The sequence below is a fragment of the Buteo buteo genome, chromosome 6, assembly GCF_964188355.1.
Source record: "Buteo buteo chromosome 6, bButBut1.hap1.1, whole genome shotgun sequence".
Classification (NCBI taxonomy): Eukaryota; Metazoa; Chordata; class Aves; order Accipitriformes; family Accipitridae; genus Buteo; species Buteo buteo.
In genome coordinates this window covers 38690261-38755381 of record NC_134176.1, presented here as the reverse complement: position 1 = coordinate 38755381, position 65121 = coordinate 38690261, and the positions used below count along the sequence as shown (strand labels likewise).

The 65121-nt window shown below is 48.6% G+C and overlaps 2 protein-coding genes across 2 annotated transcripts; one reads left to right on the top strand and one right to left on the bottom strand.

Moving 5' to 3' along the window:
* The first annotated feature begins 7607 nt into the window (after window positions 1–7607).
* On the top strand, window positions 7608–13404 carry CCDC177 (coiled-coil domain containing 177). Its single transcript, XM_075030504.1, has 2 exons — window positions 7608–7769; window positions 8420–13404. Exon 2 carries the CDS (start codon window positions 8428–8430, stop codon window positions 10348–10350), a length of 1923 nt encoding a protein of 640 aa, XP_074886605.1. The 5' UTR covers window positions 7608–7769; window positions 8420–8427; the 3' UTR covers window positions 10351–13404.
* A 19858-nt stretch (window positions 13405–33262) lies between these two features.
* Window positions 33263–63711, bottom strand: PLEKHD1 (pleckstrin homology and coiled-coil domain containing D1). Its single transcript, XM_075030501.1, has 13 exons — window positions 63545–63711; window positions 54869–54962; window positions 53842–53931; window positions 53237–53313; window positions 48243–48334; window positions 45352–45404; window positions 43276–43370; window positions 42242–42335; window positions 40747–40925; window positions 39862–39994; window positions 38499–38643; window positions 36366–36515; window positions 33263–35766 (listed from the first exon to the last, which is right to left on the bottom strand). Exons 1-13 carry the CDS (start codon window positions 63691–63693, stop codon window positions 35606–35608), a joined length of 1512 nt encoding a protein of 503 aa, XP_074886602.1. The 5' UTR covers window positions 63694–63711; the 3' UTR covers window positions 33263–35605.
* Between the last annotated feature and the right edge of the window lie 1410 nt (window positions 63712–65121).

Sequence of the window (65121 nt, the reverse complement as noted above, 5' to 3'; positions counted from 1 at the left end):
AGCAGAGAAACTGCAGAATCTGACCTATGTGCACATATACATGCAATACCAATTCTACAAAACTGTTATGGGAAAATATCTGTCCTGCCCCCTTTAGTATCTGTTCAATGATACAGTACCTGTATCATGGCCTTTGTGCTACAATAAAGAGGTACAGGGGACTCCCTCTTGCTTGTCTGAGGGATTCCATTTCAAAGAGGCTGAAGGACAAGTTCTCCTTCACTGTTAAATCCAGTGATTAATTTAAATTACCTTCCAACCATCTTGAGATCCTCCTGCTGCCAAATTTATCTAATATATTTAATATACAGCTTCATTATCACATTGGCTATGCACTGCTTAGGGAAGGTGCTATTATTCCTCTTCACAGATGGAAGAGAGAGGCCCAGATCCCAAAGATACCCACTCATAGCATTTATTTAGGTAAAAAAGTGACAAAGAAAAGAACTGAACCTGTTGCTGTCTAACAACCATTGTCCTTGTCCTGGTTTCGGCTGGTATAGTGTTGGGCTTTGGATTTAGTATGAGAACAATGTTGATAACACACTGATGCTTTTAGTTGTTGCTAAGTAGCGCTTATCCTAAGTTAAGGATTTTTCAGTCTCCCATGCTCTGCCAGCGAGCCGGTGCACAAGAAGCTGGGAGGGGGCACGGCTGGGACAGCTGACCCCAACTGGCCATATTCCAGACCATATGACGTCATGATCAGTATATAAAGCTGGGGGACGAAGAAGGAAGGGGGGGCGTTCGGAGTTATGGCATTTGTCTTCCCACGTAACTGTTACACGTGATGGAGCCCTGCTTTCCTCGGGATGGCTGAACACCTGCGTGCCGATGGGAAGTGGTGAATGAATTCCTTGTTTTGCTTTGCTTGCGTGCACGGCTTTTGGTTTACCTATTAAACTGTCTTTATCTCAGCCCCTAAGTTTTCTCACTTTTACTCTTCTGATTCTCTCCCCCATCCCACTGGGGGGGAGTGAGTGAGTGGCTGTGTGGGGCTGAGTTGCCAGCTGGGGTTAAACCATGACAGTCCTCAACCCTTCTTTCTTTCCAGCCAGAGCTTCATGTTCCAGGATCTCCTGTGAAAAGCAGCCTGATTTACTCCTGGCTTCTCCTTTGTCAATTTCGAAAATTAAATTAAGAAAGTCAGGCACCTCTTGACTTACTGCTTCAAAATGAAGGGTAGCTGTAAAAGTCATTCTATTACACAGTAGGTTTTTGTTACAGGACATTTGTTAACTTCTTGGATTCCCATCTGTTCTTTCCACATGATTTTGCATTGTTTGGCTACATACAGTGACACTGTACACCTCAAGGAAGAAGTAAATCATCATTTTCTTTCCTTTCTACAAAAACTCAGCCCTTTTCAAGTTGCAAAGCTGCATATTAAAACTACTGTCTGCTGACTTTCATATTTTCTGAGGCAACATCTGGCATAAAAACTGATTGCAAATATGATCAGAGTTAGGAAGATTTCCTTCCAGCAGTCTTCCAGCTGGCTTTATTCCCAGATATCAGCCCAACAGAAAAGAAAAAATCTATTTGGCACTGTCTCCAGTTGCAGTCTCTCACTCTTCAGGTAGAACAGTTTCCCTTCCCAGGGAGGTTTTGATGACATGGGATTCAGATGATGGGCTCTGAACTGCACTGGAACTCGTACGGCCTCCGGGGTTCAGGACAGATGCTCTCTGATGCCTAAGGAATTAGGAATCCCAGCTCGTGCTGTAGAAGAATAATAAAGTTTATCCCCTCCAAAGTCTAAATATACAGATATAGGTATAATTTTGAGGAATTTGAATGTAATCCTATCATTATGAGTAGTAGGCTTCAGCTGCAGACATTCTCCTGTAATTAAGCAGAATTATTCATAAGGGGGTTGGCTGCCATCAAGGCAGACTCGGTAGCTCAGGTTGTTGTTAAACAGTGTTAAAACAGCAGGGGCAACTCAGCCCGGGGTGACCACATTGCTGGCTTAATGTGGGTGCGCGATGCGACTCTGCCCATGTGTGATCGCTCTGCCTCCACGAGTGTGATATTTGTCTTTCAGTTCTCCTGAATTCGGAGGCAGGCATTGTGGGCTTAACATGTCTTTGCCTTTCTCCTCAGACAGTAATGTACATCAATGCAAGCTGAGCGCAGAGCCCCCATATACCTCTTTTACACTCCATAAGCACGGGTGTCCGGCTAACGAAGCGAGGAAGGATCCAGCTCCCAACTCCTGACCCCTCTCTCCTGCTCCCTGCTGCACTTCACTCCCAAATGAGAGCAGAAGCAAACAGCAAATCTCTTCCATCTACAAGCTCCTTGGCACAGCACCATCAGGCAAGACCAAGTACAATCTAGGAATGGAAAAGTAGCTTATATTTAGACCGGAACATTAAATACTATACCCTGGAAAACTATGTTTTGGTGTGGCTTCTGATAAGGGAAGGAGGAGTGATGTGAGATTTTTGCAGTTCTCCTAAAAATACCTAACTGATAAAATTCATGCCATGGTCAAGGTAGAAATCGTACAAGAAGAGAAAAGGTCTCTTACTATTCACCTAATAAACACTTCAGATTAGCTAAGCCTAAAATAATTTAAAATCTCCAGTCTTAATCTAACAGTTTATTCTGTTTGATTACACTTTGCATTTTATTTCCCCTGAAGAGCATCACCAGCAATGTCATATTTCCCACTGGTTTTCAATAGCTTCACATTGTGATTTCCAGGCTGTGCTAGAATAAATAGCGCAGCCTGGAAACTGAAGCGGCATGCAAGACTGATCATTTGCTCAAAATCAACAGTTTTCAAGTAAATGAATGGAACATAATTGCATTTCAGCTTCAGCTTGAAAATGTAACCAGCGTTAGCATGCAATCTTCCTGTTGAGTTTACACTCAATGGCACTTGCTTATTAGAGATGATTCTGGGTCACTGCACTGTTTGTATATGGATAGTAGCTCATGGAGATGTAATTTCTTGTCCTGCACAAATCACTCCAATGGTGTACTCTGACCTCTCATATAACAAAGACATCCTTATACTAATTTCTGAGTGATTCATGTATTTGTTTACTTCACCTTTACTCTGTAACCCTGGGGCCCAACCTATCCTCCATGATTCACCATGTGCAAGGACTCTGTAACTCCCTCACCACCCATGAGCTCTCCATAAGAAGCCAAGCCTGACCAGGAGAATTGAGTGCGTGAGGTTCAGCTGCCACATCTCGGATTTGGTTTGGGCCAAAATATGCCAGTATTCTAATTTCTCCACTGACAACAGAATATCCCCAAAAGCAAGTAAAATCTACTCTCACATCTATACTTGTTTCCATGGAAATATGCAGTTACAAGGGTTTTTTTGCTCATTTTCAAAATTTTCTCTGCCAGCCTACCATATTTTTTTCCAGACAGCCCTGGTAACTGCATAGGTTTACCCCAATACAAAGACTACCGTAGATGTGCCAAACTTGCACAAAGCCAAGTAGTTCAGCGTGACCCCAAGAAAGCATCCATGCAGCAACACTGCTGCCAGTCCTTAATACAGAGAGCGCCAATTGTCTGGAGATCCTTTCAGCCAGGGACCAACAAAACCTTTTCGTTACTGAGGACCAAGTGTTTTTGGTGAGAGGGCAAACAACACGCACCGTAGTGCTACCCAGCAAGATGAACACTAATAACAACTCACTGTCGACACGGTTCACACCCTGGCCTTAGACTCCGGCTTTAGAGTGAAGGATGTAGTATTTGTAGTGCAAGTCTGTCCCCAGTGGCTGCCAAACATTTTGCTTCTGGCAGTAGCCCTCTTGCATTGCCCCTCACCATATGTCACCGTCTCCAGCCATCTCCTCACGCCCTGTCTCTTTGCTTCCCTGCTCTGCACATCTGCCCCAGCCAGAAGCTCCATATCCCTAGAGACTCGTGTGAAGTGGCTGAGGCCCAGCCACAGATGACAACATTAAGCAAAGCCCCTGGGCCGTGAGCGGTGGGGACGATGCTTCGGCTTTGGGCAGTTACTTTGAAGTCGCTCAGGGTGCTGCCTGCTCACTGCACTGGAACAGCCTGGCAGGAGGCTGCAGAACAATGCCTACAACCCAGGGGACGAGGGAGGCTTCGCCTGCATCTCCCCAGCAGGCAGTTTGTGGCAGCAGAAGGAGGAAAGCAAACACCCATCCTGCCACCCACGGAGGAAGGGAAAGGCATGCTGTGCCAGGGCTGCGGGCAGAGCAGAAGCAGGGAGTGGCAAGAGCCAAAGGCAGAGCACGGGAAATGGATGAAAGGAGCCAACGCTGAAATCTCCCGGAGAAGGACTTTGGTTTTTATCAGGTTGTTACACCGACATCGTGGCATGCTGGGTTTCAGTCCTTGGCTACCAGGCAAGCCTAGCCTGTGAAGTCTCATGGGACTTTATCTTCAGCATTAGCTCAGAGCAGGCTGCAAAATAACCCGGGTGGAGGGGCTGCAGGACTGTAAACAAAGGATTATGGCATGTGGCAAGGGCCTGTTTAGAGAGGAGGGACCGACGCTATCATGGGGATGGGGATCAGTAAGACCTTAGACTGAGTGCCTCATTAAAGTTTTAAACTAGTACTTAAATGGTCCAGCTGACAGAGGAAGGCTATGCTGGAGAGGCTTTGCTATGACCGAGAGAGATGCAGGAGCTGCCTCCAGGCAGGGAATGGACACACTTATCCTCCTGCCCTCGGGGAAGGCACCAGGTGCCTGTGCTCCATAAGCAGCTAGAAAGAGAAGGACACTGTGCCTGGGAGATACCAGCAGCCTGTAGCCTAAAAACTGTGTCAGAGGGCTCCTTACTCTGCTCTCCCCAAGGCTGTCACCTTCCCCCTATCCCCAGGGCTCAGGAAGCAGCAGTATTCTGGTGCAAAACCAAGAGGTGTCTAAACAGGAGTGAGTAGGCTGAGAGCTGGACTAGCTACACAATAGCTAGGTCAGGGTCCTCGCAACAATGGCGTAAACACAGCATGAGAAAGAGAGAGTAGAAATTGCAACTAGACGGAGACAGGATACAACATGGAAAACAAAAGCTATTTAGCAAGGAGGAAATCATTCGCCAACTAACGTTCCCCATAGCCGAGGGGGGAACCGTTCTAGAAAGAGAAACTGTATTGAGCGAACCTTAGGAGAGCTAGCAAATCAGAGAAGGGGACATGAGGAGATGCTAGAGAAGAGGAAGGCAACGCACCAGCACCAGGACTGTGCCAGGCAGCACAGAGGTAAGTGCCGGGCGGGAGCCCACTGCTCAGTTCAGGGCAGCAGCTCCTGGGAGAGCCCGACACGCTGGGAGGAGGTCAGAAGAAAGGTGATAGCTCATTGTGCAACTACAGAGGATTGATTTGCAATGACAGTATGTTTTCCCTGGCTCTGAGGGGATATAGAAACCGTTTACAAACATTTGTAAGGCATAAACCCAAGCAGGAGGGAGGGCAAATTACTTACTAGAGAAGATAAAACAAAGAGAGGAAAACCCGAAGCTGAAAGTAAATAATAACATTTTCCCAATGAGCTCTAGTAGGTTGTGAAATAGCTCTCACGAGGAGAGCAGGGAAAAACCTAGGTACGGGCGGTTTTAAAGTTGGGTGGGAAGAAAGTAATTAATGCATGTGTGGTGAAGAGCATACAGAAGAATTTGTTGAAATGATACAAATATTTCCACGCCCACGATCTGTAGTCCCAATTTTCCACTGCCCTGCATCTCTTGCTATCATTAACAGCAATGCAAAGAAGGAAAATGTTTATTAAAGCAGGAGCGTAACCTTATAGTACTGCTCTGCCTGAGTGCATAGATTTCTAGGCATTAGGTTTTATAATTGTGTGTGGGAAAACGACTCACTAGCAATGATCCTCTTCAACTCCTCCAGAGATCTCCTCCTGCCCCATCCCAAATCTCCTTTAGTCTTGATGAGGTAGGGGTATGACTCCATGTGTGGATAGTGTGTGTTAATGTCTCCTAAAGTCATACCCAGCTGCTTCTAAAATCTCCCGATAAATCCCCTCCCAATGGCATTTGGGAGACCACTTATAGGACTCCTAAAGATCCACGAGGAAACCTGAAAGATCAAGGCCCAAATACAGCATCACTGGAGGCTGAAACAGCAACCTGCCAAAAGCCCCGAGAAGCCCACACCTTACCTGGCATATATGCTTACCAGCTTAATATTTTCCATGATGAGGGAACACAGCTATGGCTTGACAGCTACAGTGCTGCAGCTAGTATTAATGGTTAGCCCCATCAGCCAGTGAGCTGGGCTCTTCAGACAGCAGAGAGCTGTTCCCTGGCCTGAGGATTTTTCACGTAACTAATTACCAAGCTTTATAACCGTCCCCTGCAGACTATGATGATGACGAATGAATGAGATCAGATTAGTCAATATGGTTTATTGGTGGAGTTTGCCCACTCGCTGCAGATGCATCATTACTGTGTGCATTCATCAGCACGGGGATGAGCATGATTCGAAGTCTCTGCCTGTACAATATGAAACCACAACCAACCTGCAGCTCTTCGGCTTTCTCCCAAGGACTCCCGAGGCCTTTCTTGAGTCCTTCTGTTGCTCTGTATCCTTGTCCCAGGCCATCCTGGAAGTCCTTTGCTGAGTGCCATGTCCTTCCTTACTAAAGCGAAGCAGATTAAGCTGCGCCTGTAGAGGTTAAATGAGAAATTGCTGAAAAGCATTGAAGTCGTAACACAGTGGCTAATGGTGCATTTGCTACTACTGTCCTCTGCCTGACAAAGTCAGAGTGGCTCCACTGTGTGGCACAGATGCTCTGCAGCTCCGCAACCAGTAGCGATCCCCTTTTTCCTAAACGGTATTTCTAGAGCAGGGCATTCCTCAACCCCACTGAGGCTGCTGAGCCCAGGATCCCTGTAGAAACGGGGGATCTATCAAAGTAACTGCAACCAGCATGTTCAAAGTCAGCACCTGAAAAGGTGCGTCGTATTGCCTATAACATCACTCTCGTTCCCCCTTTGTCAGTCCTGACACATCCCTGCAGCAAGTAATAGCTCACGTTAGCACTAAAGGGAATAGGGTTTCATGGCTGGAAACTGCTTTGAACTGAAATTTGAGAGCTGCGCCTTTCTTTTCCAGCTCTGGCATGAATTCCCTAGGTGGCCCAAGGCAGGCACCTTCATCTCCCCGTGGCTCAGTCTGCCATCTGTAAAACTGGGTTAGCATCCCCTCCTCCTTCTTACACCCCTTTTATCCATTTTTATATTAACCCTCAATACAGGTGGGCTTGTTCGCGTGCAGGCACACTGCCAAACAGGGGGCACGACCCTGAAAGCGCCTCTCGGATGGGGAAGGAAGGATGGGTGGCTCAGAGGGGCAAGTGCCCGGCAGGACGCAGGGATGGAGGGATGCGCACGCAGGGATGGAGGACGCCTGCAGGGAAGGACCCACGCCCGGCGGGCCGGCCGTCTGCCGCCCTCCCGAGCCAGCCCCGGCGCCGCTCCCGCCGCAGCAGCGCCCGGCCCGGCCCCTCGCAGCGCGGGGGAGGGACAGGGGGGACCCCCGCCCGGCAGCACCGCTGCCCCCGGCCCGGCCCGGCCCCGCCGCGGGGCTGCGGGGCGGGTTCCCCCCGCGCCCGCCTCCGCCCGCCCCCCGCGCGGGGCGCCGCAGCCTGCGGGCGGCCGCCGTGCCCGCCGCCGCCGCCGCCGCCCCGGAGGTGGGGGCGCCGAGCGGGGCCCGGGGTGCCATGGAGGAGCCGCCGCCGCCCGCCTGATCCCCGAGGCTGCCGGCACCGAGACAAAGCGCGGGGCTGCCCGCCCGGTGAGTGCAGCGGGGGGGGGGGCTCCGTCCTGCGCCGTGGGCACCGGCCCGGGGTGGGGGGGGGGGGGGAGGTCCCGGTCCCGCACGCAGCCCTGCCTGACGCCCCCGCGCACCCCCGTCCCCGTTCACAGCCCAGACGCCCCCGTCCGCCGCTCCGCCGAGCCCGGTGCACCGCAAGCGTCCTCGTCCGTCCCCCCCCAGTCTCAAACTCCCCCGCCTCTGGCCCAGACCCACGCCGTGCTCCCCCCGCACCCCCATTCACTGCCGAGCAAGCCGGCGCCCACGGCCCGAACGTGCCGCAGGGGCTCTGAACGCACCCCCCGCACGCCCATCGCCCCCACGCACAACCCACGCACCCTAAAAACGCCCCCCCTGCCCGAGCAGACACTCCCAACACCCCCGCCGACCGCCCAAACGCATCTCCCCGCCCCACGCACCCCCCTCCGCCAAACACCGCCCCCCCCCAACACCCCAGGCGACCTGCCCCCCTCCCTCCCCAAACACACCCCCCCCCCCCCGGGGGCAGGCAGACCCCCACCACCCCTCTCCAGCTCCCCCCGCCCAGCCCTGCCCTTGCGCCTTGCCGGGGAGACAAAAGGGGTCCCTGCGCCCACCGCCCCGCTCACCCGCCGCCGCTCTCTCCCTTGCAGGCCGAGCCATGGTGGAGCCGCCGGCTGAGCCTCCCCCGCAGCCCTGCCCGGCGCCCGGGGGGGCAGCGGCGGCGGCGGCGGCGGCGGGGGGAGAGCCGGCCCGGCCCGGGGAGCAGTCGCCGCTGCTGCACCTGGACCTGTACAACTTCGACTGCGCGGCGGCGGAGGGCAGCCGGTACGTGCTGACCAGCCCGCGGTCGCTGGAGGCCTGCGCCCGCTGCGCCGTGCGGCCGGTGGAGCTGCTGCCGCGGGCGCTGGGGGAACTGCTGCGGGAGGCCCCCGGGCGCTCCATGCGGGTGGCCGCCGGCCTCTACGAGGCCTACGAGCGGGAGCGCCGCCGCAAGCTGCAGCAGTGCCGGGAGGAGCGGGAGAGGATTATCCGGGAGGAGAAGAGGCGGATCCTCGCCCCCCTCGGCAGCCTGCCGCCCTCGCCCGCCGCCCGCGCCGCCCCCCGGGCCGCCGCCGCCTCAGCCGCCGGCGGGCCCCGGCCCCATGGCGGGGGCAAGGCCGGGGCGTCGGGGGGCGCCAAGGCCAAGAGCCACTCGCTGGACTCGCTGCAGAAGCGCCGTGAGGGCAGCTGGGGCAAGACCTCCTCCGAGTCGGGGGCCTCGTCCTCCTACAGCGGGGAGAGCCTGCGGGGGCAAGGGGGCAAGGCGGGCGGCCGGGGCCGGGGGGCGGCCGCCGGCGGCAGCGGCTCCCTGCTGGGGCGCAGCTTCAGCCTGGGCGACCTCAGCCACTCGCCGCAGACGGCGCAGAGGGTGGAGAGGATCGTCAGGGAGGTGAGGAGGAGGAAGGGCCTCTCCGAGGTGCCCGAGAGGGACAAGAAGATCGCGGCGCTGATGATCGCCAAGCACCAGGAGGCCAGCCTGCTGCGGGAGCAGCGGCAGGCCGCCCACCTGCAGTGGGACAGCCAGCGGCGCCTGGCGGAGCGGCGGAAGGAGCAGGAGGAGAAGGAGAAGCAGAGGGCCCTCCTGCAGGGCCAGCGCATGTGGGAGAGCCAGGTGGAGAAGCGTCGCGGGAGGCTGAGCCAGGAGCAGGAGGAAGCCGCCCTGCTGAAGCAGAGGCAGCGCCTGGTGTGCGAGGAGAGGTGGCGGGAGCAAGCGGAGAAGCAGGAGCGGCTGCGGAGGGAGAGGCTGGAGAGGGCCGTCCAGGAGGACAAGCAGAAGAAGCTCCATCAGGAGCACAACCTGAAGGCGAAGGAGGAGGGCAAGAAGGAGCACCGGGAGCGAGAGGAGCAGCTCCTGCAAGAGAAGCTGTCCACCGCCGCGCAGAAGAGGCTGAAGAAGGAGGTGCAGCTGCAGAAGGAGAAGAAACTGCTCAACCAAGCGGAGAAGCTGAAGCACGAGGCCTTGCTCAAGGAACTGGCCAAGCAAGAGGCTGAAGAAAAGGAGATGCTGAAGGCCTCCCTGGAGATGAGTTTGACGAAGGCTCAGGAGAACTACGAGCAGCTAGTGGAGAAGAGGAACCAGGAGCTGAGGGAGAAGGCCAGGCGGGAGGACATGCAGATCCAGAGAGCCAAACTGGCAGCAGAGAAGAAGGAAAGAGAGCAGAAGGAGCACTTGGAGGCCCTGGCCAGGGAGACAGAGAGAAAGCTCCAGCATGCTGCCCAGGTGGCCGAAGAGGCCGTCCAAGAAAAAGCCCGCAAGGTGGTCCTGAGCCGTCTGGAGAAGGAGAAGGTGCAGAAGATGAACAAGCAAAAGGTGGAACAGTACGAGGACTTACGGCGCAGGGAGATCCTCCTCTCTATAGAGAGGAAGCTGGAGAGGAGCGAGCAGATCTTCAAGGAGAAGAAGACTGTCTTGGAAAATGCCAGGTCTGTCGCTCGGGCATCCTTCCATGTCCGGGAAAAGGTACGGGAGGAGACAAACACGCGCACCTTTGACAAGATGGCCTTGGAAGCAGAACTGCATGCCCACCTGAATAAGAAATGAAAGACCTTGTCATGGATGAGTGGAGATACATCACTAGTTGTCCATCATGATGCATCAGAAAGCTCCTCCGCATTAACATTTAAAAAGCAACAACAACCGACAACCACCCTAATTTCTTATTTTGGGGGAGCAGGGTACCGCACAAAAACGTGGCAGCTATTTCACATACTGTTTAAAATATGTTTTTGTTCTGGGTGTGTTTTAAGGACTGACCTCAGTCATCTTTACAGAGGGGAAGCAAGTTCTTCTGTCCTCTACCCCACAAGCACATGCATCTTCTCAGAGAGGGCTGCAAAAGAAGTCTGCTTGAAGCCTCTGAGTTACCGATTGATTGTCTACAGCGGAGCTGATTACAACTGCACTCTTTTCAGTTGGAAAAGCAGACAACACAGACTACTGACTGCTAGAGCCTACTGACTAAGAACCAAAACCACCCCAGCTGATTCTGGCTTGAGTGACGGGCAACTTGGTTTAAGTTACAGGACTGCATTTTCAAAGCCACTGTGCTCCCATGCCGAAGGTGAGGAGGGCTAGAGTAGAGAACGCCATATGCCCCTTAGTGCCCCTCACCCGCTGCTGGTGCCGAGCTAGAGAAAGCACAGATCAAGACTTCGTAACACCATGTAAGTAGACGTTAGGATCAGAGCTGGGCAGAAGCTGATAGAAGTGCTCACAAATACAATTTCACTTTTGCCGTTTGCAACTCTTGCCCTTCCTGGTTTTATCCTCACCCCTCCTTTCCAAGTTTCTCTTGCAAACATTTGTACAATTTATTATTTTCTTTTGGAGGGGGAGAGAGGAGAGAAGTTTGTGGGCGATCTATAAACTGACAGGCACCCACGCAACCCACTTGTTCATTAAGATACGTGAATGAACCTGTGGAAACTGACCTTTGTGGCAAACATGCGGATCCATTTGTAAATGGAAATCTGCAAACAGATTGCATGGAGAAATTGCCACCCTTGGGAGTTCTCAAAACTTGAGGAGACCCTTGGCGACCTTGTCCAATTTGTCCTGCCTTGAGCAGGAGGTTGGACCAGGTGTTCTCCATAGGTCCTCTCCAACCTAATGGTTCTGTGAGTTGCTTGCAATGAGACATTCACCCAGCTCTTATCATCGTCTACTGAGCAGGGCAGCATTTGCCTGTCCACTGGTGCTAACAGTTGTATTCTTATAGAGGGCATAAAAAAGAGTAGATGCACAAAATAAGGTACATGACAGATTCTCTTAGATGAGGATCACGGCTTTTTTGTAACTAACTCGGTACCATTTAGAGGTAACTGAGTCCTTCTGCCCTTAATGCACAGGAAATGTGAAAAGCCTACCTATGCCCCATGCACAGCATTCAAGAAAGACAGCGTTCTGCTCCAGGTTTCCATGTTTACTCTCTGCTGGGTTGCAGTTATGAGCACGCATCCAAACCAGGCACTTTCTGCTGGTTTTTTTCTGGCTCCGGGCAGCACAAGCTCTCTGTTCCATCATCCGTGACACCTGGATGGCATCAGACCTGGAACGTGGGGGAGAAGCAGCAAGAACAGCCAGGATCTTGCTTCCTTACAGATGTCTCTGACAAAAAACACAGCAGAAGAGAAAACCAGAAGAAGGTTGACATATGGCACAGGCATGCAGTCCTGCACGCATAGATTACTTACCAGAGTTTAGTCGGAGGTGACACTGGGTAAAAAACCTCTCTACAGAAGGTGTTAAGTGAACAGCAACAACAACAGTAGACCAAGCACAACCTGGTACCCTGCAAGGCTGGAGACATTGTACAAACAGTGTTGAAAATTAAGCGAGTAGGGATTTTCTTTGATTTTGATGGAACTTGCTCTTCTTTGAATCACGGTACAATTGGTGCTGTTGAGGGCAGGCAGCATGAAAGTAGGGCACCTGAGCGATGTTTGCTCTGTCAATCATTGGCTCGCTGTGTAACGCCAGGCAAGTCCTCAGGGGCTGGGCTTGCTCCTATTGATATAAAGGGAAGCAGAGTCAGGCTCTTGGGATTGCTGGGACTTGGTGGAAATAGTAACACTCGGCTTGGCAGAACGCTTCAAAGACTTCGGACAAATGATGCTAACAAAGCACAAAGTACTATTTATTTATTTATTTTTATTATTTATTTATTTATTTATTTATTTGAGTGGTTATTAAAGTAAAACATATCCATTGGTGAAAAGCACTTATTAACACGAAAATCTAAAAATAATGGTAGCTGTGGGAAGGACAGCTGTGTTACTGTTGCCAGCTATGTTACTGTTTCCAGCTAGGAGTCTGTCCCCTCACCCTCCTCCTCAAAACAGCAATCAGTTTGAACAGTGAAACCAATCCTGCTGTAACACCGGACAAGGTCCTTGATAAAAAACAGTTGTCGTCACGTGTTGTTTGTACCACAGTGATCCATGTGTGCTGTTGTAGCTGCAAAGACCTAGAAAAGAGATGCCCAATGGCCCAAATCCAGCCTGCACAAAACTTCCTTGCTCCCTGGCAGCACTAGAGTTGGGATAAAACCTGCAGTGAGTCCAGCATAGCCAACATTTCACCTTGTTTGTAGCCTTTGGGGATGCAGAGAAAGCCTGCCAGCATGGATATGAGGGCTCTTGCTCCCTGCGTCATCACGCTGTGGTTAAAGTTCACTGCTCGATCCATTTAGCAGAGGGCAAATGGGGAGAGCTGGGAAACAGTGAAAAGAGGGCAAAATGTGGTGGACGAATGAGCAGACAGAGTCTCTAACTGGAACAGCAGTTTTTCCCTAAAGGTCTACTGCAAGCTACCTGAAGGCTTTGTCCAAACCTCCCTCTGATGGGGCATTTCCAGTGTGGACTGAGAACATTTTACAGCCCAGGAGATGTGTCTTGGCCACTGACTGTAATTACACCTGGGGTCCATCTTCTGCTGCTGACTGAGTTTGACACCTTGGGGCTACAGCCGAACTAATTAAAACACACCTACGTGGCGGTAATTGGATTGGCAAACTACTGTTCCTATACCATGCAGTGTGCAGCTCAAGTTTTGAATGTGCAATCTAAGAAAAAAATATTTTTTTTTCAAAAGACATTAATCTGTGTATGGATATTTTTTATTTCTGTAGTGGTGCCAGTCCAAAGGCTGTGAAAGTCAATGGAGTTTGTAAGTTGTTTAAAATTGCAGCATGGAAAGCTAAGTCAGCAAGTTGGGTGGAGGCGTGAGAGGTATTTCTTGGGTCTGCTTATGCTTCTGTTTATTTGAGAAGGAGTTTTACTGGTGGATTTCTGTGGGAACAGAAATTAAACCCTGGGACACATGTTAAAAGTATGGCCGTTTTAGATGAGGCTTATTTGGTGTTTCTGATATTGAGCTGCAGGCCAGGGAGAACTAAAAATCAAAGCAAGCAACAGGTTACCTCACAGCTCAGAAGTAGATCACGGCTTATTTAGAGCAGAGGAGCAGCTGATGAATTTGGTTAGGTCCTGCAGAAAGGTAACTTAGGTTGGTCCTGTCCTGGGATTAGAAAACACATTTTAGGCTATTGCTGTACTATAGTCATAAGGTTATAATAAAGACTTTCTTTCTAGGCCGTTTGCGTGCATGCCACAGAATGACCACTAGACCTTGAAATACCCATGCTTTAAAAGCAACAGCAACAAAAGGACAATTATCGGGAAACTTCTGTCACTGGTAACACATCTTAGATCCAGTTAACATCAAATTCCCAGGTTTCAATTCCTAAACACTTGGAGTTTAGCTCCAGGTTTCATGTTGGATCCCATAGAGCTAACGGGACAACCCAAAATCTGAATCCAATGCCACTAAACATTCCAATCTAAAGCCAAACACTGACATGTGGACGCACCTCTAACCCCACTTGAAAACCACTGCTCTGCTTATTACTGCCCATTGACTAGGACTACTGTTAGAAGTTGACCTGCTAGAAACCACTCTGAATGTTTACAGGGTTTCTGAAGTTGAGATACTGAAACACAAGGGAGAAAGACTCCAGTGTCATTTAAATGTTCTAAAAACAATTACAGGACCATGTCCTGGGATTCATTTTCAGGTACACCCCCCCCCCCCCCCGTCATTATATACTAATGTTTTGCTTAGTGAGACAACATGATCAAGCACACAGTATTGGAAAAGAAGAGTCTGTCACACTGCTGGCTGTAGGAGAATAAGACAAGTAATTTCAGAGGCCCCAGAACTGTGCAGCCTGGTTTCCTTGGGCGGGTGACCTGTGATTCTCACTTCAGTGAAACCAAGGCTGCAGGATGAGTTCATCTTGTATTGGACATCAGAGAACTCATACATGGGGGAGAAGCATTGACTAAAGAGCAGTTTCTTTTGCCTGAGCTCTGGATGAATCTTTCACACATTTTGAGTGTTCACAGACTACGTTGTTTATGTGGATTGTCTAGTTTTTAATAGTATCTGGGCTAAAGCTGGAGCCCTTCAGTGCCAGTGAGAATGCCAGCAATCTCTTCTGCACGCTGCCTCTTAACACAAAATTCATCACTAAACCACGATCTCTCTGTCAAGGTTGAATTTGGCAGACGCATTCAAAAGCTATTAGGAGGAGCATCTGCACTCGTTAATATTTTACAAGGTATTTTTTAACCCAGTTTATCATAAATTCTTTCACCACATGGATAAGAGAGATGTGAGGATTAGATTTTTCACCTTGGTTACCTACTGTGTTTCTCTTTTGATGCTTATGGAGCTCCAGGCTCATTCTGTGCTAAAATTTCTCCTGATGCCAGGGGAATTCTGTTCACTAAACAAGTGCTGAATATGCAGTGCACACAGGTCTGAGAGGGGACTTATTTCGGTGTGCGTGTCTTTACTAAGCCAAGCCTGGACAGGGAGATGTGGGAAAACAAAGAATTTGCAATACAAAATCCATCAACCACTAGTTTTCTAGAAGTTCTGCTAAGAACAGCCCTGGAACCACCTCTGCTAGCTGTCATCGGGGAATTGACTTCTTCAGGGACGTGGCATTTTCTGCTCCCTTAGTGACCTCAGAGAGAGCCAGGCTGATCACATCCTACCTGAGGATGGCTGCTTATCACCACTAGCTGTTACACCAAAACAAGAGATTTGCTTTCAGCTGCAGGTGTTCTTCCTCTGGTGGTGAAGACCAAAATATAATAGTTAGAATGCCATTTTGAAAGTTGGGGGGGGTTTAATCTTTTTGTTTTGTTTTTGTCTTCTTAAAGCAGATGCAGGGAGGTATAAGGACAAGACACAAAACTAGTTAGATGCAGCACACTGCAGGTGATGACTGTGACTCTCTGCACACAGTTCTGTTTTGCAGACCTGGGACTGTGCTGTTGTTCAGAAGAGCAGCCACCACATCCAGGAGAACAGAGGTGCTCTGGGAGGGATCAGCCTGTTCACAGATCACACAGGCTCCCTTCAAAGCATGCAAGTTTAAGCTCGTTTAATGCTTTGCTGAGTCAAGGTCCTAGGGAATTAAGTTTGTTAGAATCAGACTTAGCTGTCATAGTTGTAAAAGAAGGCTGTCATAGGCAAAGAAGAGGAACACACTGGCTTAGCCCAGTCCTTCTGGAAATAAGCCCCATGACATTTACTTTGCAGTGCAGTACAGGCATGTTCTAATGTGAGCCGATGGAGCCCTAATACAACTCCTTGTGGGAGTGCAGCCCCACAACCCCTTGGCAAGCAAGTAGCCAGTACTGAGGCACGGTAAGAAAATCATAATGTTTCTGCTTCTAGGCAGGAGGCGGCTCTGCCTCTCTTTTTGGTGAGATGTTACTAGATGATGTTTTGAAAAGAAACTGGGAAGGGGAAAAAATGCAAAACTCTTCTGTACAAGATACCTGGAAACACATTCTCCATTTACGCAGAGCAACCAGCACTCTGGGGAATGCTAGTGTTCAAAGCCTTCATAACAGAATATGCCCCACATCCCGAATGCCTCTTAACGCTAGGGCATAAAAAAATCAATTCTAGGCCTGACTTCTTTGTCCTTTGCCCATTCTTTGAGCATAGCTCTTAGCTGTGAAACCCGACCTTGTTATTGTAAGATTCTAGTCTGAAAGGACCCAAATCATTCTCTGGCACCTTTGCACTCATCTCCTACAGCCCTGCCATTCAGCAAGAAATCCCCTGCGTTACAAAAACCACTCTGGCAGTAAGAAATATCCTGTATTACAAAACCAAACTGCCAGTGTTATTTTGTTCTTATGTGCTTTACAAAGCTCCCCGCTCTAATTTCAGGACCTGGCTGTGAGGTAAACTAGTTATCGCTCCCAGCCTAAGTACGGGAAAACTGAAGCAGAAAGAACTGATGTGACTTGCCCCTGGCCATGCTGGCCTCCGTGATCTAGCTGGAGCTCTCGCTCATGTCCTCCCTGTTCCCCAAGCAGCCCTCTAATTAACCGCTCCTGGTTGCAAGGGAAGGATATCCCTGTGCCCCTGCTGTGGCAGCTCCTCTGGCTTCTGCTCTGCAGCTGGTGCTTCATGGAGGATGAATGTTTTAAGCTGCCAGCCTCCACTTCTGGGCATTTCCCTCAAACCTTGAAGCACTTTCAAATGGGGAGCCTGAAGGTGAGTGGCACAGATAAGGCTGCACTGGGAGCCTGGGACAGAGGCAGGGGGGGACGAAGGTGCATTAGCAAAAATGGGCAGGAACTACAGGTGGAAATGTTAAACGAACAAGCAGGCATGGACTGAGAATCCTTATACCATCCTAGCTAGCTAGAATCACTTACATCTCTATGACAGCATACAATAACACTTTCTTTCAGCATATTAAAGTTACAGGGCCCAGTTAATCCATTAGTTACCTCCCTAGAGCCAGCAGTTACTCCAGGAATGAATACAGCCTAGATATATTAAACTTTTTATTATTTATGTAGATCATAGAGGCTTGGGATAGGCTACGCTTCCAAGAGCTCGGTGGAAATTTCCCCCTGCCTGCACTGTACCCAGGCAATGGGATGGGAGGGTCACATATCACTTGGTATTTTTAGGCTGGGCAACAAGTTTGTCAATACCCCGTGCTGCATGCTGCGTTCTGGGTGTTTGCAAAGCAATGCCTGCTTAAACAGCTCAGCCCAGCTGAGGGGAAAAGCAGCTGGCACAGAGGCATTTTGTCAGACAGCAAGCTAAACAGTGGGGAGTAAGAGATTTGGCTCTGTGTCTGTCAGATGCTACTGGGAATGTTTTGGTTTGTAAGAGGGTGATGGGATAATTTCTTCTCCTTTTTAACCACCTCCAAAGTAAACTGTGCTATTTTTGACAATTATTTAATCATTTATAAGAGATGGGAAAGTAAATAAGAAAGGGAGCTCAAAACACACATGTGTAGGTAAGGCAGAAAGACATTTTCCTTTCCCTCCTGAAAAAAGCCCTGAGCGTTATGCCAGCAGTTGAGGGTTTTGTTAAGTGCCAAGTTGCATGCATTTTGTTAGACCCGGGGGGGGGGGGCACTCTGTTCACAAGCTTTTCTCCTGTACATGCTGAATGAGACAGGCTTCATGTTTACCTCCCAGTAACAGCTATTTCTTCAGACTTCAATTAAAAGGTGAGATCCTTGAACAGAAAGGCAGTATTATTTTCACTGCAGAGGGACCACTGCACAGCCATCCTGGGTGGACTTAGCCCATGTCTGACGTGAAGCCCGACGGAGGAGTGACACTTTGCTGTCATCAGGGGATTTCTGCAGCCTTCACCCAGACAGTCTAGGAGCCTCTGCACCACTTTCAGCACGCACCAGATTCAAGCTGTCCTTGTTTCCTAGCCAGTTTGGTCCTGAAGCTCCTACTCCCATTGCCTGCAGCTAGGTACCTGGGGAGCCAACCACAGGGTGCAGCCAAGTCTCCACTGGTCTGTCGAGTCTTCAAGGCAACTAATTTGCCCTGCTTTTCCTTAAACTGAGGCATGCTTGTGCATGAGCAACTACAGGAACTGTCTGAATCTGGGGTTTGGGCCTTTGGGTGGTATAGATTGAAAACCTACAGAAGAGCTAGGATGTTGCAGCACAGCAAAGGGATGCTACTGTTGGATTTTTAAGTAGCAGCACCACTAATTTGCTTCCCTTGCATTGCTTTCCCAGACAGTGTACCATGAACGGGGCGAGAACTAGCAGCCGCAGAAGTGATTAGGTGTTTGCCCTCCTTGCTTAGACCAGTGCTCGGCATGGGAAGTGGTGCCCCTTCTTGCATGAGAGGGAAGCTTTCCTTTCTGCAGTCATCATCGCCTGTGGTTTGGAGACAGGCTGGCATCCTGTCTAAGATACATCCACCCTATCACCACTGCGATGACTGCCAGTGAGGCGTGGATATAACCAAGCCAGTGTTAAACAGACTAGCTCAGTCTCCACTAGCAGTTTAACTGCAGCAGTGCAGAACCTGGGATGGGCTAACTGGTCCGGTATTCTCCAGCTTGTCCTTATGGGCTTTTCAACCCATCCTGAGCTCTACCGGTAAATCCATAATTAGCTTATATTGGCCTGCATGACCTGTCATGACAGGAATTTTAGACACATCTTAACAGCTCTGAGTCATGACATTAATTTTTCTGCTAGCAGTTTCACCTACTGCTGTGCAGGAGGAAGTAAAGCCAGGGAGGATTGTTTCAGTAAACCAGAGCTGACCTGCCTGCTCTCAGAAAAAGCTAGGCAGGTAGGCAAGCCGAGGGATCCTTCAGGGCTTTATGCAACACTAGAGCACCTGACATCTTAGGTTTGCTGTAGATACACTCCATATCACTTTGCGTGGTAGCTGTCACTCCAACTCACATCTCTTGGGTGCTGTGAGTCCTAATATTTTCCAGGCAGAAAGCACTCTGTCTTGTAACAGAAGTTTTCTGTGATTCCTACATTTCAAACACATTTCAGGTATTTCAGTGCATTTTATTTACGGTTCCATCAACAAATTGTGGAAGTGGAGATTCCTGAAGGCAGTAATGTTCACACCCAGAGCTACTGTCCTCTCTAAGTGTGTCTGATCAGACCACGCTGTGCTACTCTATAGATTTCTTGCAGCTCCTGCAGTCTCTGGGAACCTGCAGATCCCTCCCTGCAAAGACACTGTACTATAATGCAGATGCCACGTGATTCAGTCACAGCCTGCGAGTCCCCAAATACAAAGAAAATTTACTGTAAGCTACCGGGGGAATTTCTGCAGAGTCTTCTGGAATCCGCAGGGCCCCTTTCTGTCCATCCTGATGCCAGCGCTGTATAAACTCACGTGCCGTATGGTACCTGCTGACCTAGCGATACCGTCTGAATCCTCTCCATGACAACACACTGCAATGTCCTCAGGTACAGGGAGGCATCCTGCAAGCAGGCAATGCTGGCGAGGGAGTCAATGTATCAGATGTATGGAATATAATTTTAGCATAAGTCTTTTCTATGGGGAAGTTGGAGGCACAAATACAAAGGGACAAAATGTCTCCCCGGAGGAAAGGAAAGAATTGCTGAATGTTCGAGAAAAAAAAAAGAAATGGCAAAGTGGGAGATCTAAATGACCTTCATATCATAGGAGACATGGTTTATAGGTCTCCTGCAACAGATGTGCATGGCCAAACAGCTCGTTTCACACAACATTTTGGATACCCTCGGGGAATGAAGAACAGTGAAAGGTACTTAGGACCAGAGGTAAGAAAGGAGCGGTGTTTTCCAATGAGGGTTGGGGTTGGCTGGAAAGCCGAATGCAGAAATGTAGAAAAGCTGTTCTAGACATCTCAAAAAATGATGGCTCTTACAGCAAAGAAACGTGTCCTGAATGCACAGTGCAAGTAAGAAGGGAGAAGAGAAGCCAGCTCCATGGAGCTGGCTAGGATAAGTGCATGGAGAACTTAAACGAGTGGACAATATAATGAAAATAGGACTGGGACTCTACATGAGCATCATGATGAATTTTGAATTTTGTAAGGTCTCCTTCCTTTTGAAGCCTCCTCCCTTACAGTAGCAGAGAAATGCCTTCTGGAGCACCCAAGCCCAGCTGCTTCCTCCACCTGAGGCTTGCATGGGTGCTGATCCAGGGGGCTGGCAGGCAGCACCCCATGACATTAGGAGGGAGCCTGAGCTAACTCGCCACCCTTTGGGCTCTGGAGCAGCAGCCAAGGGTGCCCAGGGGTCTCCTGTGAAGCAGAGGGTGATGGGGAGCATTTCTCTTAGTGCTTGAATGGGAGCTGGCACTAAAAGGATTTTACTGTTGCTAGGATCAGGAGGATGAGCTGCAGAAAAGGTATGTAGCTCAAGAGCACAGGATGAGGAAGCACATTTCTGCTGAAGATTGTTTTAATTCTGCTTTTTAATTTTTTTTTTTTCTTTTTTTTCTTAGACACCAAATTTAATGTCAAACTGCCAGGGGTTGGTAGAGACCCATGACATGCCCATAGCCCAGTTCTTGTTAGGGAACCAGAGAGCTGGCTGGCAATGTCACACAAAGGCCAGATCCATGCACAGCTTTATTGTAAGCAACCATTTCGATTCAGTCACCAGACCACAGGCCTGGGGCTGGGTTCATGCCTGGTAAGGTCAATTGCCCAAAGGCAAGCACATGGTGACAACCAGCATGCTCCTGCGTCCAAACAGAGGTGACACCGCAGCCAAAGAAAACCTGAGGCTGGGGCTGTTTCCAAGGAGAGCAGGGACCTTCTGAAAGGGGAAAGCCAGATTAAAGGGGAATCATAATCCTCAACGATGCAGTGAGAGCATGGGAAGAGAGGTTGGCTCAGAAAAAAAAAAAGGGTCCTCCCTCAAGAAAGATGGTGCCTCACCACTGGCAGGCTGGATGTGGACTCACGTCCCCATCTTCTCCTTTTCTGGCAGGGGCAAGAAGCAGACTCTCAGCAGAAAGGGGGGACAGAAGGCTGGCTGGGAGGATGAAACGTCCAAGGTCAGAACTTGTCAATCAAAGCTCTCACTCTTATTTCAGTTGCAGACGGGACCCTAAATATCACCAGCGGGACTGGGCTTCAACCCTCAGTAACTTGTACAACCCTGAAACCTGGTCATGCATCCACCCTCTGAAGCATTTGCTGCACTTGCTTGGACATTAAGGCAGGCTGGTGGGGCTTTCCAGCATGCCAGCTGGATGCTTCGCAGCCAAATCCCAGCCACAACTTTGAAGCAGCAGAAAAGGTTGTATCTCATCATTCCCCAGCTCAAATCAGCAGGATTAATTGGTTATTCAGGAGTCCCTTCCCCCATCGAGAGAGTGGAGGAAAAATAATTATAAACCTTCTTTTTATATATGCTAGCTAGCAGACAGGATCAATACGCAAAGGGAGTCCCTGATTTCTGACATGCCTAAGCCCTCAGACGACTGTGGGGTTTTGCACCATATGGCTCTATCACTTGATAAAATAGTGCCCTAGATATACTGGTTGTTTTCCAGTCTGCCACCAAATTAACTTAGGAGGATGGGCATATACAGCCCCAGTTTCTGCACTGTTGCCACCGTTTCTGAGATCTCCAGACCTATTGCAAGCTGCTGTATTTTTGCAGCCCGTCCTGCCCACCCCCCCGCCCCGGGACCAGCTACCAAAGGGATTAAACATGGCATGTTATCTACTGCAGTGGCTTAATCACTAAGCAAAGCGCTCATCCCCTGACCGCAAGGTCAAGGAATTATCTTCTTGACAGATAACGCAGCCAGGGCTTGGAATGAAATGGGGAGCTGAACTGTCATTGCAAGCCCACAGGCCACAGCTTTATTGCTGTTTCTGGGAGAGTAACACCACTAAGATGCTATGAAAGTGTAATGTGACTTTTCCCACCTGCCCTGAGATGCCTCTTGATGGCGGGGGAAGATAAACTTTGTGCACACATGTCCCACTCCCATAAAAACCCCCTATGCCAAACCTGTCCCACTGAGAGCAAAAGATTTTGATGGTTGGATATATTTGGCACTGTATACTAAAGAGAGAGCATTACACAGGAAGAGCTTTTAATAGACTGTGAAGGACTAACGGAGCACTAAGTCTGGGCCAGAAAAGACGTGACCTCGGGGGAAACACATATATCTAGAAATATGAATTCAGAGGGTGTAGGTCCTATGCGTTAGTTTCATCAGAAGGTGGGAAGTCCTGCTCCCACGTAAACTAGCCCATTGGGGCAGAGCTGCAGAGCCTGCCAGCCCCACAGCTCACCGCATACAGGGACAGCCCTGCGAGAGGGCAGCTGAAGGCATCGGTGAAAAAACTCTTCATTCACAATTTAGATATAAAGAGTCTAGGTCTGCTGCCACCATAAAAGAGTGAGGAGAACTCCTGACACAGAGAGCTATGAAACCAGGTTCTTGCTAGGGACTAACACGGGCCATCAGCTCCTGCAGCTTTGCTGTGAGCACCTTGGGACCTTCTGTGCACATGCAGGCAGGATGAGCCACGGTGCCCTGCCTGCTGGCTGCCAGACATCGGCCCCGTTTCATAGATGGGGAAGGCATGAACTGAGATGACAGAAAAAGGCCGAGAAGATGAGGCTTTCTACCCAGAGCTGGGTGATACAAATAGCTCCCCGAGTGACTCCTTCAAGGTCACATATATGACAGTAACTGCAGAGGAGGAACCTGCATGTCTCTGCTTTAGCCAAGAGGCCAGGTCCCTAAGACTCTGGTTGAAATTACACACACACTAAATCTTCCTTGTTGCACCTTTCAAAAGCAGCTAGGCAATCAAAGGACATTTTCCCACCTCCCTCAGTACATCTCGCCTTTTGCAGTCCAGCTGCTCCCTAAAGACCATGGTTATTATCATTTGTCTGTGAAATACCCATACCCTGCCAAGTCCGTGTGCCTCACCTGTGAACAGCAAGGGCCACCCTGCAGCCAGAGCGCTGGTCTCCTCTGTCGTCCCACCAAGAGATGCTTCCCGCAGCACTGGCATGGGGTGTGAGAGAAGCAGCTCCTGCCCCAAGGCACAAGATTAGCCCAGAGCCTGCTTGGCAAAGTCTGCTGTTCTTCAGCTATAAATCAAAATAAAAATGTTCTCATTACTTTCAGCTCTGAAACTTGAAGGGTCGGATCATCACAAACAGGAGGAGCTGGAAGACATTGTGCAGCAGGAAAACTATGACATACTTGCCATCACGGAAATATGGTGGGATGACTCGCACGACTGGAGTGCTGCAATGGGTGGCTGTAAACTCTTCAGAAGGGTACCCAGCCCCTGAGCTGGAAGACAGGGACGGGGAGCAGAATGAGGCCCCCACAGTCCAAGGGGAAATGGTTAGTGACCTGCTGCACCACTTACACACGCACAAGTCTATGGGGCTGGATGGGATCCACCCAAGGGTGCTGATGGAGCCGGTGGAAGTGCTCACCAAGCCACTTTCAGTCATTTATCAGCAGTCCTGGCTAACCGGGGAGGTCCCAGTTGACTGGGAGTTATAGCTAATGTGACGCCCACCTACAGGAAGGGCTGGAAGGAGGATCCGGGGAACCGCAGGCCTGTCGGCCTGACCTGGGTGCCAGGGAAGGTTATGGAGCAGATCATCCCGAGTGCCATCACACGGCACGTACAGGGCAGCCAGGGGATCAGGCCCAGCCAGCAGGGGTTTGTGAAAGGCAGGTCCTGCTTGACCGACCTGATCTCCTTCTACGGCAAGGTCACCTGCCTAGTGGATGAGGGAAAGGCTGTGGATGTTGTTTACCTGGACTTTAGTAAAGCCTTTGACACCATTTCCCACAGCGTTTTCCTGGAGAAACTGGCTGCTCACGGCTGGAGTGTGTCCAGAGAAGGGCAGTGAAGCTGGTGGAGGGTCTAGAGCACAAGCCCTATGAGGAGCAGCTGAGGGAACTAACTGGGGTTGTTCAGCCTGGAGAAAAGGAGGCTGAGGGGAGACCTGATCGCTCTCTGCAACTACCTGAAAGGAGGCTGTAGCGAGGTGGGTGTAGGTCTCTTCTCCCAAGTAACAAGTGACAGGACGAGAGGAAATAGCCTTGAGTTGTGTCAGGGGAGGTTTAGATTGGCTATTAGGAAAAAATTCTTCACCGAAAGGGTTGTCAAGCATTGGAACAGGCTGCCCAGGGAAGTGGTGGAGTCACTGTCCCTGGAGGTATTTAAAAGACATGTAGATGTGGTGCTTAGGGACATGGTTTAGTGGTGGACTTGGCAGTGGCAGGTTAATGGTTGGACTCAATGATCTTAAAGGTCCTTTCCAACCTAAATGGTTCTATGATTCTATTTTTGAGATCTCTGTGTCTCTTAAGCTTGGTGGACAAAGGTCACAACTGTGGGCAGGTGGGAGAGACAGAGCAACTGCCGACACTTCATTTTCTTAGGAAAGCAAGCTGGATGGGCAGGTTGGTAGTTGAAGCTTTTTGAGCTGAATGCATTGCAACCAAAGAGTGCGTGTCCCCCAAAGAGGGGGATGCTGTTCATCCTCCTGGGGCAGGGCACAGGCATCAGTGCCCTTTCCACACACCCACCCCCAACAGCTAAGGCACAGCAGAGACACAGAGAGCTATTTAAACAAACCACAGGCAGGACTGGCAGGTGGAATAAGTAACCTGCCTGCCCTGCAAGGGGTCTGCATGAGATAGCTGCAAATAAAGGTCCTTTTTCCCATCTCTTATCTCAGGCAAAGAAGCAAAACCCCACGGTGCTCTATGTGGAAAACAGCACTAATAAAGCTTAGGATTTTCTATTCGGCTGCTGCTCCTCTGCTTCCCTCCCTTTCCCACCTGTATTTCTCTGTGCCTTTGGGGAAATCTGATATTATGTATATTTCCATATTTTTCTTAATTAGGAAAAAAAAAGTTCCTCGCTCCGTTAAGTGACTCTGAAGAGCAGAGATGGAGGAAAGTGCATTTGAGAGCTGTCTGCCTTGCAGCCTGCTAGGAGCCCTGTGTCCTCAGTGTCCCTCCCACGGCTGCTGTCCCTGCAGCCCCAGGACCTGCAGCCACCACAACCCAAGCCTCAATGTCACTTTGGCCGTAGCAGAAAGCTGGACAACCCCTTCACAAAAGACCACATCTCTGCTCTAGAGCACAGATGCGCAAGGAACCCTTTCAACCGTGTGGAAATCAAGCGCTGCTGTACCTCTCCTTTGTGTGCTTCTCTCCACAAGAAGCTGGGGACATACCCCAGAGATTGTTCTGGCCAAGGTAGGAGCTGCTTCCCAGAAAGGGCAATGGCTACACAAGTTCGCCAGGTCAGCTGGGGGATGGCATGAGCTGCCTTTGCCTCCCACAGAGCTCAAGCCTGGCACGTCTGCTTAGACTAGTTTTCCCATTTCATTGAGCTTTACCTCTTTCCTACAAGTAGACTTTAGTCATGACTTCTCCACATCTCCACCATGCTCCAGCTGACAGCATGGCCACCAAGAAGAGGATCATCTCGTCCAGTAGATTCACCAGCCTACAGCAGCTACAGCAACTAGCCCAGATAACAATACATCTTCCCGAAAAAAATGGTCCGTATATGTTCAGATACAAACAGCCTTTGGAAAGTGTACATGATTAAATACAACCCCTCCAGCAGTGAGTGTGAGGAGCCTGGGCCAGCCACTGCTTTCCTTCTTTTCCCTGTTAGTGGTCTCAGCTCCATGAAAAATGGTGCAGCCTGAAGCTCCTTCCTGCTGTGCAAGACAGGCTCCCTCACACCAAGCACCTCAGTTCCTCTCCTTCCGCTGGCTCCGGCGCTGCCAGCTGGGTTTGCCAGGTTTCCCCTGGGGACCTGGGGACCCTTCTGCCTTCCAGCTCTCCAGGCACAGCCAAGCTGCGGAGGCCTGCCAGCCCACGCGCTCCCCAGCTGGCTGCTGCTCCTGCACGCATCCTGGAGGGTCCGTGCTGCGGGGCTGGTGTTTAGGTGTGCGTCGGTCCAGGCAGCATTAATGCAGGTGGGGAAATCCCCAGTAAGTGCCAGAGGTGATGTGCTGCAGATCCCGTTCCCAAGACTTTCTCGCCATGGATTAGAATAACACTAAAATTCAGCCAGTGTAAGTAGGTGAAACGTACTTGTCTGTGGCAGACAGAAGAAGAGATTAGAGGCTCTAGTGGTTCTTTCCTAACCTTAAGCTTTTCAATAAATCTCTGAAGATTAAGGAGAAAAGAAATTCCATAAGATAAAATCTGATTTATCTTTGGTGCAGCTGTCCATCCAAAGATGAATACCCACATCCCAATTCTGTATAATTTACATTTCTCCACACGCAGCCTCCAGAAAGTCACCTGAAGTTATGACCTTACTACTGTAATTAACATCCATAACATGGCAGGCTGTGGTATCTGGGCAGTGAGGATGGCAAATACTGACCCACTTCTCCTTAGAAAGTAGAGAGGATTAATTTCACATTACCTTGGGAACGCACACCCTACCATGGCAAACATCACCTGAACAGGCAGAGAAAAAGCAGAATATAGTCCTGTCTGTCCTACTGTCTCCTGACCTTACACAACACATCCTCCTTCCTCCATAATTGATGTCTCCTGCTGCAGAAGCAGCCACAGCTTCTGCTTCTCTGGCTATCCCATTACAGCAGTAGTAAGTACAAGCCAATTATTCTGCAAAACAATTCAAATTTATTCAGTACCTTAAATCAGGAAATGTGTCTTTATAACACCACCTCTTCCTTGCTGCACTGCAGCTACAGGAACTCAGCAGGACTCTCTCTTCATCTTCCCCACAAGCTCACTGTCTGGGACACACACACCACCTCCTCCAAGGAAACCGTTATTTGTTTTCTTTTCTGTGACATTCAGAGATACCTAAAACATCCCTGATGCATGTAAGAGGGATGCGTTTCCAGGGCTCTTAGGATATAGTTGTATTTTGTTAACTCATGCAGATAGGAAAATGTAGAGGAAATTTCTGGCGTGCCAGCTGTCTGACCTGACTTATTTACATGATGCTAGGAAACATGCTCGTTTTATAGCTCTCATGATTTGAGACTATTTATCCAGAGAAAGGCAGCAGCAAGGAAAAGGGCACATCAGGCTTCCTACACGCTAACCTCAAGACCCGCGTTAGCCCCGAGCCTCAGGCCCCAGCCCCTGCCCTGGGACAGGCTGCTCGCCCCCTTCACCAGCACCGCTCTGCGCACGGGCGCTGCGCACCCGGCCGTGCCGGCAGGGACCGGCCGCCACCAACCTTCATCCAGGGGAGCTGCAGAGATGCTCGGCTGCATGTCTCGAGTAGGACGCTGAAAGGCTCGGAAAAAACGAGGCCACGGTTGACCTGGCTGCTGCTGGGTGGAGGAGCAGAAGTGTCCCTACATGCAGGATTAATGGGCTGTTTGCCCATGTGCGGCTTTGTGAGTCTGGCAATGGCAGCTACGGTAGAGACACAGCCTCCAGGGTGACCTTCAGTTATAAAGCACACCGTTTGTCACCTGAAGGTAAAACTTTCTGGCTTGCTCTCTGCCTGTGAGGAAAGAAAACAAGAGGAAAAATCAGAAATTATTTTCAGGCAAAACAAGAAAAATAAAAGAAGACCTCATTATGAAATATTTCTTTCCATAGATGACATACATTTGAGCTATACATTTAATGCACATTGGTTTTCTTTATGTATGTGTGTATAAATAAGCATGCGTGCACACATATGTATGTCTGTGTGTGCGAATACAGGCGGGGGGAGAGGCGAGTGGGATTCAGTGCTCGTTAGCAGCTTGCAAGGGGGACAGGACGTCAGCCAACCCGCTGAAGCGCGGGCCCTCTGAGCCTCCCAGCAGAGGCTCAGGCTGGTTTGGAGGCGGCACTGGTTCCTCAGCCTGCCCCTGGCCCCTGTGAAACGCACTGCGACAAGACCTAGCGCACAGACCCCGAAAGGGCCTGCGCTGCGGGTTGCGAGGTAAGGGGGGACCAGGCACCTCCCTGCCCACCTTTGCACCCAAAGCCACGTGCGAGGTGGGCTGTGAAGCAGGGAAGGAAAGCGCCTGGTTAACAGCCCGGGGTGTTCACTGCCCATCTCTACGCATTTTCTGCATGAAACACTCAAGTCTGAAAGACTTTGCGAGTTGCGTGAATAATATTTTCTAGACAGAAAGCCAGCGTTATGAAAAAGGCATGAGCAGCTACGACCGTCTGCAAGCCACGTCTCACCTCCTTTGCACTCTCCGAGGGGAGCGGCTCTCCAGCTCTGCCGTGGCAGGGTGGGCTTCCTCTCCGCCTGGGGCACCACCGTCCTCCCACCGCTCCCCAGTGCCACAGAGCCTGCCGGGATGATGCTGATTTCCACCTCGGGGAGATAGCCACAATTAGCCGAAGAAGAACAAATGGAAAGCTGAGGGAGCGGGCTGGAGGAGAAGGCGAGGAGAAGCCAGCTTGCCCTTTGCAGTTCCGCTGGGAGCTGGGGAGAGCTGGATGGGCAGGGAGGGGGAGGGAGGGGATGTTCCTCGTGTAAAGCAGTATTTGTTCGTTAACTTTGTAATCCTCTTCAAGTACAGACAGAACCAAAACTCCTGGTACAGGGAATGCACCAGAACCAAGGCCCAGAAACATCTTTCAGGTCTGCTCCCTCCTGTCTGGACAAGGAAAAGAAGATTATCGGGATGCTTTACTCCTTTGCAGGATGCTAACCACAACAGCTATTCTTTGCTTCCCTGCTAGGTCTGCTCTTTCCTTCCAGTTCTCTCCTGTCCTGGTCTGGGAATGAAGCAGAGCCCAAGTACAGCTCCTCTAACAGCCGGCCTCTGGATCCTCCCTGCGCTGCATTTAGGATCTAAACGGGGTGCTTATAGCAGGGTGCTATAGGGGCAGGGACAGGGAGATGCTCTTCTCCCTCCAGAAAGCGAATAGGATAGCTCCCATGCCTGCTCCCAATGGCCTTTCCTAAGGCTGCCTTATTAAATCCCCTCCTTCCACACTGCCGCTGCTGGATGAAAGCTCGGTGGCGGAGGTCTGCCCTGCCGTGCTGGGATCCAAGAGGCCAGAGGCAGTGGGGAGGCTGGGATGCAGGAGCACCTCAAGCAGTGGGCTCTCCGCTCCTGGGTGCCAGCACAGAGCTGCAAGATGAGCTCGTGCCCACTTGCAAGGGGAAGCCAAAGTCTCCCATGACGTTGAGCCCCTGTGAGTTTAGCTGGGAGGGGTGTCATGCATGTCCTTTGCTGTATACAGGTCTGAGGGTGCTCCCTGGAGCCACAGCCACCACCAGTGCTTTTGAACAAGGGTGTTAGTCAGCAGCAGTTGGTCACAGCTGGAGGGATTTTCTGTGTAGTAGTGAGCAGCCACCAAACCTAATCCCATGCCAGCACCAGGAGCCAACCACAAGCTAAAAGGAGAACATGGACTTAGGGGACACATTCTCTTCTAGCTCCTTCAGCATCAGCCAAAGCATGGGGCTAAAACTTCTCCTCCAAACTCATTTTCCCTTACTGCAGGCTGGCTTCAACTTTGAATACAGAGTGTCCTGCTACTCCTCCTCATCCAAGCTCGGCACATGTGATAAGCACTCTTATTTTACCCAGCTATGGTACCTTTGAATGGCTGGGAATTTTCCGTCCTCGTTTTGGAGCCCATGTTCCCCCTACACAGGGAGGAAAGCCAGCTCTACCTGCACATTATTCCTCTTAATCTAAAATAAGTCCCACGTTACACCATACCTGCTCTGTGTTTGCGTGCAGGGAGAAACTACAACAAGAGAAATTTAGGAGCAGAAGCAGAAAGAAAAAGAGAGTGCCTGGCTTTACTCCTACTCCTCGCCTCCCTTCATGGGTCAGAGCAAATCGAGGTGATTTTTGCATACTGAGAAACAGGACAGCTGTCTTTTGCTTATTGAGATGCACTTGCCATAGCACACACTTTTGTTCATTTGTTTTTTAAACCACGAACCCACTATCAGCAGTGCTCTAGTTTTCAGTCACATCTGCTGCACTCTTACCTTTCAATCTCATTCCTGGCGAAGCCTCCTCACCTTCTTCTCACATGCAGCAAACACAAGTGTTGTGCCTCCGGCAGAATCAGGAAAGGAAAGGAGAAGTGAAAGCAGTGGCTGTTCCCAAGTGAGTTACAATCCATTCTCTCTGGCAATCCTTACAGTAAGCCTGCTCCTTTTGCTACAAAAGCCACAGCATTCTCACCTTCTTGCCATGTCATTTCAATTCTTCTCACAGCCTCACATGCCACTGAGATGAGTGCACCTGAGAGCAGAGCCTACCTCTGTCACCTAGGGTCCTTGAGTTCTTGTGATGGCCCAAAGGCAGAGCTCTGCCGTACGTGCTACTGCCCTGTTCACGGCTGTGCTTTCAGCAGTGACTCTAACACAAGCCTGCAGCCATACTTCCATCAAGGCTGAGAGTGCCAGCACCTTCCTTGACCAGGGCCTAATCCCATTACAGCAAGTCAGTTTTCTCACACTCACCATAAATAGCTCATTCTCAAGCCCCCTTATTAAAATGGAGATGCTAAAAATATTTAACTCCTATTTTGCAGAGCTTAGAACAAAATAAGACAACAACAACAACCAGAACCTGTTTTCCTCATGCCAGAGGAGCAGGGGCCGGCTTCTCCTGCAGGCAGCCACTGACTTACGGAGGGACCTCTCTCCTGCCTCCAGAATTAATGATGAACAAACTGATAGGAGCAGCAGCTCTAGGACAGGACTTGTTCCTCTGCTCTTGGGTGGTTTCCACAGAGAGGTTTGAGGCAGGGGTACAGTCAAGAAGAACTCAAGGGTAAGCGGTGTTCACTTATTATTTTAAGCAATGCAAAGTTTGCACTTTTCATGATATAGCAAAATAAGAACACATGACCCTGCCAAGTTATTTATTGCAACACCTCTGAGTTAGCAAAAAGTGCCTTTGCTACCCCCACAAAATGGCCTTTACAATTTTTCTTCCTCTGAAGTGCCAGATCTGCTAACATTGGGAAGAAAAAGGAAAAAAAAAAAAAAAAAAAAAAGATGTTGATTCCAGCACTACAGCGTATCCTGCACTTAGTACTCGTGGCAAAAAGGAGCAGAAAGGACTCACAGACCTGACTGAGTACTCACTTGGATCTTTCTCCATTTTAACTTTGGAGCTAAGCCTGCAGTAAGAAGTAAATGTTACTTGAAGGGATGTTATCTCAGTGGGCAGAAAGGCACTGAAGGTTATTCAACAAACCACATGTGGTTGCTAAGCTCAAGGTTCCACGTGGCCCCGCTCGTGGTGACTGTCTGTCACCCCAACAGGCCACCTCAGACCCAGCTCGCAGGTGACTGACTGCAGCCAGCTCCTCTGGCTTCGTCATTTCTCCCATTCATGGGCACGCTCAAACGAGGTGGATAACAAATTGTGGATGGACTAGGTGAAAAACTGAAGAACTGTCCTTGTGCCAAGTGCATCAGGTAGAAGATGCTAAAAACCAGTAGCATCCTTCACAGTCACACCAGCACAGAAGAGCACTGAGTGTCCAGGCAAGCCCCAGGACCCGCCTGAAGCTAAGCCTTGGACAAAACTTTCAGAGCACGGCCACCTTCCTGGGAGCAAACTTCTCCTCACTAGACACAACACAAGCCATCTTCAGTCCCTCTAGTAATCACAAAAAGTGACTGCATTGAAAAGCATTCCAAACAGACCATTTCTGTGAAAAACTATCTTCTTATTTCCAAAGAGATCCACTAAGGCTACACTCGTGTCCTAAGCAGAAAGCCTGCCTACCATCTTGAGCTAAAAGCAAGCCATGCTCTGTAGCTGAAAATCGCTGCCAGCCTGTGTCACTTGTGCGCCGTGCACAGCAATGCATAACACGCACCAGCAACCATTTATCCTTTATTACTGACTTCTGACCTCGAGGGCAGTTTCCATTTCTTGTCCACTTTCTCTGCTTTAGAAGCAGCACATATTGGAGGCAGCGGGGCTTGTGCTGCCTTCCTTTCTCTGCCATTTACTTCTGTGCAAGAGCAAAGCCTTGGGGCAGCGAGCACCCGGGAAGCTGCCAAAGCCCTGTCCTTCAGCAGAAACCACTCTCCCCCACCAGGGACTGAAACAGCCTGGAGGCTTCGTGCATCTTATGTGGAGGATGAAATTAATCTTTAAATTGACCTTAGCGGGAGCCACCGTTCACACTGTGAAAAGTAGACAAGAATCAGCAGGCTTCACGTTTGGCAGTGGCTGCAAATGAAACTCATATTTTAAAGCGTCTCTGAAGGGGACAATAGGGAAAGTCTTTAGAGGGAAGAGAAGTTCCCAGATGATAGCCAGAAGGTGGAGGAAGAACGGCCACAGGCTCTTCAGAGCCGGTCTAGCTGTTCTGCAACTTCTGAAGAGAAATCTTAGAGGTGCAAACCATCCTATATCTTCTCCTATCCTCAGACATGAGGGAACAATTTAGGGAACTCTCCTCAGTGGAGGGAATTCTCATCCCATTCTCAGTTTTCCCAGCAGGAGAAAGCAATCTGACCCAGGATTACTAGTGGAGGTTATTTGAACAGAGATGTGTTGCTCCATAAGCTATCTTCCTGTTACTGCATTGCATTGAAAATACACAGATAACATTGAAATCAGTAACTCTGTGTCCTTTCACACAGAATAAGGAGACAGTCACGTAATTAAGATGCTATGGTACATAGGCCCAGCTCTGTGCTGTCTCTGCCAGGGGGCTTACAGGGCAGTAGATTCCTCTGCAGGACTAGTATCTGCAGCAAGGAACAACTGATGGCAAGCACCTCGCCGCAGGAGGCTTGGGGCACGCCTTGCTGGTTACACAGAGAGCTTCTCACTGGCTTCAGGTTAGCGAGTAGGAGATTTCTTCTTTGGTTTTCATATGTCCTGGCTTTAACTTTATACACATTTCAAAAGTGGAAGAGGGTAGCAAGGGTGAAAGCATTTTACATCCAGCCAGTCCTTTTGAGAAGTGATGTTAAGCACGTAACACAGCAACCCAGCGAAGCAGAGGAAGTGCACTGGCAGTAAATGAGTGTGTCACAATGATTTGTATCAACTCCTGCAGAGGCCATTTAACATCATTTCAGTGACAGTGTATCAAGAACACACAGGAATTCACTCTAGTGTTAGCATAACTTTTATTTTTTTATTGCTGTCAATATGCACAGTAAAGGAAGACCCGATGTGGCTACCTCCTGAGTACAATACTTCTGTAAAGTCTGATATTGTGGCTTTTGATGGTAATAGATCAAAGGTGCTGCATTCACAAGCCACAGAGTGATTTTCCTAACTGCCTGAATTACAGATACCCTCCCTGGGTGTCCTTTTTTCTGTCCCTTCCAGCATCACATAGTATAGACCTTGTAACTGGAAAATAGCCAGAGATGATGTGAGGACAGTGTAAAGTGGAAAACCAGCTCTGTATTGCTTTCTCACAGCCCTTCAGCCTTGTAGGAGCAAGAATTCATTTGTGGCTTTCTAGTACGCAAGCACGAGTGGAAAAACCACAGAAGATCAGGTATATTAGCTAAGGAGGGATGCAAATTCTCTTTTCCTATCACATGACCTGTCATCACAAAAATGTCAGCCTTCTGATTCTATAAAACCTCCCACTGCCTGGCAGAAGGATTCTGGTCAGCAACTGCCTGAAATGGAAAGTACAGGCTGTGCCTTCAATGCTTTTCCTCTGGTCACACCAGAGCAACTCCTTCCAGGAGCAATCACATCCTCCCAGTACGCTCCTCCACCCAGCATCAACGCCTCTCCTCTGGCTGACGAGCCAGGGCTCCCTTCCCAGCCTCATCCTTGATTTCTGCCTAGAAACAGCACTGAATTTGTAGGGAATGACTTAGGTGGCCAGCAGCCAAAGCCTGGGACTGGACAGTGTCACAGTCTGCATGGGAGAGGTAAGCAGCTACCCTGGTGTCACTGGACATATGTAATACCCAGGGGTACTGATGAGGGTTACAGCCCTGAAAGCCTTGGCAAATCTGCACTTAAGACCCCCTGAGCCCTAACTGTACCTCTGTTGCTAACTTCATTCACTTTTGTATTGTTTATTCCTTTGTCTCCCAATTTATACTACAGGGATAACAGCATCACTCTGAGCGTGCTTGTCATGTGCTCTGTAAGCACCAGGCAGTGCTGTTACTATAGCATGGGTAATTATTAGCCAGCTGCTTGCTTAAAACAGGTGGGAGAGGCTGCAAGGTTTCCACAACAAAGGGATTCCTCTCCTGTAATACGCAAGATGACCACAAGCAGGGCAAATCCTCCCTGCAATAACCACCTGGTGAGCACTCGGGAGAGGACAGAGGCCAGCCAGAAGCCCAACTCTGACTAGGCTGTCCACAGTGCCTCTCCCAGTCCAGCCTTGACTTGCCAGATGTCCCAGTTTGACCCATGATAGCCTGGATTGCAATTAAGAGGACTGGCAGAGAGCAGTACAAAGCCTTGAGCACAGGCTATTCACTGCAGCACGTACAGGGATGACTTTCCCCACCTCCGCAGCCCTGACAGCTTGCTGCTGACAATGTTTAATTCTCCAAGCGGTAGTGGGTTTTGTTGCTGAACACTCCTCACCCACCTGTCCTCCAGCTTGTTTTACAGAGGTGATGAGGAAGCCATCAGAGCTCAAAGGCTCCTCCACACTGAATCTGCCTATAGATAATACCTTCCACAGCTCATAGCTCTGCTCCTCCTTCTGGCGGTGACACAGCCAGATGTCCCAATGCAGAAAAAGTGCAAAGGTGGCCCCAGGGTGTTCTGCCCACAGTGAACACAACACAACCCTCCCTCCAGCTTGCATCGATGCCACTGAGTTATCTATAAGCTCTTCTCTGCACACGATCCTCCTTGGAGCCAAATCCCCAGCATCCTCAGGTTGTCTTCAACTTGCCTTGCTACCGTTTGCTTAAAATGATGTAGCATCGAGAGGTTGCCCTGTGTTTGATAGTATTGCCTGTGCTTGGGAGGCTGGGACTGCTGCAGTCTTCAGGAAACGTGCCAGGAAACGTGCCCCACCAAAGTGCTCATTGACTGGGGGTGTGCAGCAAGCCATTTCCTAGAGGGGATCAGGCAGAACAGGGTAAGCTGTGTCCTACTGGGGAGGTTACACTAGCTGGAGCATAGGCTGATAAAGGGCTTTCTCAGAAGCACTTGTGTTTGGCAGACAGACTAGACAGGAAAGGAAAGAAGAGGCACTTCCTAAGCTACGGTCTGTGGTTCACTTTAACACCGACCGTGGTATCTTGGAAAAACGTGGCTTAACGTAAGCAGCTGAAGCAAACGGATCCGGAGTGATCAGCAGAGAAGGTCTTTCAGGCTACAGGGAGCATTCAAACTAAAGTAAAGCCACTAACTGAGGGAATTGCCTACACACAACTTTCCCCCACTTTCCCCACCAAAAGGCAAATCTCCCTTCTGACCCTGGTGCCCAATGGCGTAACTTTTGCGGAGCTGAATGGCAAGTTGAGATCAGAAGCCCCCTCCCAACAAGAGTCACTTTTCATCCCCCAAAGAATCATCCTTTTGTGACCTCATGATTTGATAAAGAGTTTCCCTGAAGTGCTGGTCCCGGCTCAGTCTTTTGGCTGCTTCTTTCAGCTCCTCGATGTTTTCAGCTTCTGCGTGCGAGAAGATGAAGGACTGGGACTGCTTCACTGAAACAAGATCAGCACAGAAAGGTCAGCACTTTCTGTCAGGGACACAAACTGAAGGCAAAACTTCACTAGAGCACATGAGCCATGCGATCAACATGACTGAGAGCCTGGCAAGGGATGAGCTAACCATTGCACTCTATAATAGCTTCACCTTACTGTTTTCAGAGGAGGAAAATGCTGACAGCATGGAAACACACTTTTCTTTACAGCTGTCCCTGAATTAGGGTTCTACGTAGAACCTGATCTAACCTTGCAGGCAGCAACTCTGAGCATTGGATTGGACGATGTCCAGGTCTCCCTTCCAACCTAACTCCGTCTATGATTAAGCATTCAGATGAAGTCAGCTTTGAGCATGTTTTTTTAGGGGCCCAGCACCATCACAGCAGTTACTTTTCAACATACATGAAGAGACCGGCAACCAGCACACAGACTCAGTGCCTGCTCTCTGGGAAGGGAAGCTCCAAGTTTCTCTGTAGCTCCATTCTACTACTAGGGAATATGAAATATGGACCACGTTTGCAGACCTTACCGCTCTGTCAGCCCCATCTGCACATATCTGCTCCTGCAGGATAGAGAGTAAGAAGCTGCCTGATACCTACAGTCATTCCACGAAGCGCTGGCTCTCCGGCGGTGGAAGCGGCAGCTCTTTATGCGACGAGTGGCAGCCTTGTGGATATATACAGAGTTCTTCATGATTACGGGCATCTTGGCCTCCAGCTCGGCATTGCGGATGCACTCTTCAAAGAACTCTGAGGAGAAGACACCACCGTGAGCAGTGACGGGAGAGACACTTCAAGCAATGAACCAGTCACAAGGGACTACACTCATTGATGGGCTGAGCCAGGTGATGTTGTTCAACACCGCCCTAGATCTTCACAAACAACAATCCATGAAGCTCCAGAATATCATCAGAATAGTGACAAAAACCTCCAGTCCCCAACAAATGCATACTCAAATCACAGAAAGAACTGGAGCCATCCATTCTCCATCAATCATTCCCACAACCGCTCGTGATTCAACGGCCAAAAGCCTCTGATATTGTGATAAAACTTCTCCACTCTCTTGCAACAGAGGGGTCTGAAGCCTTGCTCATTGCACGTTCTTTGAAGGACTTCTAAAACCAGTCAATCTAGCTGCAGAAAAGGAGCTGTTGGCAACACTGGCACAGCCACACACACCCAGGCCATACGTGGCCAGGTATTTCTTAATAGCATAGCATAGCAAATACTGGCGCATACATACATACATTACAGGCTCCATACAAAGCCGTATGTCCAAACTCTGACAACGTTATTCTGTCCCAATCTGCACACAAGCTGCTTTTCCTGACCCTTTCCCCCTCTTATGGTCTAACCAGCATATTTGGTCTCTTGGTCTCTTGCTGCTCAGAGGGCTCACGTGCTAATACACCCCAACTCTTACATGAAAGGGCAGGGCAGAGCTGCAGGAAACACTTGGAAGGACTGAGGGATCTGTGCTGGGATTGATGTTAAAGAAAACATTGCTGGTCCCTCACTTTCTCTAGTGTTTTGCTCATCAGTACTTTTTTACTCTTTTGAAGAGAACATCCTCCAAAATCTAAGATTGGAAATGAGTGTCAGGAGACATTCGGTGCCAGAGGTTACTCACTTATGCCCTGTGCAGGTAGCTCAGCTCTAGCTGAACGCTGAGCTCAACACGTGCACTTTAGCTCTGTTTCCTTACCACGGCTCTAAGCCAGTGGACTGAAGTTCAGAATCACGCCCTTTTGTCTCAGTTTAGAACTCTGATGTAGGAACTACTGAATAATACTTACTTTATTTACATGCATTCATATATAAAAATTATAAAGATGTGTGTATATATATAAAAAAAATTTATACATATATTTATACTTATATATGTAACACTGCTCAGAATGCCACAGGACTTTTTGACTTTTCTATATTGGCTTGATACGTCCACCTTTCACTGAAATTAAGCCTTAACTGCACAGATACAGCACCTTCATGATAGCTTCCCCCTGCACTATACTTGAGGATGGGAAACAAGCAAGACTTCACCCAATTGAAGCTGCTAATGTCAATTCCCAAATCTGACTCAAGCCAGATGCTAGGGTAATGCCCCATCTTACAAAAAAAAAAAAAAAAAAAAAGAAAAAAAAAGGCAAAGAAACCAGGATGAACTGTGAGGAAATGTGAAATGCGAGTCTTGCATCTGACTTGTGGACTGCAGTCATCTCAGCACAGTAGTGCTGGGCTGATGGCAGTGATTCAGCTCTGAGTAAGGATCCAAACTTCACCTGCTGGGTCACCTACTAGCACGTCGCTACAGCAACCACAGTCCTCCTTAAACTGCTGATGTTCTCATAACCAAGGCTGAGAACAGATTATGTTGAGGGGAACCAGAGGACACTCTATAACTCAGACCTAGGCAGTCTTTACAGCTCTGCCACAGCTTCCCTGTTTGACAATTTGAAAAGCATTTGCTCATCTCTGCCCCTAGGTTTGTCTTCCACTCAGCAGGGAAGGCCGGAATAATTTTGCCCTCCTCTGAGGACAAAACACCAAGTGCCTGCATCCACGCTCTAGTTCTGCAAAAGGGAGGTGTGGTTGAAGTACAAGGAGTTGGGAGAGCACATTATGTGCAACTTTGCTAATTTGGGAACTTGTTTTTGTGTCTGGGAAGATGGGTAGAAATATTTCCCCTCTCAGAGCTTGCTCATCAGTAGAGAGGATGGATGACCGACTTACTTCTCAAGTTACTGACATCTGCTTTCATCTTCTCCTCTTTCTCCTTGTTGCAATCCAGAGAATCTAAGCCTTGCTCCAAGCTCTGCAACGCTTCCTCAGCTTCTCTCAGTCTCTTCTCCAGATCCATGCGCACCTTCACCTCAGCCTGAGGAAGAGAATGAGCATTGCTGAAAAACAGCTTGTGTCTCAATAACCATCCTGCTAACTCACAAGGTCTCTGAGGGACCCACCAAGCAGAAGAAAATGAAAGGACAACAGTAAGGAAAACCAATAGAAATATTGTACAACAACATAAAAGTCGTTCCTCATGTCGTCAGACAGAACCTGAATTTGAAGAAGTCCAGATAATTTTAGTAATTCTCCTTTACTCTGGCTTTCATTTTCACAGCTTCCCTCTCATTGTATGAACCATGTGGAATCAGAGATGGTATTTCAACACGTGAATTTGTGCTTATGCAAGTACTTGCACTGAGCAGGAACAGGAGGACATCTTTCCAGGTGAGACAGGCTTGAGAAAAAGGAACCCTCAGTTCCCACAAAGGGGTGTACAGTACTTAATTTCAGAAACAAAACACAAGAAAAGTTAGAAATAAAGGATAATATCAGTAGTAGCTTAGCGAATGAGAATAACACAGCTTAGGCCAACTTAGCTTTAGTTTGGCCAAGTGGAAGGTTACAGGATAAGAAAATCTTGGAAGTTCAGGAAAATGAAGAATTGGGGTTTTTTTGGATGAAATATTTGTAGAAGGAGGTTAAGTGTCAAACAGCCAATAATAAGCATAACCTTTACATTATTTAGATTAAAATAAAATAGCATACTTTGTCCAATTACCTTTGCATAGATTCAGGGATCTTCCATTAACGATAACGAAGGAGGGCTGGTACCTCACCTGCATTCCTCTGCTTTTGAACTTAAGTTCATGCAGAGGTTCCTGAAGATTTACAAATCTTAAGATTGATTCTCTGAGCACAAGTGAGGAGGCAAGATTTCTGCTCAGTTCTGCAATGCCCATATTAGCATTTCTTTGAAATAATCTTTATTCTTGATTGTGTCTACTTTCCTCTTTTACTTTTTTCCCCTCCCTCCATCTTTAAATGATGCTTTCACAGTAGCAAATGAAAAGACTTTTACTGAATGGGTTGATCAGACCTCAGAATGAGAAAATAAATGGTAGTGCTACATAGATACAACCTGGCAACTTCACGTGTTACCTTGATATAAAGCACAGCAAATGAAGATTTGCAACTACAAAATGAAAACAAAATAAAACCAAGTCTCCCACTTGATAGGGGGTGAACTGAAAGAGAAAACGAGAGAACCCTGGGCCCAGGGACAGCAATACGCAACATACACAGAGGATACCTTGAGGTCTCTCTCCGCCTGCTGCTTCTCTGCAGTCAGCTCTGAGAGCGAGTTCTGCAGCGCTTGCGACTGGGAAGAGTAAAACTCCCGCTCCTCCTCCAGCACTCGGGACCGCTCCTCATTCTCCTTCATCCTGGTGCACGGCACAGCAAAGGAAGACAACCATTCCCTCCCCAGCACAGCTCACAGCAAGGAAGGGGCTCACTATCGCGATAGGGCATGATTAACTACCTGGCTGCCCTGAGCAAAGAGGCACTAACAGGAGCACTGTCTGTGTTTCACTTCAATAACACAGACATCGCTGGTGAAAGCCAGGTGGACAGTTCTTGAATGGAACATTCTCAACCCCCAGACGAGGTCCAGGAGCACCAACCACTTCTCATGGATAAGTCCATGAATACCAAATGGATTCACGTGCCTAAGTCCTGATTTGAAAGGAGCAAGCCCAAGCAGCAGCAAGTTCAGCTGCCCTGCCTCACTCCGTCCCCTCTGAAGCATTTATAACCTGAACTCCTGCCATGGGAACCAGATAAGCTTCCAGACTTGTCTTGTGTTGGCAACCAAAAAGCAAGTCAGCAGATAGTCACATCATTTGGCATGACTAAGCCTGAGCAGGGCAGAAGTGTCCTCTACCTTTTGCAGCACCCAAGAATGGAAATTATAAAGGATCTTGCCTCTCTGCATGTCTCAGGTTAAACAGGGTAACAGTTTTGGAGTGATCCTAATTTTAAGCCCGGAAATATTTAGCCATGCCCTTTCTGATTGCCTCCCACCTGCGAGGGGGAAAAACGACCTTTTTTCCCACCACCCTCTTCAGACTGGATCTCATCTTGTCCTGCATTCCTCTCTCTGGCACCACCGTAACAGCCCCTGCCCCCATTTCACCTCTTCTCTGCCAGGAGTTTCTCCTCCAGAAGTTGCTGCATCTTCTCTTCAATCTGTCGCAGGCTGCAGTGCAGTCCCCAGGTGGGGCTTTGCTCCTTGCTGGGGCTGGTTGGAGGTGGGAGCTGGCTCTCGTTTTCTTCCAGCATCTCCAGCATTTGCTGCTTTTCCAGGGAGAGCTCCTTGAAGAAGGGCAGAGATTGTATCAGCCAAGTCTAACACTTCTGCTCCTGTTCCTGCCTGGCTCCTGCCTATTGAGCCCCTCCATCATTACATCCACATGCTTCATTCAGGTTAAAAAACAGGAATACCAAAATCTGGTTTTCATTTCATACCTGCCTCACGAGGAGCAAGCCTCCACCATAGCCTTCACTGTGCAAGGGGGTGAGAACCTGCAGGCTCCTTTGACATGGTAGGCTGGTAAGGACCCAGCTCAGGGTCTGGAGCCTTGTGCTTCTCTAGTGCATCACCCGTGCAGGCAGCTTCCCTGCCTTTGCTCCTCACCTTGCTCCTCAGTGTGAACTAGAGGCATCCTCTCTGTGGTACTTCTAACTGTGGGGCAATAGGACATAGCACGCTGTTTTCCTGTGAAGTGTTTGGTCCAGTGTGCATGGCATGAATGGTCCTTCCCTAGCTTTCCAGTTCTTTTTTTCATACCCATAACTGCAGGCAAGAAGAGCTCAAAGGAACACCAGCAACAGATTTTTGAACAGACTTGCAGGATCTGACACAAACATTAAGGATGATATTGAGGCTTCAGAAGGCCAGCTGTGTGGAAATTTCACAAACAATACACATTTAGAAAAGCCACTTTCCACCAATACATCAGAGTGATATCAAGTAAGCAAAGGTTTTAATACATCAACACACTGTTTCCTAAATTCCCATGTGGTACATGATTCCCCAGGAACCATGCTCCCTTCTGTGAACAAGGAATGCCTCTCTGCTGCTCCAACTGCCACCAGGACTTAGGGAGTTGCAGTTAAAAAAAAAAAATCAGAAAGCTATCACAGATTTAGAGCCATGTTGGCACCCTCCAGTAGGCTCTAGTCCAGCCTCCTGTTCAGAACTGGTCTGTCAACACAGCAAGTTATGGTCAGCTCTGGCTTTCTACAGTCGAGTTGTGAAAACCTTCCAAGATGGAGGTTCCTCAGCCTCCCTCACTGCCTGCCTACCTGTCTGGTGAAAAGTCACTCCATAGTCTTCAACCTGAGCTTCCCAAACTGCAACTTACTGTTATTGTCCTACATCACATCAACTGGTACTGCTGAGAGAACTTGGGTTCTGCTGGGCTCCACGTCACTTCTAGTCCTTTTCTGCAGGGGACTTTGGCCTTCATATCAGCTACCAAATGAACCTGTTCATGTGCACAGGACTTAACTCTGGCACTAGTGGATGTTAGATGCATTCCAAGGGACAGCATTGCTTTCAGCCCTGGTCAGTTTTCATGGATTGTTCCCAAAATGCTGTCGCCTAGAGGGAAGAAGTGGTCACTCACCTCCAGGGTTTTCTGTAAGGACTGTGTCAGGCTTCGCAACTCTTTCTTTTCTTCTTCCACTCCTTTAAGGGAGCGGGCTGTGAGCTCTAACTCCCTAAAGAAGCAAAAAGGGTGATAGCTATTGCAGGGGAACTCTAGCCCCACAGACTGCGCTCAGACTGTGCAGGCTGTGGATCTCTTAGCGCAGGACCTGCGACAGGAGCTTGGTACAGGCAGCCCTGGAAAGTCAGGAGCTTGGCAGCAAGCATCATGCCTTGAACACACTACAGGCATCCAGGAACTTTACTGTGCCTCCTGATCATCAAACCCAAACCAACTGTTAGCGTGCTTCTCTAGCGAGGGCAAGGCCACAGTTGCAACTGGAAGAGCTCAGACAGGGCAGTCATATCTCAGCAGATGTAGTCTATGAAAACAAAAACGGTTTGCAAAATCACACTGGCTTTTCTGAGACGTTATTTAGGGATAGAAAAGGAAAAAGAGAGGGCAATGGCAAAACATGCCCTTTCAACACTCAGGGCAAAGCACTTGGCTCCTTCCCTTTTTAAATAAACTTGCTGTTCATATTTTGCATAGCGTAACTCTTAAAATGACAAAATTACTCTTGGTGAGGCAACTTCATCATCCCCCCTGTGTCATTCAGCTGATGGTGGAAAACCAGATTCAGATGTCTGGAGCCCACATGGCTGGTCAATCAAACTAATTGGCTCTCTGAAATCCTCTAGCACCTGTCCGTTGCCATGCTACCCCAACTAGTCTGGGGTTTGATCATGTCCCCGCCCTTTGAAAATGAAGTTGCTGGAGCCCTGAACACAAAATTGAAACTAAGCTGTATTCTATTGGTCACACAAGCGATAGCAAATACAGGTAAACAGATCTCAACCGTTCCTGTTTTGTTCAATATACCATTTATCTCCTTCCTACATGCACAAAATCGGTGGATTTTATGAACTGTTTTGATTCATTACCACAGCAGCACTTCTGCCCAGTGTGGGAGTTCATGTTCTTTTCCTGCCCTGTGCAGTTTGCTGCCTTACCGTCTGATCTGTTCCTGCTCCAGCCGCAGTTCCCGTACCACCTCTTCAAACCGGTGCTTCTCTGCTTCCAGGACCTGGTTCAGACGCTCGAGTTCCTGGACCAAAAGAGAAGACAGGAATGTACTCTGCTGACACTCTTACAGTTAGGAAAGTCTTCCCCATTAACAATGCCCAGGACTTTTAACATGAGCTATGTAGAGCCATGGGGTGTCCAATTCCACCATACTTTTGTCCAGAGGGAATTAGAGGGGATTGAAGGTTGGTTGAGGATTTCCAGACATCCAGAAGTCCCAGTCAGATTACCAGGCACCTGGAAATCCCAGACATGCTCCCTGCACAGATCAGCTCTGCTGCACATATACGGAAGGTCCAAAGCTCCCTGGGAAAGCTGGACTCAACATGCATGTACCATTTCCAGGCACCCACATGTGCAGGTGCAGAAAGCCTGGACAGGAATGTGAGAGCCCCAGCACTGCTGCACCTGAAGTGTGACATTTCTACTAGCTCAGCCTTACTTCCCATCCCCACTGGGACAGGAAAACACGACTGCACAGTTACAGCTTTCCACAGTTTAATCAGCCTGCCACTATCTTTGTGCTACTAAAACCAAGCTTAAAGAGCACTGAATGCCACAAGCTGACCTCAAGCAGTGAAACAGTCTCTTCCCCTAGTCTAGAGGAAGCAGTTGTACCCAGACCTACTGCAGATGGAGGGAGATGGGGACAAAGTACAGAGAAGGTCCTGCTGCTGGTCAGGTCCCCTCGCAGCCTTAGCTGCTAGGCAGAACTTCTGCTGCAGGCCCAGGTAGGTCACGAAACAGCACTGATGCCAGATAAATTCATAATACCACTCTTGCTCCATGGTGCAGATCCACGGTTCAAGCTGCTTTCCCAACATATTGCCCTGAAGCCTTCAGGCTCACAGCAGACCAGACCATTAGAGCTCAGTGAGCTATATATTCATTCCTTCATCAGTGCCAAACTCCTTTAAACTAACCCAGCCCCATCTGCTCTGTGGTCAATGGAGATACCGTGCATGGCTTTGTAAGAGCAGAGATTTGTTCCAGGGTCTTTAGAGAGGGGCATTTCCCTCCCTATGCCTGTGGGTTGTGCAGCAGGCTACCTCACCAGAAAGGGATGTCTCCCTGCAAAAGTAGAAGTAGCTTACCCCTGAAGGAGTGTCCAAGCTACCTTTGGACTTTGCCTCTGCAGAAATGTACCCAGGAAAAACCTAGGCCTGAGAAGCCTAGGTCAGCATTGCCATCTTTTGCTAAAGAGGGACAACAGTCATTTTGGATTAACTGGAAAAGAGAGCATGCGGCAGTTTGCAAGATTGGAGTGTGGTGGTCTACATCCATGCCCGGTTTCCTACCGTGTAATAGGACAACCCATTTGCAAAGCTATCTTGCAATAACTTTATGATGGTGCTATGAAAAACAGTATAGATTTGGTGCAAATATGAGAATGAGCTACTTTTATTATATTAAGCAAATACAAGTTAGGAATAGTTTGGAAAACAATAATAAACTTGGTAAATTAAGTAATAGTCACATCTAAGGGAGAAGTTTCTTGAGTTTTCCCTAGTGCAATGTTTATTTTTCTCCCCATCTCTGGTACATCCAAAGAACAAACCACATTGCTTTTTGCTGCTCCTTGTTTCTCACAACGGTACGTCTACACTAGGACAATGTCAGGTCTATTTATTTGCTTTCTAACTGTGAAGGTGAACAAGTTGATTGCCACAGTCTTATTGAATCTACCAAAGAACAAGTGTATAATTCAACCCAGTGAATATGAATTCAATCTGATCTTCCTCCCTGGTCCTCCTGGAGACATAATCACAAGCACATCGCATGGGAAGCACCTGGGAAGGGGAGCAGGGATACATCTCCAGGACCCATCCACAGCACAGCTCTTATTCCTGTCTTCATCCACAGAGCCCAGAGGTTGGCTGGAGACTCTTCTGGCTCTGCAGCCTCCCTTCCTGAACCCTGGCATGCCTTCAAACCAGCAACTCCCAACCTCCCAGTCCTGCCACATGGAAGCTGAAGGAAATTGGCTTGTGATGAACACTTACCTCTTTTTGCTCCCTCTGCAGACACAGCTCTTCTGTTTCTTCCATTAGCTTATCTGCAAACACACACACAAAGGCAAAATGCAGAGAAAAGCAATTTATATCCTGGGGATATTTATGAGCATGAAATACTGACTGTTTGAAGCTTGAAAATGCGGCGTTCCCTATTGCTCTCTGTGTATCTGTCTGGGAGGCTCCAAAGGCTGAGATGACGCTAATGGGATGTTCTGTAATTTCCCTCCTGCCAATAACTTAATAAACTAAACAACCATATTGCTGCCTACTCCTTCTAAGGTTTCCTCTCAATGTTCTTAAAGAGCATTAACGAACTAACCTTTGCAATCCTCTAGCTGAGTCAGGAAAACATGCTTATCTCTGCTTCACACGTGAGGAAGCAGAGGCACAGAAAGGTTAAGTGGGTGCACAGGGTCGCACACCGCGTAGCAGCAGTCGGTTCTCCTGCAGCTCAGCGCCTGTCCCTACCCACCTAGCTCATCACCCTCTCCTTCAGCCCCCTCGGCATCACTACCAGCTCCCTGTTGTCACCTTGGGATGCCCCAGCCAAGGCCAGAAATCAATCCTCTATTTTAGTCAACAAAACTTGTAGCTGCTAAGAATAGTTCCACTGAACATCAGTTGCTCTTGTCTGCTGAGAAGGACACGTGCCCACCAGAGACTCTGCTCTGATCCTTACAGCGTGACCTGATGTACGTACATTGTGCTACGCTCTAACCTTACACAGAGGCTCTGCCTTAGGCAGCTCTTAGTCACGCTTGCAGGAAACTAGACAGAAACACATTTCTCCTAGTTAAGCCTAGGGTTTAGCTCTCAGCTCCGCCACCTGGCTGCCGTGGGAGCAGGGTCAGATTCACTGTAGCACTTTATGATTAAGTCTTCCCCATATCAGGCGAGGAGGATGCTACTGGCTCCATTTTTACTGGGGACCTGAAGAGATTACTACTGCTGGCAGGATTACTACTGCTAGGAGGAATGCAGACCTCTACCTCCTGCCTACAGCAGGGCTCCTGGTGCCAGAGCAGTAGTGTTATATTTCTAAAGCTCTGCTGACCACCACTGCTGCCTTTCCTTCCCACTCTTGCCCCCTTTCTCCTTTCTGGGACCCAGCACAGCTGCACTGTAATTACAGAGAGGCACCTTCCCTTTTCTGCCCTTCCTGGGGGGGGCAAGCCCAGGGCTTGATGGGCTTCTGCAAAGTCCCTGCCCGAGAGAAACCTGGATCCCAGCTGGGGGGCAGGTGGACGGTAACTCCAGGAGGATTCCGGGAATTCCCCAGAGCAGTGTTTGCTTCCTCCAGAGAGCCCTGACCGGCTGCAAGGAGCAGTGCCTGACCTCAAAGCTTAACTACAGGATGGACACAGGTCACTGAAGGTAAGGCTAATGAGGCAGAAGCCTCAGCAGTTATACAGGAAAAAATAGACAATTGCTGTCAAAAGAAAGTAACCAGCTGTGACAATTGATCAGCTCTAAATGTTCTTGTCATGGGCCAAAGAACACAGTTAAATACATATTTTATATTCCAAATATCTCCTTTTTGCCACAGAACACATATTCCTCTATTCCTCCATCACCTTGTCTTTTATTGTACTGGGGCCCTCTTTAGTCTCTTAGGCTCTTTAGTCTGCTCTGGTGGTTGCAAAATAAAGTTTTGACAAAACTTTCCTGTTTCTAATTTTCCTCCTGTCTCTCCAGGTCCTCTTAGCACTCCCTGTTATCCCTTTGTCAGGTGTGGAACCACTCCTCCCTGCCTGCCTCACATATGAGCCCATCCATCAGCTCAGACAGGTGAATGGCGCTTAGAAGGCCAGAATGAACATGCCTTGATACTTGAATTATGATCATTGTTACATGTAAGACCATATATTGAGATCACCCCTGATCAGCATGGATGCTGAAATGCAAAAGGCTCTTCAAGATTCCTCCAGTGGCTTGATGAGTAGGAGCAGATACCACAAGCCCCTGCTCAAGGCATCACCAACCTGAAGCACCCAAAGTTGCTGCTAACTTGTTTAAAGCACACTACTGTCCAGACAAGGGACTGGGCTCACACGTGTCAGCTCCCAAGTCAGAAGGGCTCTTACACCTTAGGGAATGTTCTAACTTAGGAGGCATCTGGGTTAAAAAAGGCTACTCCCTTACCTCTTGCTATAGGCAATATGGGGAAGAGGCAGCTGGACCTCCCAAGGCAATCAGAGCACCCAAGGTACTGCCATCCAGAGGCTGGTTTCTGAGCAGTTGATTGGACTAGATAACCTCCAAAAGTCTCTTCCAACCTAAATTATTCTACGTTCATCTGGAGCAACTGCTCTCTCTCTGTTGCCCATGGAGAGAGCAATGACAAATTAGCCATGGCCATTAGACAGCTCAAACAAGCCCACGTAAATGCTCCCACTTCCAATATGAACAGTGTGAGCAAATGCAAAGACCAAGTAGAGAAAGACAAAAAAAACAGCTAGAGGAGGAAAACTCATGCATGAAAAGCTGCAATCAACCTCAGAAATACCAGTCCTGTGCGATTCAGGGAGACAAAGGTATTGGCTGTTTGCCTGGTGAGCAGCTGAAATCAGCACATCCAAACTTCTCAGGGGCAGCAAATATTTGTACAGTCCAACCGTCAGGAGCTGCAGGACTCAGCATGCTGGCCAAAGCACGTTCTTCCTTTCAGGCTCCACACAGACACCCAGATCCTACCTTAACATTTTCATGTTTTGACCCCATTCAAAACCTGAATTTCAGCTGCTGACTACTCAAAAGCTTCATCCAGTAAAAGTCAACAGTAAAAACCTGTAGCTGCTTGGCTTGACCACACTGACAACCCCAGAAAAGCAAAATGGCTATTTTGGGGTTTATGGGTTTTGGAAGCAAGAGTTTCCTACCTAAATACTCCTGTTTCTCCTTGGCCAGTTGCAGTCCTTGGGCTTCCAGGCTCTCGATCATGGCTTCTCCCAGCTGGGCATTCTTCCAGGTCCTAGGGAGAGCAGACACAAAACAGACAATGTAAGAGAGCTAAGGGTCCCACAGAGTGAGGTAGGGGACTCAGCCTAGCAATCTACCAAGGAATTCAAACACACGGACTCTTGTCAGTTGGGACAGGGATTCTCTAAATTTTTCTCCACAAATGAGTTGGAGAAATTTCCCTGACATTCAGTAATTTATTTTTTTTTTAATACGGGAGCTGTACGTCAACACTGCACAGTTATTCAAATGGTTTTTTTCCAGTGTTTTGGAGATTTGTACACTAAGCTTCGTCTTAAGGGCTCTCCAGACCAACCCAGCACATGCACAGCCTCCAACTGCAACAGGATGTACCTGGAACCCGTTAAATGGATCCCGACAGACTTTAGAACCAGATTTTAGCTTTTAACTCAGCTTACTTCCCATCTGCCAGTGACATTATCTTCTGCAGCCTTTCCAATATTTTGCTGCTATAGCCACTTTTCCCCTTCAAATATTAACAATTTATTGACTCTTTCCCACAGCCTTCTATCTTCAGCCTTTCTGGAATCCATCATCCATCCTGGAACCAATCAACCCCTCCTCTGCTAAACCTGTAAGCCACTAGGATTTGGTGTCTGGCCCTACACTGTGAGTTAAGTGCCTCTCCCTGTAAAAACAATGAAGAACCAGAGATAAAAGCCAGATAAGATGCTGCCAAGTAGGGAAAGTTAAAGGAAGCAGGCATATTCAAAGAGTACCTTGTGTTATATGTAGGACAATGTGTAGGACCATTGGCCAGAGAATCTCAGTTTCTCTTGAACACATTATGAAACTAAGCTGTAAAAAAGGCCTGTGTAGCAGATGCCCATTACTGATTGAGTTGACGGGCAGAGCAGGCTTTAATACAGATATTAAATACCATGGACAATGACACACAAATCAAAAACAGAATCAGAAATGGAGTTTGCTGCTCAATTCTATTCATGTTCCATTAGAAAAAAATACCTACACACATAAAATACCTAAAATGCATACATAAAATTCATCCCAATCTATTTATATCGATGCACATACAGGAACAGCAATTGCTGCCCAGAAATTCTGCCATCTTTGTCAAATCCTAAGGGAGCTTATTAATATTAAATAACTGTAAGCCTTCCTGTACCAGGCCTGTTTGCGAGCCATTTGAAATTGTAGCTTTTCGGAAACCATTAAGTTGGCAACCTCTTATAAAACAATTTCATGGCAACCTGTACTTCGTCTCTTACAAAAGCCAGACAAATATATTAAACACACATCACCCCAGGGACCAGGCAGCTCACAGCTCCAGCAGCCCAAGCACTGCCTTGTGCCCTTTGCAGACAGCTGGGTTTCTTTTCAGCTAATAAGCATCTAGGATATTTCTAAAGTGCAAAGGAAATTAGAATGCTAATTAAAAAGGTGATGTTTTGCCCACAGGTAGACATCTCCGTCTTGAGTGAGAACATGTGGGCATGAATGTGTTTTTCCACTAACATTCTCTGATACAGGATGAATCTGATCCCAGAGAAAGCAACAGCAAACAGCTGGGGGGGGGGGGAGGACGGGGGACGACGACAGAGTTTATCATATGATTACTTGGAGGGTTTCCAAAATGGCTGTAGCCTTTAAGGTGTCTGTTCATTAGATTCACTTTTTCAGTGCTCCCTCTCTTCCCCAGCCTAACAAGATGTTTCCCTGTCTGTAACTCAAAGGTTACTACACCCACTGCTCTGTAACTTAGAAGATGCACCTATACGACTGTGTAGCATTTAAGCTTTTATTCCTTTTATCTGCTGGAACCAGTGCCGGTGTGTAACTGCAGCAGGGGGGAGGTACAGGCTATGACTTTAGCTAAGGGGCCAGCAAGTGCTTTTTTTATTTTGTACTTCTTACCAAGTGAGTTTTCATCAGAAAAGGCCACAATACATAAAGAGCTGGAAAGCACAGGGTCAGGAAGGCTCTTGGGACAAGTAGAAAGTGCCTTTATAATATACCTCTGAAAAAAACCCAACCCCAAAGCTGTATAGTATCTCCATTTGCTCTACAGCTCAAACACTGCCTATTCCAGTCCTTTTGCAGCACTGGGAACATCTCTCCAGCTTTGCCTGCATTTTACTTTCCTCGGGAGCATCCACAACCAATTTTTGGAGACACTTAGCACTTCGTGGTCCACAGGACATATGTACTAAGCTACCTGGTTTTTTCCCCTGTTGCCCACCAAGTCTACTTTTAACCAGTACAGGGAATGCTGCTATGGACATAGAGAGTGCACATGTGCCCCTCTCCCCCACTAGCAGCAGCAAAAGCCTCTCTGGGTGGGAAAAGAGCCTGGCTGGCTGGGAGTCAGGGCTTTGTGCATTTCTGAAAAGCTTTCAAGATATGGCAAGTGTGATAAGTCCAAGCCACACAACAGGTTAGAAGGGTGGAGAGGCCATCAGCTCCCCTCTGCATTGAATAAGCAGTTTCCCTATCAAACTGGGAGGCTTGGAAAGGAGTGAAGAGCTGAAGGCATCACTGAGCAGACTGTGATGGTGGAGGTAATAAGCAATTGTGCAGGCACACACACACACCACCCAGCCCTAGATGTAAAGAGGCAGCAGACAAAATTGAAACAAAGGAGAGAGGAGAGAGGATGCTTCCCATCCTGGGTTCATTTTTTCCTCTTTCCCCTACTTAACAAAATCTCAGTCTATGGAGTTGGGTTTTTTTGAGGGTGGTGGTTTGGTTTTTGTTTGGGGTTTGGGTTTTTTTTTTTTTCCTTTGGTTGGTTTTAAATAATGAGGGAGTCTGCAGGATGATCACAATAAACTGTAAGTGCTGCAGTGCCACCGGCAATACAATCTCCATCTAGGAACAACAGGGCACTAAAACAGGTTGCCTAGAAGACTTCCGCTGGGTCCTCTTAGCTTTCCTATTCATTGCAGATCAATTTACTGGCCCATGGCATACCTTCCTGGCTGCTGCTTAGCTCCCAACCTGACCCTGCTAACATAAATCACATAATCTGTGCTTTTCCTCCCATGCAGGCTCTCATCAGCATTGATGAGGCCGGCACTGGAGCTGCATCACCCTCCTTCTCTGATGCAAGAACAGAAGCAGAGAGGGGAGGGAAGGGGGTGCCTCAGGCAGATTTTCAGCTAGGTGCATGAAGTCTGCTGTATGATAGCAGCCACTGTCTAGCTCCTGTTTTAAACACTAGTGCTGGAATATTGAAGCAAGGACTAGAAAAAAAGGCTGGTTCTGTGAAATAAGCAGCTGCACAGGGCTTGCTTATGAAAACCCCTCCTGAGCTGTGCAGTCAACGTTTCTTTCCTCCCATACACACCTGAAAGATGAATTTGGCCCCCAAATTATTGCCCTTGGCAATAGTTGTGTTTAACATTGGTGAAGGCGAGTGCAGACCTGTGCTATCAAAGAAAAAACTCCGAATTACTCAAGGCCTAAATCGGGGTTCCTCCTCCTCTGCAGTGGCTGAGCCTGCTCACGCTGAGTGGGTGACAGACCTCTGCCTTGGGTCTTGTGTCCCATGGGGCTCAGGCACCCCCGAAGCTTTAATGGACAGCTTTGTGTTGCGGTTCACACAGTACCTTGGAGGTAACAGCTTGCTCCAGCACCAAAGCCAGGCTCACTGCAGCAGCCCAAAGCTTGGCATGGGCTGATCCACATTAACACTGTGTTCTCCATTAATTACAAATGAACATTTTCAGCCTCATAGCATTGGAACTAACTGAGATACCCTTTACCATGCACACATGCACGCACGCACTGGTATTACAAGTTAAACTTGCCTGAAAGAGCAGCTTTTGTCCCTAAAGTCACAAGAGACCACATACATACGTTGTAATGCAGCCAGGAAGGGCAGAGCAAAGTGCTCATTGCTTCGAGCCTCACAGCTGAACAGTAGGCTCTGCTCTACAGACTCTGAAAGCTCCTACCTGGCTTGCAAAAGTCAAATCCCTGTTCAAGTGTTACCTCTTCCTGCATCTGCTGAGAATTAGGAAGAGCCTGCTGTGGTTTTGTGGGACAGCTGCTCATTGCACCGTCAGGCTCCTGGGTGCTGAGGGATTGCAGAGCTGGTGGCCGACAAACTGGAAATCTCTCCAGCATTCTCAGCAGACTGTGAACTCAATATTGTACACATACAGCAATCAAACCCTCTCAACGCTGTAGGTGGGCTGGAAATGCCTTGCTAACACCTCCTCCCCTGGGGTTTAGCCTGCCTCCGCATTTCAGAATTAAACCGCCTTGAGAGGCCAAATCCTGCTGCTGCGTGGCCTGAGCGCCCTAGGATCCAGGCAGAAGGGATCCGCACCCCACGGTCACACAATCACATCAGGGCTGTTACTGACATCTTGGTGTGACCGGTACGGCTCAGGAGAGCGGGGACGGGCTGGCGAAGTCCCAGCTCACCAGCGGGGCGTAGAGCCACGTGGACGGCGGCTCACCAGCTTTGTGCCTTTCCTGTTCTGCTCTTACCTTAACCCAAATTCATACATCTGCAGTGTAGAGAGGTTTTCTGACCCCCCACCTTTTTCAAACCTGCGGACCTTGCTTCCCACACAAAACTGACCAGGAGAGCCCCCGTTCAGTCCCAGGTCCCAACTCTCCGAGGCAAGAGAGAGGGAGAGCAGACGCCACTCAGTATATCAGCATTTGACAGACGACAGCCTGGGGTTGTTAGCAAAGAGCCATCCTGCATACCATACTGCACGGCAAGGCGCGAAGCTTTGTGTCGGTTTTAGAGCATTCTCGTTTAGGGAAAGGATGGGTCCAGGAGGCAAGTGAAGGTCTCCCTATAGTCTTGGGGAGCTTGTCTGCCTCCCTGTAGTCCTTCTAGTCAGGCTTCTTCCTTTTTATCCTTTACACGTCTACAGAGCAGATCAAAGAGAATAAGGAATAGAAAGAAGCTTACACTTTTCCAGACTCCTGTAGCATCTCCAGCCACTGAGCCTGCTCAAACTCTGATTCGGCTGCTAGAACAATGTTACCCTAGAAGAGGGGAGGGGAGGGGAAAAAAACCTGGATTAGAGAGGCTGGTGCCTTACGTGCCTCTGCGCACTCGGGGCATGAACTGGACGCAGCTAGCACAGCTATGGCAGAGGAGAGCCCGCCGCAGGCTTCCACCTCCGCGGGAGGCATCACGTGGGAACAAATAAGTCCCAGGCCTACCACACGCTGGGAAGAGATGCACACGGCAAGCGGTCACGGTAGGAATAAAAGGATAGGGCAACGTGAGCTCTAGGGCTCCTGAGTATCTGTCCACTGGTCTGCTAGTATCATAAGACCTGCTGTCAGAAAGAGCAAGTTTCCTTGTTGGTTGTCAAAGCGGGAGCAGCAGCAAAGCCTTGAGAGGACTTGGGACGCTAAGCCACGCTCTCTCTCAAGACAGTCCGCCCAGAGAGGGTAGGCGTACCTTGGTGGGGTGGGAAAGACTGCCAATCCAGCTCTGGTCATCAGCAGTAAAATGTTTTGTGGGGTTTGGGGTTTTTTTTTTGAGAAGGAAAGGAATCTACTTACATGGAAGTCTTCGTGAGAGATCTTTATGGCATAAGGCATGTTGGGCTCCTCTTTGGGTTCCACGATGCAGCCTCCCAGGGGTATGACACCCTGGGGATAAACCAGAGCGCTCCAATCAGTCAGCAATATCAAGTGTAACTATTAACTAACCCGGAGCTGAACTTTCACCCTTGGTCACTTGTGGGCCTCTGCCCTGCCTTGGCTATCCCAGGAGGGGCAATACACACAGTTCCTGAAAAGCAGAGGGCTTCCCACCCCCACCAGGAGACCTCCAACGGGTATCTGAAAGGGGGTCGAGATGGCTCTCCTGCATTTGGCTCGGAGGGAAGGCTGCTAGCTAGAATATGGAAGCAGGAGCTCCTTTATCAAGGCGGAGGTGATGTCCCAAGAGGGGCAGGCATTGCAGATTCACAGTGCGGTACCACGGGGGAGACTGTGGATCCATCGCAGTCACCACCAGGAGGTCAACACCCCACACACGCTGTGTGGGGACGGGTGGGTGGCCTGCTGCCCCTAACCAGGCTGGGTGAAATCAACACCTTTGGAAGCACATGGGCTTCGTCAGCCTCCAGTGACTACAGAGGATAAAAGCGGACTCAGAGCACAGAGTCCCCCCACGAGAGCTCCAGGCGGCAGAGCTGCGGAGAATGCTGCTTGGGGCTGAGGGCACGTGGGTTAGCAGGGGCTGGCTGCGACTGCTCACGAGCACAAGTACAGGTTTGGAACGGGCAGCAACCAAAGCTGTTAGCCCCACCACTGGCTTTGCCAACAGTATTCTCAACAAGATTAGTTGATTAGGAGATTGTGAAAACAAGGGAATACATCTACTATCAGGCAAAAAAAAAAAAAGAAAGTCAAGTACCTCCTTAATAGGAGCCTGAAGAGGTACTGACATGAATCTTGCTTTTTTTGAGGCTTCCCTGGATCTGTGAGAAGTTTGTGACTTACCTCTTCTTCACTTGCTGGGCCCATGGAGGGAGGAGAAGCTAGACAGAATAACCCCCTCTCCCATGCATATGCTGCTCACCTTGGGGTGGATATTGAAGTATCTATTGCTTTCAAAACTCTTCTTCTCACTCTCAGCATAGTAGAGCAGGAAACTTTCCTTAATGATGAAGAACCTTTAAGAAAGGAAAGAAATTCTGCTAGAACAAAGGTCGTGGCTCGCAGCACAAGAAAATCTCCACCTAACTAAAGCTGCTACCTGAGCAGAAGAGTTTACTATTCCCATCTAAGCCTAAGGTGAGGTGCCTCAGTTCTGCTCGTAGCCATGAGCTAGTGCTTAACACTAAGTGCCAAGTTCAAGCGCTTTGTGCTTGCAGCTTACCACAGCGTGCACACACCAGTGTTGAAGGCAAACCATAGCACCATTTACTCACAGGGGAACAGGACGGCGGTCTGTGTCCAAGACAGGAGCACAGCCAAAGCCTTTTGGCATCTTGACCTGCGCGCGCTCTATCTAGCCCATGTGTTGGATTCAACCTATTGGAAAAGAGCTGCTCCTGTTTTTTAAGGGTGTCTCATATGGGCTAAGAGCAACTAAAAGCTTATTTTTGCAATCCACTCCCTGCCACCCTCTTTCTTCCCATGTCGGCAGAAGCCAGAAGAGAAGAGTTTCCACTGTAACACAAAGTCATATGGCAGGGACAGTCACAGGCTAGCATCCCCAAGTGACTCTCGAGGCAAAAGATTGTCTATGAGAGCACTCCGGAGCAGAAATAAATTTTAGAGATATTTTTAAGCAGAGGTCCTGGCAAAGTCTCCTTTCATTGACCTTTGTAAATACAAAGGAAATTGAATTTTTTTTTTTCCTCATATACGTCACATTAAAATGTGCCTTGTTCTGCTCAGTTAGCCTTAGGTATGCTCTGATGAACACTGTCTAGTAGCCACAAAATATCACAGCTTCTGTAAAACCAAGCCTCTAATTTACTGGAGCGTGTCCTCAAAATTGTGATTAAAGGAGTGCCACTTATAGCTTATTTGCATGTTCAAAATGCCCCTGGGAGAGTCCCTCTTCTCTTCAAAAATTGAGGTTGCATTTACCCTGCAGGCAGATGTACAGGGGAGAGATATCTGACTTAGCTCAAATTTGGTCTAAATCTCTGCAGCACTCAAAAATGCTGAAGAGCAGTTGAAAAAAATGGGGACAAGTTTAGCAGGGAGGTTTCAAAAGCGTAAATGACAAAGAAAACGTGTTGCACTATTCTGTACATATTTTCTGATATGAGAAAAGAGGGATTTGGAAAGAAAGTGAAAGGCAATAATCTGAAAATTAATAAAGAATGCCTTTTTACACTGCATAAAACACTGCTGTGTTAATCACTTTAGTGTGGTCCTGAGGACAAGAGCTCGTGAGGAATCTGGAAAGGATAAGGCCTTTCTGTGAACAACGAGAACATCCCCAGGAAACCCTCCTGCTTCTGGGCAGAAAGCCTCCACTGAGAGGGATCAGGAAGACACTTCTCTGGGCAGCACTTTCCAGTTGTGCAGCCTGGGGATTCCTGCACCTTCCTCCGAAGCCACCGTTAGCGATGGGCTACAGGCTGAAAGGTCTGATCCACAAGAGCAGTTCTAATACCTCCACCTGCCCATCCCACCCCAGTCCTCTCCTGAAGCAGAGGGCACTGCCTCCAGTAGAGATGGTCACAGCGATTTGGTACCAGTTTGGTTCCTAAAGCTAAAGAAAGAAGTCAAAGCTGGCAGACAACTATCATAATAATAATAAAATTATATATATCATTATAATATAATATATTATTGATAATAATTATCATTATTATACTCAGGGGGAAAGCTTTACCACTTGACCAGCTCCTTATCTCTTGCTCTTCTGCCATGGCTCTGGCAAGATAAATGAAGTTGCCGCATGCCACGGAAACATGAGCCATGGGCTCACAGAAGGGACTGAAAAACACAGAACAAAGTTAAACTTCCGAATGCTTGCAGCTCTGGACCTACTGTGCGCCTGCTCCAAAATGTTTAAAAGTGACAGTCATTGAACACGTGCGTATTTACATCCAGAAATCTTCAGAATGTACAAACACCAGCAACAATTATTGTGCCCCGATTTTTTTTCTTCTCCTTGCCCACTCATCTAAACCTGTTCCTGTTGTTATCAGAGGCAGGGGGAAGAAGCCAGCTTGCTCCCTCAGCAGGGCACTGTCTTCTTGTTTGATACTCTGGGGTCATCATGGTTGACTGCCTAACCTCACCTCTTGTTCCTGACCACAGCCTGGCAAAATCTCTCCAAGGAGAACAGCATGACTCAGTGCAAGAAATCGCTCTTCTGCACTGAGGTCATTTAGTCAGTAGCGGACCGAAAAGGTGCTCATTCACAGTGCAGCCTGTCCAGCAAGTTATCTGAGTAGGAGCAGTTACTATTCACCTTCCACCCAGGGGACCATCACCTTTCCAGCCCGAGCTCGTGTCCCAGTGCACCTCCCAGAGGAGCTGCATCTAACGACCCCTCGGCTGGGAAAGCAATGCATGAGCCCACCTGTGGGGCTGTCCATACTCTCTCTGTATGATTGTAAAAGGTGGACAGGGAGATGGACTGTCCACGGAGCACAGCTTGCTTTCCCTATGATGGGAATCTCCATCCCAAACCTCTCGCCAGTGTCCCAGATCAGGGACCAGAATGGTTTCCTCATCACAGTAGGCAGGGATGGGAAGGAGCATCCCAGAAAAGGGGATGGGGGGCTGAACTGCTCACACAACTTTGAGACACTGGCCCATTTAGCAGATGCGTTAGGCACAGCTCTGTGGGACACATAACTGGTAGAGGGGATTCATCAAGTTCTCACCTTTGTGTGAAAAAAGGATTGGTATTTTCAGATATATTTACATTAATGGCAAAGGCAGCCACGACCCCCTGCAGCAGGTTCAGAGCTGACCCTGGCCAAGGCAAATATCAGAGAGAGCTCCACATAATTTCTGTGAGCAGCAGCCTTGTGCTTTCCCGTTTCATTTTTCCTCCCACCTCTTGTCATTAACTCTGTAAGAAAGCTTTCTTACGAGTAGCTGCATCTTCACTTTATGTCTCTAATGCTTAGTTCAACAAGGACTTGATTTTTAGAGGGACATATAACCTCATCTGCACAATAAATACAGAAATAACTTCCTTAAAGAACAATCCTGCCTGGCCAATGGCCTGTGCTAGGTCCAGTGGGTCAGAGTGAACTAGGTACTGTGGGTATAAATATGAAAATAAGGAATAAAAACCAGCACACCACATGGAATGGAGAAAGTCTATTCGTTGATTCCAACAGTCTTGTCAGTCTGAACAACCTCGAGAAACATTTGCAAGACAGGTAAAGATACTGATCTTTGGCTATGTGTGATTTTTAATCTAAATGTTAACCCCCAGTTAAAGCCAGGCTTTAGTTTGTTACATACTTTTTGCCTGCTCAGTGCTGCTGATAATCCCCATATTACAGATTATGCTCCAGTGGAATACAAACCCAAAACAAAACCCAGAACAAAGCATAGCACAGATCTCTGAGAATTTATGTGCCTCTGGCAGATTAATGAAGTTTTAGATCCCTGACCTCACAGATGTGGAGAGAATCTGTGGGGATTTGGAATGAAAATGTACAAAATAAGAGTTTAAAAAATAGTAACAACAAAACTCCACAGCAAATAATGAAGGAAAAACATTGAAAAACTGGTTAGCTGATGGACATAATGTATTTATGCTTAGATTATATTCCCTCATCTATCCTTACCTGGAAGGCAATGACCACTTTAACTTTGACTTTCAGGACGAAGCCTCCATACAACAATATGAGGATAATTGATGCAGCACAATGGAAAGAGGGGTGAAGTGAAGGAGTAGAGGAGAAAGTTACAAGACTCAAGGGCAAGCTGAAGACTGAAGCAGCAGCAAGGTAAGAGCAGAAAGGGAAAAGATGACCAAGGGAGAATGGGGAGAGACACCCAGTTAGGACTGGGGGGCTGGAGGCACTGAACCCGTATCTGAATTAGGCACAGATGAGCCAGCAGAAGAAAAAGGAGTGCTGGAAAGACAGGGGAAGGTTTTGAATACAAACAAGAAACCAAAAAAAAGAAGAGATTTAAAAACAGAGCAGCTTTCAAAAAACCTGGAGAGCAGCAGCAAAGGTGGAAGAGGTGAGCGGACCTGGTACAGCCGTGCACACTCCACATGCAGCACAAGAGCCATTCACATATGGTCACCCACCCTTGGGTCACCCATGTCCTGTCACTAAATCCTGCACTAAGAAACCACTGAAACCGCAGTGTAATTAAACTGGAATAGCAGAGGAACAGTAACAATCCGAGTGACTTGATCTGCCAGAATTAGACACAACAGCTCTATACTGGACGAGTAGAGATACCTGATCTCTGGGGACAAAGTGCTTTCTTTGTGTCACAGAGGGCTAATGAGATTAATTAGCTAATCTTTGTAAAAGTTTTGGAAGTGACAATGGACTGTGTTACGTGTTTACATTATAAAACTGCAGCAGTCTCCCTGGTCGTTCCTTCCAATGGTGGTTTTCTGGGCGCCAGTCCAGGAGCAGCGAATCCCTGTTACTACATCAGCCCAGTTCTCTCTCCCTGGGGACGGCTCAGGAAACCGATGGGCAAAGGATCTTTATCAGCACGTCAGCTCAGAGACTGCAGTCCCTGTCCCTCACTCTTCCTCTCCTGACAGCTCCAGGCTTTCCTGGCTGCCTCCTGCCCTGGTTCTGGGCAGCCGGAGCAGCGCCTGGGCAGGGAGCGGGAAGAGGTGGATGCTTCCCGACAGCAACCAGCCAAGTGGGAAGTTTGCAAGGATGAGAGGGAAGCACATGGTCTGCTTGACTCACGGCCCCTGTGCTACTTCTGCAGCTCCCGCTGCCCCTGTGCTGCACGCACACACGCTGCTCTGCAGCTGCCTGCCTCCTAGCTTTTTTAGAGCAGAAAACAGTCCTAAATAATCATCCTTTCCATCTGTCCCGTGACCACATCCAGTGGCTGTTGGTAGCCCCTTTGCTGGAAAACAAGGTTATGTGCATGCTTCGCAGTGCCACAGCCAGGACTGGTCCAAGAGAAGATAAAATTTCTCTCTCAACTGTGCTGTGTTTCCCTCCTTCCAGCAGCATCCTGGCATCTCTGATGGATTTATACTCAGAGGTATAAGCATATTTTCTGGTTTGTTCTCTACTCTTTGCAACTCCTAATGTTCCACCTTGCTTTTCTCGTTGACCGCTGAGCAGATGCCCTCCTGGAACTGTTCCTCTTAGCCCCAGAGTCTCTCACCTGAAAGGTGACAGTCAGCTTAGAGCCTGACATTTCTGTACGGGGCTGGGATTACTCACAGTAAAAAAGGATGTGTCACCTCCTATCTGCAAAGCTACAGTGCCCCATTCATGCCACATCCAGGGCAGGTACATACCTTGTGCATTTCATTCCAGACTCCATGCCAGGCTGATGCCGTTACCAGTACAACTTCTGGAGTAGGGAAGAGACTAAACTGCTTGTTGTTAACTGGAAGGAAGAACGGGGTGCAGTTTGGTGGGAAGAGGAGGACCCATAATCAAGGGCCGAGAATATAACTTTCCAAAGACAGTCCAGCAGTGACCCAAGCTTAGACTGGTCAAAAGCACCAGTAAACTCAGAAGGCTGTTGCGTCTCTTTTGGAAGGCTATTACTTTACAAGGAAAGAAAATTCACCTTCGGAATAGAACTTCTTGTCTTGGAGAGACAGGGGCTAGGATGCTGCTGATGGCATTCCAAAATAAAGCTCTGAAAGGCAGCACGCTCAGACGTCAGCCCTGGCAGATAAACACAGCCGTGCTGGTCCAGTGCCAGAAGCACCCAGCCCACTCGCGGTCAGCTGAGCACTCTCAGGCAGCGCACAAATACTTAGGCTGCAGGACACACCATTGTGTGGGCAAGGGAAAGGACCGGGAGTGCTCCAGACAACTGCCTCGTGTCAAGTTTTGCTGTCTTCACAGGTGCCATCAGATGCCAGCCCTGACTAAAACAAGGCTCTGCTATCCCTCCCTGCATAACCTCTACTGCTGTGAAATCCCCAAACCTGGGATTTCAATCACCAAAGCACTGGACACCATGCCTGGACTTTTTTCCTTGATCCATTATCCACTCAGGCTCCATCTTTCCCTTAAACATTTGTTTTTCCTCTCAGTGTCTCCAGCAGCACTGTTGCTACAGCCAAATGAATAGGATCAAGCCAGTAAGTATCATACATCTCTTAACAGCCACACAGACCCATCTGCATGGCTGATGGCCTGATGTGATCAATCCTCCTGTTGCACGCTGGTTTATCTCCCATATCTTGGGAAGACTTTCCTTGGGACAGGGAGTAGTAATATTGTCCAGAGCAAAATTACTTCACAGCAAAGTTACTACCTGTAAATACCAAACAGATTAAAAGTAGTAATCTGAGATTTCGGGACAAAATCTACATTGCTCGGAGATCAGATCCTCAACTGTATCTAGCAATAGTCAATTCTTTCTCTTAATTTAACTGGAGCAGGAAACATCTCTTCTCCTTTTCATAAAATAATGCACTTGACCAGCTGTGTCTTGGTGGGCATGGAGGTTAAAGGGGGCGAATAGATGAATTGCTCCTTATCCCCCCATAATGACCGACTTCTAATAACATGCAAGATTTTTTACTTTAAAGGAAATCTCTCCTGCAATAAAAAAAATCTTATTGTTCCATCTGTTCCAGTCTTTTTACTCCAGAAACCCCTTCCTTCCAACCCTACAGATTCCCTGTGTTCGTCTCCCAGTGACCTGTCTCTGGTGCCCCAGGACCCTCAGCTGCCATGCTTGCAGCTAACCTTCCACATCATCCCCACCCCACGGTCACCTCCCCATCTCCTCCCACCTGCTATCACTAAAATATTTACCACTTGCTGGAGATGGGGTTGACTTCTAGGAATAGAACAGCACTAAATAAATAATGACAGAGAGAGCAGAGACGGGCCGTTTGCCTGCAAGAAATTTTGATTAGGAAGAAAAAAAAAAAAGCCTTTTAAGAATTTCTCCTCCGTGGCAAATTACCTTCCCCTCTGTTATTCTGTCCATTTCTTTTCCATAACACAGTCAAATTAGTTTCCAGACATAATTCATTTAAATATCAATGTCTGGGAGCTGAGTAGGGAGCATCAGCACAAATTCCCTCCTGGGTGAAAAAAGGCCATTGTTTCGGGGGCAGGGATGGGGTGGGTGGGGGAGTACAGCATAAAACCTGCATCCGGGTCAGAGATTGCTACAAGCACAAAACTGCTTCCCAAGCAACATTTAACTGTTTTTCAGGCCACACCATCTTCCCAGGTCTATTAGACTAGACGGCACTGTGGTTACTACACAGCACAAAACTGGGAAAGCTGGGTTTAGAAATGGATTTGATGTGTTGTGCCTACACTGCAGACTGCAGCAAAAAGGTACCCACAAAAGGTAAGTACCCGAGGTAGCCGACAGACATTGTTCACGTGCAGGTTAATTTATTCTTCCAAAAAGCCTTGACACACACTGTGCTACAAAGGCTACAATCCAGAGGTAGCTCCGTTTTCCTGTGCTGCCTTTTGCTAATGACTTATTTGTGTCTTTCCTCAGTGGAAAGGTGAGGTGGGGGAAGAAAACAACATTACTTTGCTTTTCTGGCAGACTTTTTCATCTGCCAATATCAAACTACTAAAGGCGGGTAAGTACTACTATCCTTCTTTAATAGATCATGACAACAAATCCTGGGTCACAAAACATATCTCTGGCAGTGGTAGGGTGAAAATGCAAGTTTCTCAGCTGCCAGTCTTCTAACTGAATCATTTGCCAACGACATCTATCAGCAATGACATTATTCTGCCGTCCAGGAGTGCTGTAAGGTTTAATCCATTGGATCACGTACCCCCCGTGAGCAATGAGAAAGAGCTGTACTACGTTTCTGTGCGAATACCCATCCATAAACAGTCGTGTCTCATCATTTGACAGCCAGCAGAAAACTCTCCTGTGAGATTCAGCGATTCGCATAAAGAAACTACACCAACTTTAAGCCTCAAACTGACCTATCACTTCAGTATTATAGAACATATTTCTGTCCTTGGTAAAAGGTTATAGCAAATGCTTTCCAGCTCCAAGCTTCCTGGTTGCTGATACGCAACAGCAGCAGCTTACAACTCCCTAGTAGCAGATGGGAAAGAATTCAGAGCCACCTTCTCCCCAGGGAAGACAGTCTGCATTCGCTGTTCCAAGCGTGCCATCACGCAGCACAGCAGCACTGATGCCGGCCCACAAACCTCTGCAGACCATACACATGCACACACAGTCCCACATGCACAATCAGTCCAGCTTAGCCATCTCATACCCAAAGGACTCAAAGAGCTTTAACAAGTGCTGATGAAAAAAGTCAAGCAGTTCAGGGGCAAAATATAGGAGCTGACTTTTCCTCTTTCATGAAATGATCATAGGATAATTATCCAGAGTAGGCAGCTAGTCCCTATTCCCACCCTGGAGTACACGTTGCACAGGGACTGGGCAGATAAAGAAGCAAGCACAATGAGGTGCCATGTGCGTAAAGCAGACTCAGAACAGCAGGGAAGCTATGCCCAAAGTTTCACCCCTAGTCTCTGCCTGGCTAGCTGCACTTGAAGAGCTAAGCACTCAGGCTCTAACTTACCCCAGCACCCTTAGGCTCTGTATTTCACCTGAGCATCCCTCAGCGACTGTAGCTTACCTCCTGGACCATTTGGCTGACTGCCTCCCAAAGGGTCTCTTCCAGAGCACGCCGTACAGCTGCACTTTGGTGCTGATGTCCAGAGCATCTGAATCTGCCTGCTCCATGGATGGAGAAGGGGATACGGAACTGGATTTTGAAGCAAACATTATAGATGGATCTGGTTCTAACTCTCTCCCTCTGCGTGGCAGCTCAGGGAATCCGATTAAATGCAATGAACCAGAAGGACGTAACCAGCCACTCCAAGCGGCAGACGGAGAGACTGGGCTATGGTTTGAATCAATAACTTGACTGCTCAGCACTCAGTCAATAATTCTCTCCCTGATGCACAGATGATGAGAGTTTCCTCATTGCGTATTACTTCCTGATGCATTACAGACAGCACACATCCCAGCCCAAGGAAAAAAAAGAGTGAAGAGAGCCAGAGATCAGGAACACAGAGAGGCAGAAAGAGCCCATCAGAGAGAAAGCTCCCAGCAATAACATAAGCCAAAATACATCTGCACCAGAGCTGGCTTGGAAGGTTATTTCACTCGACATTGCAGCACCCCAGACAGAAATCAGGGCAAGATGGATGTTTTACTGTCAAGCATCTCTTACTCTGATACATACCCCCAAAATCTTGCACTTGGAGACAGGTTCTTCTCATTTGTCCCAAGGAAAAAGGGAGCAGAATGGGTGGGAGCCAGCAAGTTCAATAAGATTCCCTCTGCCATTGGAAGGCTTTTGCTGTGCCAGCCTGGCACTGCCCACCCGGGTATGGTTCACGTGGCTGCTGGATTTGGACTGGGCAGTGTCCATGCTGCACGCCTCGCTCAGCCTTAAAGGGCCATTGCTGATCAAAGTTATGAGCATAAAATTCTGCCTGCCTCCGTGCCTTGCTGCATCTTGGAGATGTGGCAAGCGCAGCCCCTGCCCTGCCTCTTAGGTACCAGCTCCTTCCTGGCCACAGCACAGAGACATAGGAGTATGTCACACAGCTCAGGCGAGTCTCCGTTCATCTCCCGTTTAGTACTCTCAAAACAAGCTTTTTATTCTGGTTCCCTAAGTCCTTGCTCCTCTCTTGAAACCCACCCTCCCCGCAGAGATACAAACACAGCCCTCCAAAAGAACCCCTGTCTTTTGTAATACCCACAGGAAAGCACATTAGCATCATGTTGTTCCTTCCCGCATCCTGCCTTCCGACCAGGATTAGGATTTGGGGAAGAACTGCCTGCATTGTGCCTGGTAAAACATCTGGAGTTTTGGGGTATCATATAACCAATACAGACACATACATGCTGTGAGGCATCTGCTCCTGTTTTAACCTGTGCCATCCTATGCATATCAAGTTTGATGCTCTAATTGCTAAATGTCAGCCCTTCCCAGTGCAGTTATTCAGAAGTGACACACTGCAGACACACGGTCCTCTCTCATTCCTGGAGATTAGAAACCTGGGACATACCATACGCTAGATCACAGCTTTGGGGTCAGGCTCGCTTAGCTTTGTATGGTCACAGGCACTTGCAAAGCATCTTAAATAGAGGAAACACAGACAGCCCGCCTCCAGCTCACAAGGTGCATTTGGTATTAGAGAA

Coding starts and splice junctions, on each gene's coding strand:
- CCDC177 (XM_075030504.1), top strand. CDS start 8,428: ATGGTGGAGCCGCCGGCTGAGCCTCCCCCGCAGCCCTGCCCGGCGCCC.
- PLEKHD1 (XM_075030501.1), bottom strand. CDS start 63,693: ATGTTTGCTTCAAAATCCAGTTCCGTATCCCCTTCTCCATCCATGGAG. Junction 54,963..63,544: donor TCAGCCAAATGGTCCAGGAG/GTAAGCTACAGT, acceptor CCTTTCTTAAAG/GTTCTTCATCATTAAGGAAA. Junction 40,926..42,241: donor CCTTACAGAAAACCCTGGAG/GTGAGTGACCAC, acceptor CCCTTCTTCAAG/GAGCTCTCCCTGGAAAAGCA.